We start from the raw sequence: 72,089 nt of genomic DNA, 5'->3' as shown, positions 1-72,089 counted from the left end.
ATTTATTTGACCTCATGACCTTGACATTGGAGTTTGACCTTACTTTTACAAAAAATACCACACTTTTATCTTGGTCATAGGTTTTGAACAGTAAGAACTGGGGCTTACTTTTTTCACAGGCGTATTCCTTGTAACAAGACATTCCTTTGGGTACCAACACCTTTGACATTGACCTTTGGCATTTGACATACATTTGAGCAAATTCAACCCTCACCATAAGCTTCCATATGGGGGCAACTGTGTTTCACAAACACACCTTGTTTTTTATATTTAGGGAGAAGAAAAACTTAAATCATGCTTACACATATACAATATGAGATTTGGACAAAATTTGAAGGAACTGAGACCATTGCAAGTTAAAGCTTTGGAAGCCCTTATCACCCAGGATACAATGTGCATGCTCCCCACTGGATATGGGAAAAGCCTTGTATATGAACTATTTCCTATTATTTCACAGGAAATTTTTGGACAGTCATGCTTCGTTATCATTTTCGAGCCATTAAATGTGATTATTCAGCAGCAACTTTCGAAACTTGGAGAACATGCCATAAGATTGAATGATAAGAATGATGAATCTGTTTTGCAGAAATTAAAAAGTGGTCAATACACATACATCTACACCCATCCAGAACACATTATTGGGAAGAAAAATATATATGACATTTTAGTTTCTGAGGTGTATTCATCAAAAACAAGCATCATTGTTGTTGATGAGGCACATTGTGTCCTTGACTGGGGAGAGGAATACAGGCCAACATTCCAATGTATTAAAGACATGCGACCAATCTTACCCCATGCAAAGATACTGGCACTAAGTGCTACTCTAACTGTCAATGGCCAAAAAGATGTTTCTAAACAATTACAATGAAAAGTTACAAAATCATTTCATCTTTGCCAACAAAGGAAAATATTTCCTTAGTGATTGTAAGGAGAACACCCCTCAGCAGTGTAGTTTCTTGTAAAGAAACATATAATTTTGTGCTTCAACCTATTTTACAGGATCTAAATTCCAAAGGACAAAGTTTTCCTTTAACAATTATTTACTTAGGTGGAAGTATGGATTGGGTAGGGTACGCCTACGAATGCGCAAAAAAACTACTGGGGGAAAACATGTACACAAGTCAGCCACACATACTCGGAAATTGTCGAGTGGCCATGTACCATTCCTCTGTAGGAAACGACGATGAGGTCAGTTTACATAAATAGTAAAAAGTATGTATGGCAAGAAAGTCACTCAAAAGTATCATCAAGAAAATGTGTTTTAGACTTAGATATGTGTTCTGGTAACCCCCCCCCCCCTACATTTCTTTAGTGAGAGGGATAATCAAGCAATTTCAATCGATTTCTTGCACCAATTATATTTTTCTTATGAGAAAATTGTCTTTATCAGGACCCTGATCTGTTGGCGCCTTATAGTGATCAGTCTGTCCGTCCTTCTGAGATCTCTTGTCCTGGCCTGGGGGCCATGAAAGCTAGATGAACTCACTTTTAATCTCAGTCTCACTTTTCCACTATATATTCCTTTGGTAAAGGTGAGACTGAGATCAAAAGTGAGCTCCTCTAAATTTTATGGCCCCAAGACCTGAGTATATCTTCTCTCTCCTTGTTTCAGTGTGACTTATACTTCATCCACAGATTGCCTTTGGGTAAAAGGTGTGTAGTGGCCTTGAACCATGTTTCTACAATGTAGGTCTAAGGTCAAGGTCAGAGCAGAATTATATGAAAAATCCATATCCGGAGCATATCTTCTCTCCCCTTGGTCCAATGTGACTCATACTTCACTCACACTGTCACTGGTCAATGGATGTGCAGGGACCTTGAACATAGTTTCTGGGGCAAGGGTGAAAAATAGTCTCTCTGTTTAAAATCTTTGTTTGGAACATAATCTCTTTCCCTCAAGTCCAGTCAGCCTCAATCTTCAACAACTGACTAATAATTCATTTCATCATACAAATACTTTTCAATTTTCTTTTATTTCATTATTTTTTTCAGATAGTAGATACTTTTTGTTCCCTTTAGACTCAAACAACACATCCTTTAATATTACACAAATGTTCCTCTGTAAAATAAAGCCTTCTGAGCTACCTAAAATACATTTTCATGTTCGTTGTTGAAAGCGCGGACCTTTGAGATGGCCTCCATCTCAATGATATTTAGTTATTAATAAAATCATATTTCATTTATAATCTGACAGATCAAGAACACAGTTTACAAGAACTTGGCGAAGGACCCAGATGAGAGTCCCCTCAAGATTGTTCTTGCCACCATTGCTTTAGGCATGGGTGCAGACTTGCGCCATGTATCACAAGTAATCCATATTGGTCCACCGAAAAACATAGAAGGTAAATAATATATGTGGCTATAGAGATCTTTAAAAATTGTAAACCTTTTTATCTATTGACATCTCAATTATAAATATATTTTACATGCATTAGGGTTTGCAAATTAAACATTTTAAACATATTCTAAGATTTTTTTGTAACTTATATCCAACAAGTTGGCAGAGCTGGCAGGAGTGGGGAGGAGTGTACAGCTGTACTTTACTTTAACAACTCTGATCTGGGTCACCAAGGAGTCACACAAGGTGTCAGAGACTACTGTAGGAACACTAGCAAATGTCGGAAACAATTCATTAATGCTTATTTTGGTTTTAATACAAATGACACAGATAGTGCATGCAAAAAATGTGATGTCTGCAACCCTGACCTAAAACCTAAATGGCAGTTTGTAGCACCTTTGACTCTTGATAAACGAGCTGTTGTCAGAAATGCAATTAATATGTATGTTCAAATAGTAGGACTAAGAAACATTACAGAACTGCATGTTGAAAAACTTGTGTTTAATGCAGAGTTCTATGTGCAACCCTCTTCAATTATTCAGGATTTTTCTCTTGAAGAATCAACTGCTACTGCATTATCAAGCATAATTTGCCAGTCTATTAATGAATCTCAGTCATAGACTAATTAACTAAAAGGTAGCTCACTACACTAAGGCATAAATTTTAAAACACAGACATCACAGAATAGTGATTATTTGATTGATTGTTTGTTGTTTAAAGTCCCTCTCAAGAATTTTCACTCATATGGAGACGCCACCAATTGCCGGCAGAGGGCTACAAATTCTGACCTATACTCTGAACTTATGGCCTGTTAGCAGTGAGGGATCTTTCTCGTGCCAGCACCTATTGCAACACAGGACCTTGGTTTTTACGGTCTCATCTAAAGGACCAGTTTCTACATCCTACAGTGGGATTAACTCCTTAACTCCGCAACTCTAGAGCAGATACTCTAATCATTGCACCACATGAGCAACAGAAAGTAATTGAAATGATAACCGGTATAATAGCATAATTTTTATCAAAAATTGCACATTTTAATTGTATACTTTACATGTGCCTTTACAGTTCTTATGCATCATGCTATATCTCATAATGAAGTCATTTTTTGCCAAGTTGAGGAACTGGTACAAGGTTTTAGTGAGCTACCTTAATCCCATTTGTAATGATAATTGTTTGTATCCATTTCATAAGAAACATGTTATATTAAATATGAATTCTGTGAATAAATTGTTTTACCTACCTTATTTTTCCATTACTGCCCAAGTTCATGACAAATGTTGTACTGGTGGTCTCTGATCCAGTTTTTTAGGTGCTGAAGCTCCAATCTTTTCAGTGGACTCTGAGGAGGATGAGGATATGACACCAGTGTGCGTCCTTCCTGGTCATCAAATGGCCTAACTTTTAAAAGTCCTTTAATTATTTGAGTTTCATCACTTTCTGATGATGCAGGCCGGTGTTTGTGAGCTCTAACAAGAGCATTAGTTTTTACATCAAACTGGATGGAAACATTTTCCATCCCAGCAAACGCTGCTGTACATTTGGAAAGAGCTGATTCTGTTTTGTTGGAGGCCACAGACTTCAAATGTCCTTTCACAAGTCTCACGACATGCTCCATTTGAAGATCTGCTCCTGTTGATGAATTCCATTTTCCCTTAGTGTTTACAAATAATCCATAAAAAGTTTCCTGGGCGTTCCTTTCGCTGAGTGTTGCCAATTGATGGCAAAGAAATCTAAGGATTTCCAGGGCATACTTGGATTTGTTACTATGTCCTTTTAAAACACACATCAAGTATTTCAACAAGGGTATAAATCTGTCTCTGTTAGGGATCTTCAAATTCTGTAAAACACTTTTGTACAGAAAACCAAGTTCAAGCACACTTAAACCATACATTTTCACTCCATCTACTTCGGAAGCATGTGTAGCATTGGAAGATTGTCTTTGGCTAGGGGCCACAGGTACCATAAAATTGATTCTGGATCCATCTGGAAGACAAACTGTTATTGGGATGATTGAATTTTGCTGACATGTCAGTTGATTTGAAAAAATATCCTGCACCTTATGAAGTACAAAATTGTCCACAAAGTCATTTACAGTTTTTAAAAGAATTCCTTTTTTCTCCAACTCTGTCATATTTTCCAATTCTGAGGGGAAATTTTGTGTTGGCTCAGATTCTAATGTGGCCATTCCAAAATATTTCATTGCTGCAACAATGATGTATGCATCAATAAGAGAAATGGCAAGTTCCTTACAGTGATCATAATGGTTCTTTACATCATCTCCATTTGCCTCACTTCTTGATAATTCTACTTTCTCTGCATAAAGCGTGCCTGGTTCAATACTGTCTTTCCTATACAGCAACTTATAAAAAATAGTAAGTACTGTCATTTGGAGATGAAACATTTCGAATGTAAGTGGGCTAAGATGAGCAAATTTTTCTCTCTCTGCATCTGCACATGAACGGAGTCTTTTTGCTCCAGAGAAACGCTCACGGGTCAGCTGGTCACCTCCAATGTGGACTCTAGTGCTGGATGTGATTGGTTTCCCAGCAGCATTAAAGATCTCAGCAATATGATTTTCATTCTGTTATGGGTCAGAATAACCCTAAATGCCAGCAAAGATCAATCACACAGTTTAAACTTAACAATAATCTATTTACAGTAATACACAAATCATTAAGTACAAACTTAGCAAAAATCTAAAAATACATACATCAGAGTGTCCGTTGCTGCACACAATGTCCCAGTGAAATTATATCCCAGTAATACCTCAATAGTGCTTATACGACAAAGTATCCACAATTATTATATATGCATTGAATTGACAGGGTATTTATACAGTATTATAAATCTAGAATATTCTAGAAATTGTTAAAACATGATATTACTGGAACAATCTGGACATATACAAAATTTAAGAATGTTCTAGATAAAATGACCAAACATGTTGACCACTCTGGAATGTTCAAGAAACTTAATGTTACTAATTATATACATAATGAAACAATACACATCTCACAACACCTGCCCCCTTAAAAAGTTTGAATGTCAATGAAAAACTTAAATTGTAAAACATGTACATTAACACAAAATCTAGTATGTTTACGATACTCTTGACAAGGCGTCTGCAAAAACATTGTCTTTGCCTTTGATATGCTTAATTGTTATGTTGTATTCTTGTAACAACAAACTCCATCTAGTCAGTCTTTGATTCTTGTTTGACAATTTATGCAAAAATGTCAGGGGGTTGTGATCCGTATATACAAGAATTGGATGCAAAGTAACATTCAAATAAACATCAAAATGCTGTAAAGCTAACAACAAAGCAAGGCATTCCTTTTCAATGGTGGAATACTTTTGTTGACATTTTGTAAGTTTCTTTGAAAAATAAGAAACAACTCTATCTACCTTATCACTATGTTCTTGAAACAAAGCTGCCCCGATTCCAACATCACTAGCATAAACAGTAAGCTTAAATTGCTTAGAAAAATCTGGAGTTGACAGAACTGGGTTGCTCATAAGGACAGATTTGATTTTATGAAAGGATTTTTCACAGTCCTTTGTCCATTCAAAATTAACCCTCTTTTGTAAAAGATTTGTAAGTGGACTAACAACTGAATCCATTATGTCAATTACATCGGTATACTTTTGCTCATTCTTCGCCAACACAGGCAATGGGATAATTCGATGTTTTGTGCTTATGTCATGAGATACTGGCTGCAGTTCCTCAGTCACTGTTTTTGCAAGTACTTTGTAATCCTTAAATACCTTCAAAAATTTGGTAAGCACACACAGGGTAAGCACACTGTACTCATGTCTGATCACATGCCAGTCCTGTTTCTGTGGTAAAAAAAAAATCAGCAGACAGGTGCATGAGGGGCACTTGAGGAGCAATGTTTGGCAAGGTATGGAAGTCTCCATTCTGGATGATGGCAGCAGAAGCAAACCAGTGTTCCATATGCTTGGACTGACCCTAAAGCTGATGACTTGCAGTCAGCTGGAAATTAACATTATCTCCAACCAGGCGGAACCTTTTTCCTTCCTTTACAGCATCTATAAGCTCCTCGTTGAAATGTCCCCCAATCTGCTTCTGTACCTTTAGCAGAACACTGTGTGACACTGTAACTCCCAAAGGTTGAAGTCTGTCATAAACCTGAAATTTTAATAAATTTTTATCATTATTATTTATCTTACATATTTCTTCATTTAACTTAAAAATAATCTGGTTTTACTTTGAACTTGAATACTTTAAACATAGGAATACATTTTTCACCTTTTGGTGTACCCTTTCATTTGCTAGTGACAAGGATATAAATCTCTGAATACGGGACATGTCTTTGAATCTTCTTTTCATAAGGATCCCATACACAAGGCCACACTCTGGTATTATTTCTTTATAGTGAGCCACACTTCGTTGCTTTTTTGAACTTGTTGATGCTGAGAGCAGCACATCTAAAACTAATGGATTCAGTTCCACCATTTCTCTTACAACGCATGTCCAGTCAAAAGTAACTAATGCAGAATAGCCAGTGTCATTTATGTAGCTCATTCTTCTCTGTGTGGAGTATTTTGAGTCATCCTCTATTTGGGATAGAAATATTTTCCAAATGTTTTGTCTGAGATTTTGAATATTGTATATTTTTTTGGCCAATATATTTGAGGGTTTGCCATTAAATAAAGATACTATTAGGTCTGTAGCATCACTATGATTGATGGGACTAGTGTCAAATTTATGAGCTGCAACAACCTTGTCAAGTAATATCTCATCCACCAATGTACCTGCATTTTCAGATTCAGGCATATCAGATTCTTGGGTCTCCCCTTGTTCTTGTGCAGGTAGCGGACTACAAAAAACAGAGGATACACGTATAACATGTATTTTAAAAAAAAATACAAAATTGAAAAATTTTGATGAGATACATATAACATTTGCAGAATATTTTTGAGACTTTTGGGTAAACTCTAGCTCTTTTACATTTATATAATTACAAAAGGCCCAGGGGCCACATAGCTCACCTGAGCAATTAGCTAGCAAAAAGCATATATCAGATCAGTACTGAAAGTTTACTGAGGGGGGAGGGGGGATTTAACCCCCCCCCCCCAGGGGATCATGATTTGAACAAACTAGAATCTACACTACCTGAGGATGATTCCCTATAAATATCACTAAGCATGGCTTTGAAGTACTTGAAAAGAAGATTTTAAAAGGTTTCCCTATATATTCCTATGTAAAACTTTGATCGGCCATTTTGGCCCCACCCTACCCCTGGGGGTCATGATTTGAACAAATTTGAATCTACATTACCTGAGGATGATTCCACATGAGTTTCATCTTTCCTGGCCCTGTGCTTTTTGAGAAGAAGATTTTTTAATTATGCCATTAATTTTTCTCTAATTCATAATTATCTCCCCTTGGAAAAGGGTGTGGCCCTTCATTTGAACAAACTTGATTCCCTTTCACCCAAGAATACTTTGTGCCAAGTTTGGTTGAAATTGGCCCAGTGGTTCCTGAGAAGAAGATGAAAATGTAAAAAGTTTACAATGACAACGACAACAACGACGACGACGACAACAACAACAACGACGACAGAAACGGACAAATTTTGATCAGAAAAGCTCACTTGGGCCTTTGGCTCAGGTGAGCTAATAAGTTGAACAAGCTAATTCAGAGAATATGTGCCCTCTGCATTATGAAAAAAGAAGAGCATGCATGGGAAGGGGAAGGGACAGGAATCTTTAAAAGGGGTGGCAGGGCCATAGGGAGTTCTGGTATGAAATTTCATTGCAAAAGCTCAAAATCTTCTTAATTGATACATCACTTAGAAAATTAAATTTTTACTCACAAAGAGAATGGCAAATTTATTACCTTGACTTTTGCTCTTTTGACCTCAAAATCAATAGGGATCTTACCTAGGCTGTAGGAAGTTGTGTTATATAATTTCAATGCAAAAGCTCAAGAGCTTCTCAATATATTGCATAGGAACAAAAGTGTTAAAACAGAGAGATTTTCTGAATTTTTGACCTTTGACCTCATATCAATAGGGATTTTTCTTTGGCCATACAGAGTTGATATGTAAAATTTCATTGTCAAAGATCAAAGGCTTATTAAGATATTGCATAGAAACAAAAGTGTTACAGACAGACTAGACAGACGGTAGACAGGTAGACCCAAATTAATATCCCCCACTTTCAGTGATATCTGGGGTCACAACAAAATAATATTTTTGTTATTTACCTGTTACTTACAACTGGGATGACCAGATCTGTCTGACATGCTGCATTCACCAAAACTACTCTATTTTGGGAAATTTCCTCTGGTACAAGTGAATCTTCTAAGTAGGAGATACCCGATAAATCATCATTTTTGTTGATGTCAAGACCGGACTGCTGCCTCAAGCTCAAGATAGCCATTACTGGTGCATTAAGCAGTTTCCTATTATAAAAACTTCTACAAGATGCTCCTGAAATTTCACATAAAATATATGCAATAACTTTTTTAAATATACAATTACTATGGTGAAAATGCATACAATTAGATTGATTTATACAATAATTTTATTAATGATAATGATTAATTAATATTGTTACATAGAATATATATAAAATGTAGATATACATATTTTTCAATATTTTTGCCTATTGTCAGATACAAAATTCTGAAATGTATGAATTCATTTTACACCAGAAAATAACCATCACATAAATATACTCATTAAGCCCTGATATTTCAGAGTAGCTGTCCTGGAAGAGCCTGCCTCTTGATTAACAGCTGCAGCACAGTTCCTCCAATATTCGTTTGAAACAGGCTGTGATGGGGGAAACTTTGAGATATAACTCTGCAGAGAATTTCTTTCCTTTTCTGACCACCTTGTGATACTTGTATTACTTACATTCTAAAATAAAAAGGCATAGTTGCAGAAATTTTTTATTTGATTTCTCTCTCTCTTTATAAAAAAAAATTAAAATAAATTCACATCACAAACCTGTTTCTTATCAATTAAATGAGGTGTGTCTCCAGTTGGAGTTGAAGCATCTCTATCCCTTTTTCTCTTAAAAGGAGTCCGTTTGCAATAAGTATTCTTTGAATAGGAATGTTCATTCAATTTGGTATTCGTATCCAAAAACACAAATGAGGGACCCTTTTCTGCTTTCACATATGTATGGAAATTCTAGCCAAAAAAGATGCATATTAAAATCAACATTTTTTAAATGAAAATATATTAAAGTCTCTATATACATGCATATACACACATCTACATGTATTCTTGATTTTACATGTACTGGGTACATGTAAGTTACATTTTATGTGTTTTACGTGTTTTATATTTTTAAAAAGTTCATGCTCTCAAATTCAAATATGCTTTGCAAGTGGAGCCCTCACAAAGTCACAATAACTGTTGGGACAGAGTCTTTAGAAACAAGAAAATGCCTAGTTTATAAGATTGTAAAATGCAAGAAAAAAAAAATGTTAAAATTCAATGTTGTCATGGTGTATATAGTGTCTCATTGCTTTTATTTTCTTCTCCGATATAGTTATTATCAGGTTATGTTTTATATTTAAAAACTACAAAATATACCAAAATAGGCTCACTGTATATCTAATTAATATCTCCCAATTGTACAGCCATGATAGATTTCATTATTATTATTCCATATTACAATATACTTTAATATTACGTAATTGTATTAATACTGTAACAATTGTATTTGCTCCCTGAGGGCCCTTGATTGGTGAATACTCGTAACATGCTAAGCCTAATATTCTGGCAATTCAACAACTGCAAAAAAGAATGTCCAGTTCTTTCTTCTTTTTTATTTCATATACATGTAACCATCTCTTTTTAGCATCAACTGTATTCATGTGCAGACTGCCTGTTAAATCACACGATAAATTATTTTTGGTCAGACTTGAACTGACACCTGCACACTTCAAAAGCGTGCCGCACTACATTGTGCTACAAAAATTTGTAAGGTGTGATCCACAGCAGTATACAACGATACAGTAGATTTGAGACGATTGATTACTTTCAATATTTACTCAACAACCAATTAAGACAAAATTTGGATGTAGTTTCATTCAAAAATACCAAGAAATCGAGGTAACACTGAAGTGTCAAATATTACACAATCACATGTTTTGAGCCTCGTCGCTTATATCTGTAGAGTATTCCGTAATTAAGGTATGTCATCTCAAAAATTTTATATCAGCCGTAAGACCAAATATGTCTGAGTCGTAAAACACAAAAATATCAAAACCGACACAGCAAACTTAAGAGAAATCACGATATAATCTCTGTTCTCGTGTACTTACCATGGCGGCGGCCATATTGAAATGGTTCACTGTAAGTTTCCATTAAACAGTGAGTGCCAGGCCTACTGTGCGGAGCATCATGGGTAGGCCGGAACCAGGCTAAGTTAGCGACTACGACAAGACGTGGATTTGAGGTATCTTGTGGGGATTTTATCTATCGAAATCCCAATAAAATTGAAGAATTCAATAATCCAACCAAGAATACAATAGACTACAATGACTGATCCCCGTTTTTGGTTACGTTCGTTCGTAAGATGTCGGTGTTTCTCTGATTGGACGGATTTATTCTTTAAGCTTTCCCCATATGAATAAGGCGCACACTACGAGTAGTTTGTAAACGTTTGATCACTGACGCATGACAAACGTGTTTCCTAATCTGTCTAAAGTATTATGGTGTATTTTCTTCTATTTGTTCGCTTTTTTAAAACATTGTAAGTGATTACAATAGATTTGACACAAGGTTAGCTTTTTTAAAAAAGCTGAGTGTCAGCCACTGGAATACAGAAAGTTTCTTCCTTGTTTTGTAATGGTGTATGATTTGATTTATCCATCATGTTGTGTTCCTTCAATATAATAAATGCCATTGTCAGAAAAGTTAAATTCTTGTAATCGTTTTCTTATTTGTAACATAGGCTAATGCTGTACATAATAAATAATCAAAGTACTCAGAAGTACAGAGAGCCGGGCTCATTTACAGAGTAGAATGAATTTCTTACATGAATCACGTTTATATTCTGATGAAAAAATTATTTTAAAACTATCAATATAAATGATAAGACACTGACAGTGAGTTTTTCAATCCTAATACCACGGTCCGATTTTGTCAGAATCAGAATTAATCTGGTACCGCAGCTGAATGTAAACAAACAGGCCAGTCTGGTTCCCTCTCCTGCTTTACCTCGTATGTGTATAGAGAACTACGGTAACACTGATTATCAAAAATCCTTACGCTAATGAACTATGTTATTTGACTTATGAAGTTTTCAAAGTCATTACTACTAATGTTTATTTTATATAGATAAAACTTTGTTTTATTTTTGTTGCTTTATTTAGCGTTTGTATTATCTCAAAAGCGGTTGAGAGTAAGAACTATATTTTTGCACGTAACTTTAAAATGGCGACTATGGGGTCAACATCCTGCCTTGAACAGGATCACATAAGCCGGCAATTGCTCTTTGAGCAATAAGCCCGGCTAATAAAGCATAGAATAAAATTTAGCTAGTCTGCATCGTGATCATTACAATGATTTCCAATAAATTCTCTTCGGCGCAGATATCAGAGAAAGTTCATCTCATACCGGTAAATGAACAAAAGCTTAAGCCACCATCTGGCAACTGAGATCACGTTAAGTTCTATAAAAAATGATATAGCTAGATTATGATGAATAAAAGAAGGTTGACTTTGTGTTAGATTGTTTTAAAATACATGTATTATTAAATAACAGTTTTCAGTTGTGCATTTCGAGGCAATGCATGATGTGGAGGGGGGGGGGGCATACTGCATGTATATTTAATTCAATTTCTAAGTTTGAGCATCCATTTTAGTGTTAAAAGGAAAGAAAAGGTAATGAACGCCACGGAAAACAATTAAAGATGGAAATTCAAAATATAAATACATGCAATACATAAAATGTTTTTGATGATGTTTACCATCATAGCAAAGCTATAGATTAAAATACTGGAATCCATCTCCCCCTCTCTCTCTCCTTTCATTGGAAGGGGGGATGTTGACCCTGTCTATAAATCAGCACTATCGCATATTTCCACTGTGGTCAATTTCTCACATGTGGCCGCGGTTCACGTGCTCAAGCGGCACTTACATGTCTATCATCATATAAATTTAAGAATTTACTGTCTTACAGTGGTCTTGTGATGTTTTCATAACTTCCAACATTAGAGTGAAAAGAAATTGATCGTTCTTTTTTTTCACTATTTTGGGACCTTTGTCATATTTGTGGCAAGTGGATTATTGTGTGAATTCCGACCCGTACATGTCTTATGCAAGATCGAGGGAGTCTTGCATCAGGCATCAAGAGGAATCTTCGGCTTGCAATGGCGATTGTGGGAATAAATGTACTTATTGTCTTTTAGAAGCAATGAAATATTTTCATAGTATCATTTAAAAAATGACAAATATCCCATCTAGAAGCTGAACAGTCTATGTCATTAATTTTCGTCGAGAACCACAAAGAACGATGCAGTCTATAAATAGATCGAGGTCAGTGTGCGTGAAAAGCACGCCCTCTGGTTGGAGAATTGTGCAAATCTTTTTCCCAGAATTCCGATTAACGCAAGCGCACTTGCAGTTTCATCCTAACGTAACTAGTCAGCCCGGGGGCTGACTAATGAGCGATTTTCAATTACAAAGTGGTTAAAACACTATCCGTTCTATTTTACACATATACTTATTTCTTCCGATTTTGAACTTTATATGGGTGCAATCACTGGTCCCGAGAAAACTATCGAGATACGGGAAGTTAGAGCGAGTTACGTTCGTTCGTAAGATGTCGGTGTTTCTCTACTAAGAAAATCGACGAAAATAATATGTTTCCCCTTCGGAATGGGAGAGATATTAAGCATTTTTGTCGTTTTTTGTCTATAAACATATGTCCACGACCCCGTGAAACACAAAATCCTTTGGTATGAATTTGTAAAATGACAGTCCATATTACCTCTAGCAAGAAGCCCACGGGCCTTATAGGTCACTTGAGTAACATTTAACAACTTTCCAACAATTGAATTGTGTTTTCAACCAAAGGCCATGAAATCCACAATTTTGAAAGAGGCACCATTTTTTATCACAACTATACACTTAGCATGCTTACTTTGATTACGTAATACCCAGAGATAGATCAGAGTAACAATAAAGTGCCACGCCACAGCATGATACGTCTGTCAAAAAAAAATTAGAATTATCTTAAACAGTTTAGAGTGCAAGAACCTTGATTCTATGATTTTCATGATTTTTCCATTCCTTAAAATATTTGTTTATCCATCCCCTGTGGTGTAGGCATTAATTAAAACAAATATTACATCGTTGATAGACTTTTATACTAGTTGTGTTATGTCAAGTGCCCATCATATTAAACAATATCAAATTAGTCTTAACAACTTAATTTATATCTAAATAATTTTGAAAATAAAAGACTGGCCATCAAATGACATATGCTATAAACTGACCAAAGGATACAGATAAGACTACTTGATCAGAGATGGTCCAATGAAATGACTGAGACAGTTAGCCTTCCTACATTGAACTCATTAATTAATCTTTGGCTGCATGGATGCTTGTTTACTCAATACTCGCAAGAGATAAATGGATCTGCACTATCTACCATAAAACATTTTTAAAGCATATAAAATACTAAATGATTTTTTTTTTTTGAGATTTAATATCAGACAGGTTTTAATATGCAATTCATATATTGGACAAATGGACATGCTGATTCCACCCCCATCCCCTTAAAATTAGTTTTTAAATTGATAATATTATAAAAATCAGATTAGTTTATTTCATATTAGATTATAATATCAAATTAGTTTTAATTACTTTTCATAATTTTCATTTTGAAACTTAGGCTAACCAACAAGAGCTATTTTTAATCCAAAAGGCTGACATGCATTTTTCTGTTACCAAAATTCTTCTTGACTAGTGCTTAATAATTACACTCATGGGAGATGTGGGATTTCTCTAACATACATTATATTTGTTATAGATGTCTGTCAAGTAACGCTGAAAAAAATATCATTTTCTTGATTTAACACTTTTTTAATAAGGATTGTGCAATACTCTTATATTTTTTGGGATGTATAAATGAAAAGTAAGTGTAATAGTTTTCTAGTTATGGGCCGGAAAGGATTTTTCCGTATTTGGCTATAACTTTTTAATTATAGGTCAGAGCGACCTATCTTCGGTGCGCGACACACCTTCTACATAAGATGCATCAGCTCACAAAGTTTGATAACTCCAGGCCTAATAGTATTAAAGTTATGAGCCGGTGTAAAGACGAATAATGACCCCCATCGAATAATGACCGGGGGTCATTTTTCAACGACAGAAAATAACCCCCACCCGTAGAAAAAAAATCATTTTTTTTCTAGAAAAAGAGCTCCAGGGATCATTATTTTATGTGTTAGTCCTATAAAAATTGACCCCGTTGAAATATGACCTCTTTTAGAGTGATCGAAAATTTGAGAGTTTATATTGATGCAAAGCATCAAATCGGCAAAAAAAATATTTCATTTTAGTATTTTTGAAGAATTTTCATAACGAATCCATAGAAAATTTTTATGCCCCAGTAAACGAAGTTTCGGGGGTATATAGTATTTGTCGTGTCCGTCCGTCTGTCTGTCTCTCTGTTTGTCTGTTTGTCCGCAAAAAATTTAACCTTGCCCATAACTTTTGATTTAGTGGAGCTATGACTTTCATATTTCATATGTGTATTCCTTGTGACAAGACCTGTCTTTGGGTACCACCAAATTTGACCTTTTGACCTTGGAGTTTGACCCACTTTTACATGAAAATTTTAAACGTTTACTTTGGCCATATCTTTTGAACAGTAGAAACCAGGACATTTATACTTCACATATCTTATGTTTGTTGAAAGACCTTTCATTGGATACCTACAATCTTGACCCTTTGACCTTGACCATGTAGACTTCCGTACTTGTGAAAAAACTTTAACCTTGGCCATAACTTTTGAAGGATAAGGGATAAGACTTTCACACTTCATATATGTAATTCTTGTGAGAAGTCCCTTCATTGTATACCAAGAAAGTTGACCCTTTGAACTTGACCTTTGAGATTGACCTACTTTAAAAAGCAAACCTTGACTATAATTTTTAAAGAGTTAGGGCTAGTGCTTTCATACTTTACATATTTGTTCCTTATGACAAGACCTTTCATTTGATAACAAGAACTTTGACCCTTTGACCTTGACCTTGGAGTTTGACTTACTTTTAAAAAAAATTGAACGTTGGCCATAACTTCAAAAGGGTTAGGGCTAGGGCTTTCATGCTCTACATAAGTATTTTATGTGGCAAGACCTTTCATTTGATACTAAGTACATTGACCTTTTGACCTTGACCTTGGAGATTTTTGTGCTTATTAAAAAAATTAACATTGGCTTACTTTCAAATTTCACAATTGTTTTCCAGTGAGAATACCCTACTTTTGGTACCATTTAATTAAATTTGCATATAAGAGAAGTTTTAATAATCTTTGCTATGTTGCCATACAGGGGCATCAGTGTTTCACAAACACATCTTGTTTTACTAGACATGGTACATATGGGAGGCGCAGGGGGTGGGTGGTATCATAAAGTGAGCTCATAGCTCACACTACTTCTAGTTTTGACTGTCTATGGGTTGTTCAGATACTTTACGGGTACATGTGCGAAGTATATAAATGTATAATAAAAGGAATGGTCTTCATTTAATTGTCCCCCGCTTGAAAAGTGGGGGATATTAATTTGGGTCTGTCTGTAACGCTTTCGTTTCCACACGATATCTCGAGAACCCTTTGAGCTTTCGCAATGAAATTTTCCCTATGGACAAAAAAAAGAACCCTATTGATTTTGAGGTCAAAAGGTCAAAGGTCAAGGTCATAAATTCACAAATTCTGTCTGTTATAACACTTTCGTTTCCGCGCGATATCTCGAGAACCCTTTGAGCTTTTGCAATGAAATTTTACATAACAACTCCCTGTGGCCTAAGGAAGACCCCTTTTGACTTTGAGGTCAGTAGGTCAAAGGTCAAGGTCTTTGATTTATACATTCTGTCTGTGTGTAACAATATCGTTTTCGGGCGATATTTCAAGAAGATTTTGAGGTTTGGCAATGTAATTTTATACCAAAACTCCCTAGGACCTCTCTCACCCTTCTCAAAGTGTCCCGCCCCATTTGTTTTATTAGTATTTATTGTATTACATGCCGCTATTTTTAGCACAGGGGCATGGGGAGAGTTATTACGTATAAAACAGGTTCTCGGCGGACTTTATATTCTTATTACATATATTAGAACTGTTTAATAAAGGTTAACTCCCTATGACCTCTCTCACCCCTCTCAAAGTGTCCCGCCCCGTTTGTTTTATTAGTATTTATTGTATTACATATCGCTATTTTAAGCACAGGGGATTGAGGAGAGTTATTACGTAAAAAACAGATTTTCGGCGGACTTTATATTCTTATTACATCCATTAGAACTGTTTAAGGACATACGCAAGGTACCTTAACTACTGATAATTTTTCAAGATATTCTAAATTTAAACTTATAATACCATTACATCTCATTAGACAAAAAATCAGCATGCATTCCAGGGAAGTTGAAAAGATATTAAAGTTTGAAAATTTTTGCATAATTCGAAGAAAAATGTGCAAAAATTACAAAACATAAATTCCAGGGGTTTTTTCATCAAAATTTGTTTTAAAAGAGATTTACAAATCCATATATAGACAATAAAAATATTGCACACGAGTCCTTCATATAGTGGAACTCTTCAACTCCAGGGAAGAACCCAATAAAGTTCCAACTACGTTGCGTATGACCTTAAGAAAGGTTAAATTAGACACCATGCATTGTGTAAAAATTTGACAATATGGAACGTGAATGACTTCATCCTTGCATATACTTTCCCCCAGTTTAACGCGGTTCTGTGGTGTTGTGGTATGTCCCTCGCTACACGTGTAAGAGGTCCCGAGTTCGAATCCCGGACGGTGCATTTTCTTTCTTTTTTTTTCGAAATACTTTTTTTTTTTACTAAATGATAGTATTCAGCATGTGAAATGAAAAATTTACAAGGTCTGGCTTGCACAAACTCATAAAATCATCATGATTACAGTGTGATAATTATTCCATATAAAAAGAATCTTCTATACACATACTAAAGAATAAGCAATCAAATCTTAATATCCGTATTTGCATATTTTATTTGCTTCAGGATAGATGTACATGTATACATTTGATAATTCTACAAATTCAGTCAGGGGGATCCGACCCCCCCCCCCGAACTGCGCATAGTTTACTTTTTCCCTAAGCGGGGGACACAAATTCTCTGAATTAGCTTGTTTTTTTCATAATTTTGCTTTGACACAGGATGAAGAAAACGTTATAAATATGAAATTAAATGCTTTGATTTTCATATTAAAAACGCTCTAAAGAATACAGAGAACAGAGTGAAAGGGTGGAAGAAAACAAGATTAAAACTACATGTAGAGGTACTGTGAGCACGGAGCTCAGTAAATGATCCCCCTGCCTCCCATATGATTGTATTTGCTCTAGGAAACACGAAATAAGCGACAGATCATTAAGTTAAATAGGAGGTCACAATGGCATTATTATAACTCCCCTGCTTTAAAAGCGGGAGGGTATATAATAATCGAAATGTCCGTCCTTCTGTCTGTACGTCCTTAAGCTTCCGTCTGTTACGATTTGGGGTGCTTATGTATTATTCGCGACTCCTCTTTTACCACTGAATGAAATTTAATGAGACTTTCACAGAATCTTTGTTATATTGTGCCATTATGCACCTTCTATCTACCTTTGTGATTGGATATATTTTGGGTTTTCCACAGCAAAACATTGATACTACCATTTTTCTATAGTATTGAAAGCTACCTATCCCTTTTCTGCAACTGCTCCTGTACTACTAAATAAAAAGTTATTGATACTTTCATAGATTCTTCATTACATAATGCCATTGTGTACCTCCTTTTTAAAATTTTTGATATGACACTTATTTTGGGTCTCCAAGAGCAAAACAGAGGCGGGTTATCATTTAGTGAGCTCGTTGCTCACATAACCCCTAGTTTCATAAAGGAATCTCTGAAAGTATCAGAAGGTAATTAAAAGTAGAAGATGCACAATGGCACTATGTAACAAAGATTCTGTGAAAGTCTCATTCAATTTTATTTAGCAGTAGAAGAGGAGTTGTGGAAAAGAGATGGGTAACTCTAAGCGTAACAGGCGGACGGACATCCCGATCACTTTAAATCCCCCCCCTTTTTCGAGCAGGGTGTATAATACTAGTAATATATAATATTGCTACATTTTTCTGTCAGCTCTTTGGGCTCGATAAATCTTTTACTCCTTTAGATTCTGAATCATTACATTGACTTTAAAATAGCAATAATTGTATAATTTATTGAGATCAACATATCACCACTTTATTTCAAATTAAGCTCAGGTGAGCATTCTGGCCAATAGCTCTCTCTTTTGCTCCTAACAATTTTAACTTTAATCAACAAGGGTGTCCTTTTTCTACGGGGGTAATTTTTTTTTCACCTGAGGTATGCAAATTTTTAGGGTGATAACACTTTTTCTACGGGCATAAGGGTCATTTTTCAACGTTGAATAATAACCAGGGGTCATTTTTCGCCATAGAATAATGACCGGGAATCATTTTTCGTCGTCGAAAAATGACCCCAGGTCATTATTCTATGGGGGTCATTATTCGTCTTTACACCGGAAAGGAGAAAAGCTAACAGACAGACAGACGGACAGACACGAAGCCTATATCATAATGCGTCCCGTCATAGACGGGCGTATGAAAAGAAAAAGCATTTCAACTTTATAACCAACAATTGTGCACCCTAACCCACAGGAACCACTCACCCCGGAGCCACATACTAGTATTTCAAAATTTTGGAAATTTTGTCATAAATAATTTTTTTTATTTCATCATAACGTATTGATTAATAAAAAGAGCACATTTCAAAGCATTACATAATTTTCACACTATGTACCCCCTCCCCCTTGTGGTGAATGAACCATTTTGGAGGAGGCACCTTTCTTCATCATAAATACTAGCATGTACCTAGATCATTGGCATAATACCCAGGAGAAGAGAAGATTTTCAAAGAATTCATGCATTTTCACTATATAATCATTAGAGCCCCGCCCTAACACCAGAACCCCTTACCCTGGGGTCATGAAATTCTCAAATTGGGAAGAAGCATCCTTCTCCATCATAACCATGTACACAGTTCATTCGTTTAATACCCAGGAGCAGAAGAGAGGATTTTAAAAAGAATTTATGCATTTTCACTATATAATCAATAGAGCACCACCTTAACACCAAAACTCCTGACCCTGGAACCATGAAATTCAAAATTTTGGAAGAGGCAGCCTTATTCAACATAACCATGTACTTGGTTTGTTTATTTAATACCCAGGAACAGAGAGGATTTTTAAAAGAATTAATGCATTTTCACTATATAATCAATATAGTGCCCTGTCCTAAAACCAGATCCCCTGACCCAGGGGCCATAAAATTCATAATTTTTTAAGAGGCATTCTCGCTCATTATGACTATGTACTTTGTTTCTTTGTTTAATACCCAGGTGCAGAGAAGATTTTCAAAGAATTAATGCCTTTTCACTATATAACAAATAGAGCCCTGTCCTAACACCAGAACCCCTGACCCACAATTATAACTATGTACATAGTTCATTGGTTTAATACCCACCCTAACACCAGAACCCCTGACTCAGGGGCAACGAAATTCACAATTTTGAAAGAAGCAGCCTTACTCACGAAACTATGTACTTGATTAGTTTATTCAATGCCTAGAAGCAGAGAAAATTTTGAAAGAAATAATGCATATTCACTATATAATCTATTCAGCCCCGCCCTAGCACTAGAACCCCTGACCCTGGGGACATGAATTTCACAACTTTGGTAGAGGACTCAATGCTGATTACAATCATGCAAACAGTTTGACTGCTTGATGTCCAGAAGTATAGAAGATTTTTAAAGATTGCATTATTTTAGTGGTTTTGGATTTTAGAGCTACCTCTAATTGTTTTCCCAAATGAGTAAGTTTTTGAAAAATCCATATAAGTATCTATAAAAATAAAAATAATTCGAATATATTATGTTTTGAAAATTGACTTGGAGGTAGTTCTTCGTTTCACTTCAAACCAAGTTAACGTTTAACTCACAATATTCGCCAACCAACAACTCTTCGGTTCTTCTTTTATTAAAAAAAAAGCGTTTATTTTTATTTCAAAGAATTTAATCATTATCTTATGTCTATGCTTAACACAATACACAGTTTCGTAAGTACAAAAGTGTTATCCGTTATCCTTTCTTGTACATATGCATTCAAAAGTCGTTAAATACTAGTAAAAGTAAACTTGTAATAAAGTTTGGAAGCAGACGTAACAAAACACAAATTACATTCAAATAATATGAAGTAAAGTCACACAGATTATGTTTTTTTCGTACACATTTGCACAAAGATCAATATCATAAACTGATAATAGACTTGCGTCAAAAATTATATTTTAAATATCTCGTTTTAAAATCAACATAGTTACGTGCTTAAAAGTCTTGAGTATTTTGAGTGACATCAAAATACTCTCACATGATGAAAAATTTGCTTAGTTTTTTTTCACTATGCTAATGTGAAATTTCTACTTAAATCCGTTCTCAGTTTATGGTCATGGGCTTTCAATAAAAACTATATCTACATAAGAAGGCCCTGAATAACCAATCGGAATGAACAAGGTCTTTCTGTTCTGAAGCCTATTTAAATTTTGTAAAAAAAATTCTTTAATAGAGAATATCGTGATAGAAAGCATCTTAATAAAATCAAAGATTCTTCAATTTTAAAAAAAATCATGAACATAAGCATATATCTCAGCAATTCTAAGTTATGTCTTCTTAAGATGTCAAACATAATCATTTAATAAACAAGATGTGTTTGTGAAACGCTGATGCCCCTGTATGGCAGCTTATGGCGAGGGTTGAATTCTCTCAAATGCAAGTCAAACTCCAAAGGTCAAGGTCAAAAGTGTTGGTATTCAAAGAAAGGTCTTGTTACAAGGAATACACCTGTGGAATATGAAAGCCCTAGTTCTATCTGTTCAAAAGTTATGACCAAGGTTAAACTTTTTAAAAATTGGGTTAAACTCCCAGGTCAAGGTCAAACATATTTATACCATATGACAGGTCTTGTCAATTAAATATATTTGTGACGGATGAACGCCCTAGCTTCAATTGCTCAAAAGTTATGGCCAACGTTAAAGTGTGGTGACGTATTATTTGTTGTAAAAGTAGGTTTTTAAAACCAAGCTTAATTTGTCATGAATTCTCATGATCGTTTCTCATGATCTATATAAATGAATATGCGAGAATGAAATTTTCTCTCAAAAATCATCTCTCATTTTATACATTTTCCCCGGATAAAAAGTGTTTTATAGTATATCTATTACATTGCACTGAAATAAAACCGTTTTATTACAATAGTATAGAAATGCACAAGCATACTACACATTAAGGTCCTCTTGACGACAATGCATTTACTGTAAAGCTACACACAAACGGGAAAATGACATATGCAAAATTTTTACATGATCTTTGCAAATTTTGTTGCAGTAAGTACCATGAAAAAAGAAAGCCCTCTTGGATTTTCAAGTATTTTGTCATTTTAAGAAAACTGAATGAAGAAAATTAAATACACTATCACATTTGGCCATTCACTTCAAGATCGAAATCGAGTTTTATTAAGCATTAAGATTAAAGAGTATATATTTACAACTGCCAATGTCTTTCCTTATATGACAATACTAAAAAATGAAATTCAATTTTTAATGACATGCAGTCGGTCACATGATCAGACTTTCTTGCGTATGGAAAGCAAACTGCACGAGACATTTGGAAAGTCTTGATTGTGACGTCATATGACGTCGTATTTATACGTTATGTTGCATCCAATAACAAAGTCTAATTAGAGCATTTTGTCTTTGTAATGAGAATAGAAATAAAAATATAAATGTAAGAAATAAAATATCATTTTTAGAGTGTCAATGGGATATGACATGAAGTCGGTACGTGATCAAATCTACTATAACGGCCTTCGGGCGTTATAGAATTTGATCACGTGACCGATTTCATGTCATATCCTAATGATACTCTAAAAATGATATCTTATTTCTTAATTAACATGTTTAAACATATGTCCAAATAGTATCTTAAAAACAAATAAAAAAAAAAAAAATTTAATTTTCATTTAGACAATTAATCAGACATAATTAAAATAAACCTAAATAAGATGTTAACATTCCAATGTTCATTAAATATGTTTTAGTGAACTTGTTTTCTCTCTTTCTATGTTTTTATTACCCATATTGAGTCTTCATTAACAGTTTTCATTTTTGTTTGGGATTACTTGATAAATAACGCTTGTATTTTTTAACAAAAAAATCATGTTTTTTCAGTGGGTGCTCCATATTTTCCCAGTTTGTTTTGAATGCATCAGCAAATCTTTTCACTAAGAACTTGCCGATGTTTCTGTATTTAGTGTTATCTGGCTCAGGATAAGCAAAACAACAGCTGAATTCAGTATTGCCGCTCTCAGCAGGTCTCATCAGTTGTAGTAAGATTTCTAGATCACATTTCTGGACAACTGGCAAGAAATCTGTATCAGCATATGCAGTAGCTTTGAGTAAAGCTATATTCAGAACTTCATGACGAAGTGTTACACTACCATTTTCAACTCGTACGAACCCAGGCAAGTTTGTAGCAGTTTTCTGCAGAGACTCTTTGGTTAAAAATGCATTAATTGAACCTATCCATTCGGGCAATTCATTTCCATATTCGTGTTTTCTAACACACATCAAGTAAACAAGGATGTAATAGTCCATCGCTGAATCACTTTTCATTTTCTGAAATCGTTGTGTCAATGTCTGAAGAGGGGCTTTGGTGAAAGCTACATCAGAAAATAAATCATGATGATGGCAGTATATCAAACTAAGAAAAGGGCTTCCGATATTGCCCTGGTTTTCTTTAAGTTTATCCAGAACATTGGTGGTATCAACTGTTTTAAACCAACAATTTGGATCTGTTTTACAATGACCCTCTTTTTGTTGCTCTTTCAATATAAGCAGCAATTCTGACTTTGTTAGTTTGTCTAAATCAACAGTAATGTTTTTATTTTGAAGGAGTTTTAGATTATGAATTTTTTTGATTTCATCAAATACATGTTGGTGGATTCCAACAGCAACTTTGGTATTCCTTGATTTTTCACGCATATTCTCCAGTAAATTTTCAAAACTTATTATTCTACTTGAGGAAAATATATTACAACCAAAACTTCCAAAAAGATTGTCACAAATCAGAATCGTTTTATCCTCCATATTTTCCTCTAGAGGAAGCAAGTTTTCCTCCATCCATCTTACTTTCCATTCTTTCTCTGTATATTTATTCTGGATTGCTTTTAAAGTATGAGTTTTACCACAACCTAGGGCTCCTTTACAGATTACGACATTCCCATCTTCAAGAAGCTGAAGTGCTGACTTTATCCCTTTAGTCACCACAATGCCTTTCTCGGCATAGCAGTCTGGATTCAGCTTAATACCTAGGCAAATATATACACAAACACGCTACAAAAAATCTGCACTTTTTCATCAACATTAACAATTAAAATGTCACTTCTACAAAACTGAGCAATGAAATTTTTAAAACAGTATTTTCAGCAATAAAAAAAATGGTCTCTATTTCATACTCACTCTGTATTTTTTCTTTTATCTGCGAAAAACCTTCCATCTCATCTTGTGCCTTACATTTTGATTCTGGATCATTCTGAACAGCTAAAGTTCCGTATTTATTCTTCATTCTGTTAAAGACATCATCTAAATTCTTAAAGTCAAAATTATTATCACAGTATTTATTCCACAGAGATCGGATCCTCTCAATGTCTGCACCAACTGTTTCTTCATCCTCTGGAGGTTCATAATCCCAGCCTCTCGTCGGTGGTTTGATGTTTACACAGAAGTTTCTTAGTAATGCAAATACCAGGGACATGTCCAGCTTACTGTAATCATCAGACGTCTCAACATTGTCAAGATCCTGTAGGACCGGTTCTGTGAAATGTTCCCCAAGGGATTTAGAGTGAATGATGGATTTTTCCTTTAAATCCTTGGCATCTATCTCCCTCCTTAAGATGTGAACCAGGTACTTCTGAAGAATGGTGAGCTTTCTTATTTTTATTTTCCTTTCCTCTGTAAAATATTCAATCAATAAATTTTAAACATTTCACTTTTGTTTAAAGATATTTTGCTTTTAAACACGGAAACACATTTTAGATACATTGTACTTAAGTATGCACGCACATGTAAATGTTATCAACTGTACAAGATACATGTACATGAATGGAGACAATCTTTTGAATTTTAAATTACTTGGATATAAAGCATTGACAAATTTATATCAAAGGTCTAACTTTCCAAAACACATTTTTTATGTACATATTCCACTACCTCTATTACTTATTAATGTAGCTTGATTGCTCTCGTAGTGTGACTAAAACATAAACGTTGATGCTTTATATCTAGTCTGTAAAATATTGATGGACACGATGACTTTGGAAGGGTCATTATTCCAGTGGAACTTTGAACACCAGTACTTGCCCCAGGAAATAAAATGGCTTTATAGGAATAATTTTTTAAATTCTACTCTCTTGCAAACATTGGAGGAAAAACTGATAGTTGTTTGAGACACCATTTCAATGAAATAGGTCATATAAAATATACAGTAGCGCCTAAAAAGCCCAATTTTTGGTTTGATTTCAAATTGTGGAGAATTAAAGTTCTTTACTGCGGCTTTTAAAATGTACCCTGGTAATATAAGATTATTGTGAAATGGTTTTTAAGTAAATACAATGGAAAACATGTCATCCATTATAATAGACGAAAAAGTCGGAAGTTAATAAATCTATAAATGTATTAATATATCAAACATTTAACAAGAGGCCCAGGTGCCACATCGCTCACCTGAGCAAATCGTCTAAAGCAAATCGAAAAAAACACAAATCAGATCAGAACTAAAAAGTTTACTGAATGGGGGGGGGGGGGGGCTTGAATTTAATACTACTTTAGAATGCCTTCATATTAATACAGCATATGACCTTGCTGTTCTTGATAAAAAGATTTTTTAAAAACATTTTCTTCCTATACTATCACTAATGATTTCTTTAAAGTACTTGAGAAGAAGACGATTTTTATAAAGATTTTTCCTATATATTCCTATGTAATACTTTGATCAGCCATTGTGGCCCCGCCCTACCCCGGGGGTCATGATTTACACAAATTTGAATCTACACTAGCTGTATATGCTTCCACATGAGTTTCATCCTTCCTGGCCCAGTGGTTCTTGAGAAGAAGATTCTTAAAGATTTTCCTTATATACTGCTAAACTTTGATCAGCCATTGTCTCTGGCCCCACCCTACCCCCGGGGGTCATGATTTGAACAAACTTGAATCTACACTACCTGAGGATGCTTCCACATGAGTTTCATCTTTCCTGGCCCAGTGGTTCTTGAGAAGAAGATTTTCCCTATAAACTCCCATGCAAAACTTTGATCGGCCATTGTGGCCCCATCCTACCCCTGGGGGTCATGATTTGAACAAACTTGAATCTACACTACCTGAGAATGCTTCCACATGAGTTTCATCTTTCCCGGACCAGTGGTTCTTGAGAAGAAGATTTTTAAAGATTTCCCCTATATACTCCTATGTAAAATTTTGATCAGCCATTGTGGCCCCACCCTACCCCTGGGGATCATGATTTGAACAAACTTGAATCTACACTACCTGAGGATGCTTCCACTTGAGTTTCATCTTTCCTGGACCAGTGGTTCTTGAGAAGAAGATTTTTAAAGATTTTCCCTTTATGGTCCTATGTAAAACATTGATCGGCCATTGTGGCCCCACCCTACCCCTGGGGGTCATGATTTGAACAAACTTGAATCTACATTACCTGAGGATGCTTCCACATGAGTTTCATCTTTCTTGGCCCATTGGTTCTTGAGAAGATGATTTTTTTAAATGCCATTAATTTTTCACTAATTCATAATTATCTCCCTTTGGAAGAGGGCGTGGCCCTTCATTTGAACAAACTTAAATCCCCTTCACCTAAGGATACTTTGTGAAAAGTTGGTTGAAATTGGCCCATTGGTTCTTGAGAAGAAGATGAAAATGTGAAAAGTTTACAACAACGACGACAACGACAGACGACGGACAAATTTTGATCAGAAAAGCTCACTTGAGCCTTCGGCTCAGGTGAGCTAAAAAGCAAACCCTGTTTAAGATTTTAAAAAAGGTTTTAAGGATATCCGATCCTCAGCCAGGAAGGATAACTCCAAAAATTCATATTTAATTTGAAATGCATCAAAATGAAGCTTGAAAATGAAATTTTTTCATGCAACAATTTTCATTACATTCATCTTCATAAGATTCAAGGTTATTTGAAGTCTTAAAAAAGGTCTTATAAAAGTTGACATTTGTACCCTATAAAAGGGAAAAAAAATATTATAGTTTTAGAGAAATAAGATTTTCTTGAATCCAGCCTTAGATACCAATAATTATTAGCATTACATGCAATGAAAAGTGATTTGTGGTGTTTTGCAATGATACCAAAAGCCTTTTACACTAAGTATTATAGAATACATGACGGAAATAGGAGACAAGAATTACCAAAAAAGTATAAAAATCATGACAATTTCTCTGAATGCCTGGATACCTATCGTTTTTTAACCTAAAATGTATTTGTTGATCAATTTGCAATTAGAAAATGCACAGCTGATATTCCTATTCGCTTTTTCTGCAAAAATATTGGAGATTCGACGATTTTCCCTATATAATATGATCATGATGATTAACTTTAATCTTTAACTTAAAAGAAATATTGTGAATAAATTAACATAACTCTGTGGATTCAAAGATACTTTTATGAGTATTTTTGATTATTTAACTGCTTATTTTATAAAGCTGAGGATCGGACTACCTTAAGTATCGCTGCCTTTGAACACTTCTTAAGCAAAAGTTTTCAATTGTTTGAGAACCTGTAAAGCACCACGTTTGCGGTAAAGCATGGATAAATGAGATTACTGTATATTGTGCTAAATTATGACCAATGAATTATCACGTAAAGTCGTTAACCAGAGCTAGTCTCCTTTCTTGTTTAAGGACCCTCTCTACACAAGTGCAAAATATTTTTTGGACATGGAGAAAAATATATTGTATAAAAGAGTTAATATTGAGCTTATTTATTTAATTTTCACCATATGGTGCGTGGCATTTACCCCTGGGAAAAATGTTCAAAGACAACACAGTGTAAGTGAATACAAATCACTGTTAATTACTTCAGTGGAGAAAATACATGTAAACAACACGTTCAGTTAATTTATCTTGGCCTTTTAAAATGTTTAGAATACTTTAATTCATTACAAATTGAGTAATATATTGTAAATTTTTATTTTTTAGAATTTATATCTAAGGGTAGATCACTCTAACTGCAGAAAAATACCTTTGAATCAGAACTCCTTATTGTGCAGTGTAGAGAGGGTTCTTAAGTCCCGATTAAGTAACGATTTGGTTAGAAATCAGTCAGCTGTTATATATACCCCTAGCTGTATAGCCTAACACTGTTAGATCAATGCAATTGTTCTAAATGAGATACCTTGTAAATCGAGTTTCTGTGCATTGATTTAGGAAAGGTCCAAAATTGAAAACTAACATAAAATAAATGCTCTCATCACTTCAAATAGCACTCAAGTTTTTCCAACCCTCAGAATGTAAAGGAAAACTCTTCCGTCTGAATTCTGAATCTTTTAATTAAGAAAATAGTTTCCATTCATACATTTTTTTTTTTTCAATTTGTTTATTTTGCATTGTTAACATATTCATAAATATTCAAATTGTGGATTTCCTGAAATATGACCTATGTTATGAAGAAATAAACTTTACTCAGTTATTTACGCTTACGTTTTGTTGAAAATTAAAAACAATACTAGTAAGACTTTTTTCTTTCTCATACTTATCCTTGCTAATAATATTAAATATTTTACAACCACTGAATATGTTCTCCTTAATTTCTAAAGAACCCCACTGACGTTTATCAATCTGTAAATACAGCTAAGCAAAGCACCTGTACAGATATTTTGAGTAGTTGTTCTTTTAATGACGTACATATCGATAATATCGTATGAAGTCTACATGTACCTCATCATAATTTTAATGATTACTTGTACAGATACTTGTAAAATATAAACATAAAATGTTTGTCTTTCTTTGTCTAGGACATGTATTACATGCAGATATTGCAGAAAAATAACATAACCTGCTTATGCTTGACTAACAGCTGAAGAAGTTTGTTGCTAAAATAAATAGACCCTATTTTTTTATTATTTCAATAGTGGGTGTTGTTTAATAAAGGAATGTTTTCTAAGTTTTGAATGAGTTATTGGTGTGTGAATCACAAAGACTTGTCACATAGGCATATTTTATGAAGCGACCTAGTGCTTCATGAAAAAATACGCCTACGTGCAAGTCTGTGTGATTGACACCCCATATAATTCACACTAAACTTAAAAACATTCCTTTTATTTACATTTTACATCTTTGGAAGCACCAAAAATATACTAAATATTTAAATTTCTCGCTGCCCTGTAACGTTATACTTTTACTTAAGTCACCGTAGCATTATTGTGATGTCACGTTGACGCACGTTTCTCCGTGTATATGTATTTCTATTTGGGATGTCAAATCGGGCAATATTTGATAATCGGTTACTCGAATGTTTTTCCGATCGAGTACCCGGGTACTCGGTAAATTGTAATAAAAGTGTGTTCTTGAGCTACATTAAGCTCTGTTAAACCCCAAAGCTGATTTTTCACGTTTATGATTGTAATACATACCAATAAAAATCGATTCAGAGGGATTTTGGGGTACTAAATTTATATTTATTAAAAAAACACAAATGCACGATTAATACACGAAAACTTACAAATGCTATACATTTCTTCTTTAGGATTTATTTGATCAACGCAATAAATAGGAGAACAATCTGTTGCGCAGGTTTGATGATTAAACTAACAAAAGAAAAGGAACGTCGGGACGTTGTTGGGATCGCTAGTCTTATATTATTACATATGTTGGTTGTTTCCTCTGCATACACTTAGACTAAACTTACTACCCAAACTGACTTTCAACATTTAATAATCTTTGGTTATTTCTAAACATTTTTTCACTTTAAATTAGGTAGCAGCAATTCTCTGCATGTCCCATTTTGCTACCGCGAATCAGCTAAATAATTTTAAAATGATTTTAAGATAAAATTGCAGACCATACTTAATCACTGAAAAAATAATTGAAGCCATCCATGCTATAATTAAGGACCACGATAGGTAAGAACACCTGTATGCCAGGTAATTGGTCACTAATTACTGTCTATACACGGCCAGAGGCCATAACCGGTGATTTACAGGAGTTGATGACGACCCGCAAATTACTGTATGCATATTTTAATTATTTTTTGATACGTTTTTGATAAAAATGTGAATTTTGAAATAAGAAAAAAATATACATCCGAGTAACCGAGTACCATTTTTAGTATTCGATACTCGGACGTTCGATCGAGTACCCGGTTAACCGGGTACTCGTTGACATCCCTAATTTCTATGCATGGGTATACACGAAAATGGTATTCAATTCAATTGCTCAGCTGGCTTAATAGAAAAACACAGCGAATGTAAATATTAGTACTTGATTGAAATAACGAACATAATTACCAGTATTTCATTGCTGCATGTTATTTCAACATTTTTATAATATCTGGATTTAGTTTTGAAATTCATCCTCAAACACTATTGAAATAATTAATTTTTTTAATAGTGGATGCAACAATGTTATTTGTTAATGTTGTAATAATCTAGGATATGAAGAAAAAGCATTGGCTAGGGGAAAGTAGGATAGACAGGGATGAGACAAATAAGCCAAGTATGGATTTAAAAGCTTGTTTTATAATATATATAAATATATTTTGAATCACCTAATTAGTTAATGACTTTATAAAACATATATTTTGAATTCTAAAAAAATGAAAGTCTCAAATTAACATATGGTTTACAAAATAAAAATATAAAAAATAAAAATGTTAAGATGCAGCTCTACAATATAGCATTACATAATGCATTTTAAAAGTCATTCTTGTGAAGAATCAAAATGTGCTGGAAATTGGTTCTCACACATTTTGTTGAAACTTGGTAGCATACATATGGCAAGAGGTCGCCTAATTTCGCATAAAAGTGAATAACAGGATAATACTAAGTCTTATGTTATTTTACCCCAATAAAGTACAAATAAATAATGTAGATGGTTAGCTTTATTTTTTTATTATTATTTTGTATATTTTACACAAGTAAGTCTTTTTGAAAATCTTGGGCCTATGGAAAATGCCAAACGATATCAAAAATTTCTTTAAAATAGTTGGAATCACATAACAGTGTGCACAAAAACACAAGCGCTGGTGAAATAGTTTGATGCTCTGAATAAACCCTAAATGATTATGAAGACTATATCTTAAAAACTGGAAGACATTATCTATTTTTAGAAGATAAATTGATTGTCGTTTGGAAAAAAATCTCAAAAATTACACACATTTTTGTTGAAAGTTATTTCTCCTTTTGGAAATCTTTTGCTGAAATAGCTGAATTTCAAATCAAACTGACAACAATCATTCTTGAATTACTTATCTATCTTAGACAAACCCTAAATGGGATATTTGGTTAACTACAAATAAAAGATATAGGACAAATAATTTTCCCCTAAATTGGCAATTCATAGCATACAAGCACATCCATGTGCATTACTTGAATAAAGGTCGATAATATTTGCATGGGCACTAAGAAAATAGTGAAGTAATATTTGGAAAATTTGTGCTGAATTTTTGATAACAGAATTATGCAGTTAATTAATAACAGCACACGTTTCATATTTCAGTAGCAAAGACAACTTAGTTTCTTCATAATAAAGGATTTTTTTAAGGTCTACCTCACTTGTATAAAATCAGTTAGAAATCTATATCCCCAAGTATCTTTTTATGTGCATGTTATGTATAATCCTTAATAAGCAAATGATTTCAGGGTTGATTAAGAAAAAGATTTTTTTAAAAAGCTGTAAGCAGTGAAATGACGCAGAGAAAATAAGGTAATTTAAGAAAGCATTTAACCTTTGTTTCAACAAACACATTACTTTTCAGCATTTAAAGTTAGTTAAATAAAAACTTTAAGTTACTTCTCAGTATTGTAATTAAAAGTAAGCTATTTTAATTTTTAAGCCAGAAAAAAATTTACCCTCATTCGATTCATTTGAATCATCCTCTGTTTTTCCATTTCCTATAACTAAGTTAAAATAAAATACTTTGCATACAGTCTGTTATTCAACTATTGAACTCTAATCAATTAATATTTATAAAGTGCAAATACACTCCCACTATACATGTATCTAATTTTTACCTTTCTTCTTTGGCTTGTCCTTGTTAATTGAAGCATACACCGGTTTATACCCTAATTAAAGATAGACAGTAGTTTTTACAAAGTAACTCTTAATATTTTGATAATGTCTTCTTTTTAGAAAATTTCTTTTATCTATACCATTACCTAAATCAATTGAGGGCTCATTGTTTTACCTTTGAAAATTTGTTCTTAATACAAATCTATGCGTAAAAAAGTCTAACATTTCTAATGTTTTGCTGATCGGGCAAAAAAATAATCGATGTTTGGCCACCGAGTAGGATGTCAGACCGCGTACGTTGCAGAATGGGCAGAGCTTAATTTCATTTTCTTTCCTTGTTGTACAACAGTGACGGACCGGGTGTTACATAATGGCAGACAGTACAAAATGCATGTGTGTCCAAAAAAAAAGGAAAAAAATAATGAAATAAAACTTAAGGTTTAAAAAAACATTTATTGACTGAGTAACGGCAGACAGTTTGGTTCTTGGGTCCAACAAACTGCATGTTGCCCTCAAACACAGTCAATAAATGTATAATGTTTTATTGATATTTAAAATGAGAACACCTTGAGCCTTCTTTGACAATTTTGGTAGAAGGATCATTATTCATACATGTTAACCTATTGTGATGAAAAAGAGGGAGATTCAGACCTCAAAAGGGGTAGCATTGCGCGCGTGTTGTTTAACGCTTGGATTATCGATATCTTTCATGTAATATACATGTATATTATAAGCCTTAAATGAAATCAGGTACCTACACTAATTAATCTTAAATATCAATAAGAAGACAGAAACACCTTAAGTTTGACATTAATTGTACAAATTCAATTTTTTTCATGCTCATCATTTTGCTTGGATTGGCTGCTTTACTTAGCCTTTTGAAGAGTGATCTTTGCTGAAATAGCCTAGAAGCAATAATTCTGAATGTTCATTCAGTTTTTAAACAAAACAAATGATCGCATGGTTTAATCTAGATCTAAAACAAGTTTGTATCTTTCGTTATATAAATCAGATTTCCCGCGATGACCGAAAACGAAAGTAGAGATGTGCAACATGGCGTGGTCAATCGAGTGATTTCTATTGACTTTATTGATAAAGTTGTGAGCTTCTGTGCTTTTAAAGACGATGTCAAATGTTTTCATCTAATTCTTAAAAGCTGCATCTCCTTTTTCATGGCAGGGATGTTGATTAATTTATCGTAACCAATGTAATCAGTGGTAGTCTTATGTTGTTGTCGTTGTCAAATCCGTGCTTGAAATCTATGTACAAAAAAAGCTTTTGTATGATTCCGAGTCAAATCACGCGATATCCAGCGAGATTTTATGAGAGTGGCTTCAAAAATGGATACCAAAGCGAACCAAAAATACTTTAGACGCAGCTTTTGTAGAAAAGCGGTAGATTTCTTAATTAAATCGGTAGGCGGGAGATGGAGTGAAAAAGCGGTAGACTCCCGCCTAAATCGGGAGAGTTAACATGTATGCATTATTCACTGTAATTTTCCATATGGGACTACCAAGTGTCTCATTCATTTCATCAATATGTATGTTTATACTAATTTCTTTTTTTTTTTACAATTTTACTGGGAATTTGAGTCTCTATAGGGTTCATGGTTATTATACATGTATGTTAACTTTATTCTCAAATTTATCAATCTAATAACTCAATATTGGAGGAGGGGCACTCTGACCCTCCAACATTACCCATCCAACCCCATCTACAGTGTAGGTCCAAGCATGACAATGCACAATGCTTTCAAATAATAACTTATTTGTTTTAGCACTTTCAATGTCTTATTTTTTTAGGAAATAAAAGACTAGTACACGTACCATCTAGTAGAAGCTCAGTTTTCCACAATAGTACTTTATTTATTAATCATGTTAATTTAATACTTTCGAAACTTAAAAAATATTTTTAATCTTTCTTGGTAATTTTCTTCCCTAGCTTTCAGAATATGTTCCTTTGAAAATAAAATACTAATTCATTGAAAAGAGACCAATTTTGTTTTTGTTTTAGCAGTCTTACAATTTTTTTTAATTTCAAATAATCTTTTTTTTTATTTGGCAATTGTGTCTGTCTAGGATAAAGAACAAAACAGAGAATTCAGTGAACATGCTAAACATGCACAAGAGGGCATTAACATTCCTTTATATAAAATGAATGAACAAAAACTAACTAAATAAATAAATAAAATGTCATATCTTAAAAATCTTCGGAATTCAAATTCATGCAAAACTGAAGACAAAACCAAATTACCTTGTTTCTGTTTTTCCAGTCATTCACTGGAGCCTCAATATCTGTTTAATAACAGTGAATAAAAAAGATATTTGTTAGGACTAGAATTGAAATTTCTGATTGAAAGCTAAAAACTGCTTCATAATTCTCAAACTATGTTCACAGTAAAGCCTGTCTAATCTGATATGTTATGCATTGATGAAAGATTTTACGGTGGAAATAAAGGTACAGGTTAAAATAAAATGAAATTGAATTTTGAATTCATAGTACACAGATTTGCACAGGTGTAAGGTTAAACAAACATTTTTTTTCTAAATTATGAAAATACAAGAGGCCCAAGGGCCTTGAATCGCTCTTCTGATAAATTGTACAGTCTATCACTTCTATTTGAAGCCTCTAACTCTAAGTATCCTAAGATGCAAGAACTGAAAAAGTTTGATGATTCTTAGCCAGTTAGGACTGAAGATATTTCTGAAATCAGTATACAGCTATAAAATACCATAAGTAGGTCACGATGACATCCTTTTTGATTTGAAACTTTCTGAGGACTCAAGATGCATTAGTAGACTGATGGTTCTAAGCCAATAAGTACCTCATATATTCAAAAGTAGGTCACTGTGACCTTCTTATGGTTGACATTCTCCATAAACCTAAGTTGCATCAACAGTCAGAGTTTGATGATTCTAAGCCAAAAAGTACTTAAGATACTTAAATATAGCCATAAAATGTCAAAACTAGATCACAATGACCTACTTTTTGGTCGACATTCTCCGAAAACCCAAGTTGTATCAACTGACAAATTTTGATGATTCTAAGCCAAAAAGTACCTAAGATACTGAAATATAGCCATAAAATGTCAAAAGTGGGTCACCATGACCTACTTTTTGGTTGACATTTTTCGAACACTTAAGATGCATCAACTGACAAAGTTTGATGATCATAGGTCTGAAAGTATTCAAAATATGCTTTTAAAACAATTTGAAAACAAATGCCTGCAAAATACAATAAGTAGGTCACAGTGACCTACTTTTTCATAAATATGTTTTAAGGCCCCAAGATGCATCAACTTACAAGATTTGTGATTCTAAACCTCTCAGTATCTGAAATAATGGGATTAAATGTTTTACAAAAGATGAGCTATAAAATTCAAAAAGTAGGTCATAGTGACCTACTTTTAAGTTGACCTTGTTTAAAGACCCAAGATGCATCAGCTGACAAAGTTTGATGATCATAGGCCTTAAAGTGTACAAAATATGCCTCCAAATCAATTTGAAAACAAAAGCCCGTAAAATTTAGAAAGTAGGTCATTGTGACCTACTTTTGTGTTAACATGATGCATCAACTTACAAGATTTGATGGTCCTAATCTTTATAGTAAGCAAAATATCACCGTTTTTATGAAGTGTAAATTTTGGATAACTTTAAGGTGACCTTGAGACAATGCCCTTTGCCTCAGGGTCATGCCTTGAACAATTTTTAATCTTCAACATATCCTAATCCTTGTATGTAAGTTTGGTGAAAATCTGCCCTATGGTTCTGGAGAAGAAGATTTTTTAGCAACCAGTACTTTTGGTTTTATTTTCCTGATTATCTCCCCTTGTTTTAAGGTCCCAACCCTAGTTTTAGTATAAAAGGTAGCCCTTGGGCCAAGGATACCCTGTGACAAATTTGACAATGATTGGCCAAGGGGTTCTTGAGTTATGGCCCATATTCTAAAAAGTTAACGCACACTGCACACTGCACGATGCACATCGCACAAATGGCCATAGCATTAGCTCTTTGGGCCTTTGGCTCAGAAGAGCTAAAAATATTAATAAAATCTTAATAAATGAAAAAAGAGCCAACATATTTTCACAGAGTAGGAGTTTGTACAGCTTGTGTCTTACCTTTATTTTCAGGTTCTAGTTGATCTCTTTGGGTTCTCACTGAATCATGATGACCTGCTCTTGGAAACAGAATCAACCTGACAGCATAACCCCTGTCTATAATAAACAAAAAGATACTAGAAATTCAAATAATGAGAGAATCATAATTAATCTCCTCTAACTCATTATCTCCTCTAATTCACATAATGGGAGGTATAGCTAGAGCTTGACAACTGTCTTACCATCAATTTTACAATAGACAGCAGTTAATCCTCACTCTCCACAGTCTTGTTGATAGATTGAGATCAGTCTCATCTTCTGCCTGTTAACAAAGAAAAATCCAAAGATTATTAAAAATGAACAAGAAGACCTTGTGCCAAAATGTTTACCTGGGTCACCTTGATTTTGTCATTAGAAGAAAAACCAGAAGTCTCTGTCGAGACGGTAGCTCTACTGATTTATACTTAAAACAAAGGAAGATAAAAGTAGCAGTTGGGACTTGAGACTTTAAAACAGCAATAAGTAAAACAATTATCCTTGCCACTCATCAAAATAAAAACTGATGCACAGAATTATGTATCTTAGTATAGTCTACTTGTGTGCCAAGTTATATTGAAATCAGAATAAAACTGTAGGAGGAGTAGCATTTTGAAAGAATTTCACAGAAATTTCTATTTTTAGTAACCATGGCTACACCATTCATCGAAAGCAAAAACCGATGCACAGAATTATGTATCTTAGTATAGTCTACTTGTTAGTTAAGTTAAATTGAAATCAGACCAAAACTGTAGGAGGAGTAGCATTTTGAAAGAATTTCACAGAAATTTCTACTTTTTGTTAACCACAGCAACACCGTTCATCGAAATTGAAATTAAAAACCGATGCACAGAATTATGTATCTTAGTGTAGTCTACTTGTGTGCCAAGTTATATTGAAATCGGATCAAAACTGTAGGAGGAGCAGCATTTTGAAAAATTGTTTACAGACAGACGGACAGACAGCTAGACAGACGATGGACACATTACTATCGCATAAGCTCTTCTGGTCTCTGATCAGTAGAGCTAAAAATCTTAATTCATATTTTTACTAATCCTAGTCCAAAAGGAATAATTATGTAACCTAATTTGAATCAAAACATGCTTGGGATGCTCAGTGTTATTGTAACATGGTCTTGCTGTTGTGCCACAGAAGTAATTCCTTTTGAACCTATGATATGAATACCGGTAAGTGCATAAAGAAAATTTGAAAATTGCAAAAAAAAAAGCTTTTTACCCACTCCTTAAGACTCTTCTTCTTCTCTTGGTTTGCCCTGGTCTTCCCCCTTCTTTCCTTCTCAAAGTCCTTGAAAACACATAACTGAGAGAAGATGAGCAATAATTCAATGTACACTAATAATCAAGTGCAACAGTGTACACTTTAGGTGTACACCTTCTACACCCTGTGCAGGGCATGTGTAGGTAATTACATCGAAAATTCAATATGGCTGACAAATGACGAGATGGTAAAACTGCAGAATTTCTTTTTCTGCATGTATTTGAGTTTACTATCAAGTAATTGATAGGTTAATTGTGATAAATTTGTTATTAGTAATTTAGTGGACCATGTATTGTGCATTTTATGGAAAATGAAAATCATCATAATTTGAAATATAAGAAATAAGTTTTGCAAGTTTGGGTGATAAAGTCTCTAGATGTATTTGACTATGACTAGATATTTAGTTATAAGGGTAATTATGGGTAGCTAGGTGTAAATCGTCCACATCGGGTGTAGTAAGGTGTAGAGAAATCAAGCACGCCCAATGCAATGCAATAATCACAGAAATTTAAGAACATATTAATCATAACAACATTATTAGCTGGAAAATCAATAAGCAAATAAAGACAATAAGATTATGATAGGAATAAGGTGGAATATTGGGGCAAGGAGAGGAAAGCATAGTTACTTTAGAGTAAGGAGGACAAATATACGTCGGATATAATTAAATAACAAGCTAATTCAGAGAATTCGTGTCCCCCGCTCAGGGAAAAAGTCGGCTCCCCCTGACTGAATTTGTAGAATTATTAAATGTATACATGTATACTGAGGCAAATAAAATATATGTATGTCAATATGCATATAAAGATGCTTATTCTTCATTATGTGCATAGAAAATTTTTTATATGGAATTTTTATAACACTGTAATGATGATTTTATAACCTCATAAATTTTTCATTTCACATGCTGAATACTATCATTTAGTAAAAAAAAAAAGTATTTGAAAAAAAGAAAAAAAAAGAAGGGTTCGACCGAGATTCGATCCCGGGTCCTCTCACATTTGAAGCGAGAGACATAACCACTGGACCACGGAATCGCTTTACCTGGCCTGAAGTATATGCGGAAGTGGAGTCACATACATGTATATATTCATGTTTTCATGTTTGGTATTCTCAAAATTTTAAACAATCCATGGTGTTTGATTTATTTAGCCTTTATTAAACAGTTCTAATAGATGTAATAAGAACATAAAGTCCACCGAGAACCTGTTTTATACGCAATAACTCTCCTCATGCCCCTGCGCTAAAAATAGCGACATGTAATTAATACTATAAATACTAATAAAACAAACGGGGCGGGGCACTTTGAGAGGGGCGAGAGACGTCCTAGGGAGTTTTAATATAAATTACATTGCATAAGCTCAAAATCTTCTTGAAATATCGCCCGGAAATAATAGTTTTACACACAGACAGAATGTATAAATTTACGACCTTGAACTTCGACCTTTTGACCTCAAAATCAATAGGGGTCTTTATTAGGCCACAGGGAGTTGTTATATAAAATTTCATTGCAATAGCTCAAATGGTTCTAGAGATATCGTGTGGAAACGAAAGTGTTTTAACAGACAGAATTTGCTTATTTATGACCTTGACCTTTGACCTTTTGACCTCAAAATTAATAGGGGTCTTCTTTAGTCCATAGGGAGTTGCTATGCTAAATTTCATTGCAAAAGCTCAAAGGGTTCTCGAGATATCGTGTGGAAACGAAAGCGATACAGACAGACAGAAAGACGGACGGACGGACAAACCCAAATTAATATCCCCCACTTTTCAAGCGGGGGACAAAAATACTCCATTAAATGTTCCTGTCTGTTAAAGTGGGTCCTGATAATGTTCCTTAGGTAAACCAGAAGTCTCTGTCGAGACTGAAGCTCTACTGGTTTGTACTTATAGCAAAGGAAGAAAAAAGTTCTTAAGAAGTTGGGAATTGAAACTTTACCACAGCAATAAAAAGAATAATGATCCTTGATTAAGTCTCTTTATGTTCTTAGTATAGTCTACTTGCATGCCACATTATATTATAATAAGACTTAAACTGCAGGAGAAGTAGCATTTTGAGATTTTTTAACAGAAATTTCTATTTTTAGTTACCATGGCAACACCGTTCATCGAAATCAAAAACCAATACACAGAATTAAATATCTTAGTGTAGTCTACTTGTGTGCCAAGTTATATTGAAATCAGACCAAAACTGTAGGAGGTGTAGCATTTTGAAAGAATTTCACAAAAATTTCTATTTTTAGTAACAACGGCAACACCGTTCACCGAAATCAAAAATCGATAAACAGAATTATGTATCTTAGTCTAGTCTACTTGTGTGCTAAGTTATATTGAAATCAGACCAAAAATGTAGAAGGAGTAGTATTTTGAAAGCATCGAAATCAAAAACCGATGCATAGAATTATGCATTCAGTGTAGTCTACTTGTGTGCCAAGTAATATTGAAATTGGACGAAAACTGTAGGAGGAGTAGCATTTTGAAAGAATTTCAAAGAAATTTCTATTTTTAGTAACCACGGCAACACCGTTCATTGAAATCAACCAGAAGTCTCTGTCGAGACTGAAGCTCTACTGGTTTGTCTATAGCAATGGAAGGGAAAAGTTCTTAAGCAGTTGGGAATTGAAACTTTACCACAGCAATAAAAAGAATAATGATCCTTGATTAAGTCTCTTTATGTTCTTAGTATAGTCTACTTGCATGCCACATTATATTATAATCAGACTTAAACTGCAGGAGGAGTAGCATTTTGAGAGTTTTTAAGTATAAATTTGATTTTACTTACCACTACACCGATTATCGAAATCAAAAACCGATATACAGAATTATGTATCTTAGTGTAGTCTACTTGTGTGCTAAGTTATATTGAAATCAGCAAACTGTAGGAGGAGTAGCATTTTGAAATAATTCCACAGAAATTTCTATTTTTAAGTAGAAACGGCAACACCGTTCATCGAAATCAAACTGATAAAAACAAATTATGTATCTTAGTGTAGTCTACTTGTGTGCCAAGTTATACTGAAATCAGACCAAAACTGTAGGAGGAGTAGCATTTTGAAAGAATTTCATAGAAATTTCTATTTTTAGTTACAACGGCATTACCATCCAATGAAATCAAAAACCTAAATACAGAATTAATATAATATGTATCTTAGTGCAGTCTACTTGTGTGCTAAGTTATATTGAAATCAGACCAAAAATGTAGAAGGAGTAGTATTTTGAAAGAATTTCACAGAAATTTCTATTTTTAGTAACCACGGCAACACCGTTCATCGAAATCAAAAACCGATGTACAGAATTATGTATCTTAGTGTAGTCTACTTATGTGCCAAGTTATATTAAAATCAGACCAAAACTGTGAGAGGAGTAGCATTTTGAAAGAATTTCACAGAAATTTCTATTTTTAGTAACCAAGGCAACACCGTTCCTCGAAATCAAAAACCGATACACAGAATTATGTATCTTAGTTTAGTCTACTTGTGTGCCAAGTTATACTGAAATCAGACCAAAACTGTAGGAGGAGTAGCATTTTGAAAGAATATCATAGAAATTTCTATTTTTAGTAACAACGGCAACACCGTTCATCGAATCAAAAACCGATACACAGAATTATGTATCTTAGTGTAGTCTACTTGTGTGCCAAGTTATACTGAAATCAGACCAAAACTGTAGGAGAAGTAGCATTTTGAAAGAATATCACAGAAATTCTGATTTTTAGCAGCAACGACATCGTTCATCAAAATCCAAAATTGATACACAGAATTATGTATCTTAGTGTGGTCTACTTGTGTGCTAAGTTATATTGAAATCAGACCAAAAATGTAGAAGGAGTAGTATTTTGAAAGAATTTCACAGAAATTTCTATTTTTAGTAACCACGGCCACCAAGGGTAGGACTAGTATAAAATGGCTTTTTATTGTAAACTTTAAATCCAAAAGTAGTCCCATGACCAATCATGAATTTGCTATTTTTTAGAAAATGATTGAGAAGAAGATTTTTAAAGAATTTTCCTATATATTTCTATGTAAAACATTGGTCGGCCATTTTGGCCCCGCCCTACCCCTGGGGGTCATGATTTGAACAAACTTGAATCTACACTACCTGAGCATGCTTCCATATAAATATGATGAATTATAGTTTTGTCATTCTTGAGAAGAAGATTTTTAAAGAATTTTCCTATATATTTCTATGTAAAACATTGGTCGGCCATTTTGGCCCCGCCCTACCCCCGGGGGTCATGATTTGAACAAACTTGAATCTACACTACCTGAGCATGTTTCCATATAAATATGGTGAATTATGGCTTTGTCATTCTTGAGAAGAAGATTTTTAAAGAATTTTCCTATATATCTCTATGTAAAACTTTGGTCGGCCATTTTGGCCCCGCCCTACCCCCGGGGGTCATGATTTGAACAAAATTGAATCTACACTACCTGAGCACGCTCCCATATAAATATGATGAATTATGGCTTTTTCATTCTTGAGAAGAAGATTTTTAAAGAATTTTCCTATATATTTCTTTGTAAAACTTTGGTCGGCCATTTTGGCCCCGCCCTACCCCCGGGGGTCTTGATTTGAACAAACTTGAATCTACACTACCTGAGCATGCTTCCATATAAATATGATGAATTATGGCTTTGTCATTCTTGAGAAGAAGATTTTTAAAGAATTTTCCTATATATTTCTATGTAAAACTTTGGTCGGCCAGTTTGGCCCCTCCCTACCCCCGGGGGTCATGATTTGAACAAACTTGAATCTACACTACCTGAGCATGTTTCCATATAAATATGATGAATTATGGCTTTGTCATTCTTGAGAAGAAGATTTTTAAAGAATTTTCCTATATATTTCTATGTAAAACTTTGGTCGGCCATTTTGGCCCCGCCCTACCCCCGGGGGTCATGATTTGAACAAAATTGAATCTACACTACCTGAGCACGCTCCCATATAAATATGATGAATTATGGCTTTGTCATTCTTGAGAAGAAGATTAACATTAATGAAAAATAACAATCAGTTAATAAGCAACATTTGTCTTTTATTTATTATGTTTATGTTAATTTTTACCCAAATTTCTCTGATAATTTAACACTGATTAACTACTCAAAAAACGACAGATTTTCTCAAAACCCAAACAAATCCTATTGCATAGAGAATTCAAACATACTTTACTTTTTAATTAATTTTGAATTTAAAAATAATAAGCGTCCAAACCCTGTTTAATATGAAGATTTTTATGGTACCTTTACATCCGAAACGATATTTCTCTCAAAAGAGACATTTCTGACGGGTTGCTATGGCAACATTGCATGTTTGACAAGAAATCTTTTATTATCAAACATAATTTATAATCTTGAATTTTTATATGAAATAAGTAGTTTATGTGTAAATGATTGCTTTTGGCTCTAATGCTGCATTGAAATTGAATGAAATTCCCCCTTTATTTGCCCTTTCTTGTGCTTTATTTTCCTGGTTTTAATGACGGCCCGGTTACTATAAATAGAACAAGCTATCAATTTTCTCACCTCAAGATTTTTTATCAGTGATGTGTACCTTATCAATATTTAATGGAATAATGACATTTAAAAGTACCTTAAAAATTGATATTTTTACAATTCTGCCTGGTTTTCTCGTAGAACCACAATTAAAACAATACAAAACAAGGGAAGAGCAAACACGGACCTCCAAAACATCAGAGGTGGGATCAAATGAATACAAATAATTAGTGGAAGACGACCCTCTCGATTTGTTTCATCATTTTATTTTGGTTGATCATTCGAATATGGAAGACGGTTGTAATAATTCAAAATATCGTTAAAATATTCATTAATCTAAATTCTCTTTCAATTACAAAAAAACAATACCTCAATTTTCAATGAAATTGATCTTTTTGAGTAGTTCAAATTGATCAGAAAACCATGTTTACATAAGATATGTTATAAAATGTATGTACAGGTAGGCAAAAATGATTAACTGTTAAAGAGGCTATAAGCCCGCGTAGCTCAGTCGGTAGAGCATCAGACTTTTAATCTGAGGGTCTTGGGTTCGAGTCCCAACGTGGGCGAAAATATTTTCTTTGATGAAAGTCCTTTTGTCCAAATATTAAAAAAGTGGACAAAGCATTATAAGTCCACTTTATTAGATGCAATAAAGTAGCAAATGCTGCGGGTAAGACAGACATTTTATGTACTTTTCATTCAGATTCCAAATGGATATATATACTGTACGAGTTTTTTGCGGTCATTTCAATGGATTATGACAAGAAAATTGACTGATACTTCTTTACTGGGAGAGAAAGTGGTGGGTGAATGGGATATTCGGGTCAAAAGGGGAAGGTTTTGTGGTTCAATACCCTATCCCGTCACACTAAATTGTTGTCATTTTCAATCTATCGAAGACAGGTATCCAATTTTCAGGAGAGGATGTTTTGGCAAGGCAAATAAAAGCCTGAACCCCGTCCAATATTTCAATTTCCATTATTTGCTCCTATAAGTTTTTGGTTCTTCGTGGAATCGTCCTCCCATTTGAAATTGGTGACTTTGCACTAGAAGAGATTGTTCCATAATGGTTTCAAATCGAAATTCAACCCCCGATCCTAATATTGTACATCTCTTTAGCACACATTGTGTACGTATGGGGAATTAGCTCAAGTGGTAGAGCGCTCGCTTTGCATGTGAGAGGTACCGGGATCGATACCCGGATTCTCCAATTTCTGAACACATTTGGGTATTTTTTTTTCATCATTTTAATAACAAAACCTATTAAAGAGACTCCACGTACATAAGATGGAAGTTGATATTTCAATCTATGCCTGTCTGTCTGTGTGTGCGTGTGTGTGTCTAGGGTTTCTGGGTAAAAGTTGGACCCGCTTGATTAAACACACGTAAGTTATGTCTGCAGAAAAACAAAAGCATATCTGCTTCTAGAAAGATAAGGACAATTAAATTTTCAAATATATATACATTTATATATAAAGGTCTTACGCAAGGAAATAGCCAATCAAAATGAACTTACTCAATTACAGTTTTATATAGAGAGTGACAATTTCTTTTTTTATTTTTTTTTTCATTTTTGGCATCTCTTTTTATAAACCTACAGTATAAAAGTTGGACTCATGTACTAGGAATATCACATCTTGAGCAGAAGTATCCCACTGAATTAAAGGGAACTCTTTTTTAGGTGTGTATGTCGAAACTTCCTGGGTAGTGTGTAGGCTGCTTTCCAACATGTGATACCCACGTGTATGATCGCTGATTCTGAATATTTTCCTCCTTTTTGCATCAAGATAAAATGCCAACCATGATACGCAGACCTAAAGGGGAAAAAATAAACCAGGAATAATTCCATGTGTTTCATTCAATGTTGCATAGAATTGAATTGCCCATTCATCTGAGGAAAGCATACATTAGGTGTTTGACAATAATGTACATTTCTTGACGAAATTTACACATACTAAAACGAAGATACAAAATTTCTTTGTAATATCATATGAGATTTCCAATGTTAAAAACAATATATTTCCCAATCATTAGCTAAAATAATTGCAGGTATTTACTCTTGTTCAATCACTTTGTTTTCACTGATATTACAAGGAGAGAGTTGACAGAAAACATTTGAATTGGACAACCCCTTCTCTCAAGGTGAAATCAAAGGATTTAATTTTATCTTGTTCTTTAATGAGGCAACTCATTATAAAGGTAGTGTATTTCTCTAATTTTCTTGATGTAATTAACAAAGTTTACTGAAATGGACATTTTTATATCACAGAAAATGTGCATATATTCTTAGGATTTTTGGAAAGTTTTTAATATTCAATTTAAACAGGTTCAGGTATAAGGTTGTGTTCAAAACGTGTGCTAAGAGGTGTCATGTGCCTCGGTAGCGCAGTAGGTAGCGCGTCAGTCTCATAATCACACAAGGGCCATCTGAAGGTCGTGAGTTCGATCCTCACCCGGGGCAATATTTTTTAGTTCCCTATTTATTTTGTTCTTTAGTATCCCAATTAGCAAAACTTTCATTCTTAGTAGCATGTATAGCTACAAAAAATTGTGAGGACGTTTGTTGGAGACCTCTGCGATCTCGTGAGAGGCAAAATAAATGGAAAACCTCCGGCGGGACTCGAACCCGCAATCCCCGGCTTAGGAGGCCGGTGCCTTATCCATTGGGCCACGGAGGCATTAGATGTCTTGATATAAAATGCAGAGAAATAGCTAAAAAAAAAAGAAAAAAAACTAATAATACATTTAAAAAAAAAAACAAACATAAGGAATCTTCAAAGGTCCACAGAAATTGTCCCTGATACCCAACTCTTTTTCGAAATGCACACTTTTCAACAAAAGACAAAAGGTGGTAGTTTCGTTAAAGTTTTATGCGTGCTATGCAAATGAATTAATGCATTTATAAGTGAGTATTTGAATATTAAAAATAGTAGACGAAATATTCCGGTTCAAATGTCAGATTCGAAACTAGCTGCAATCCCTAAGATGGCTGCCTTTACACTATAAAATTATAAGTTCAAGGTTTAGATAAATGAAATATACGGAGATTACGAACAGTATTCAAGATCAAAAGGCCTTAAAACAATACAAAACAGGGGAAGAGCAAACACGGACCTCCAAAACATCAGAGGTGGGATCAAATGGATACAAATAATAAGTGGAAGACGACCCTCTCGATTTGTTTCATCATTTTACTTTGGTTGATCATTCGAATATGCATATGGAAGGCGGCTGTAATAATTCAAAATATCCTTAAAATATTCACTAATCTAAATTCTCTTTCAATTACAAAAAAAACAATACCTCAAATTTCAATGAAATGGATTTTTTTGAGTGGTTCAAATCAATCAGAAAACCATGTTGACATAAGATTTGTTATAAAATGTATGTACAGGTACTAGGCAAAAATGATTAACTGTTAAAGAGGCTATAAGCCCGCGTAGCTCAGTCGGTAGAGCATCAGACTTTTAATCTGAGGGTCTTGGGTTCGAGTCCCAACGTGGGCGAAAATATTTTCTTTGATGAAAGTCCTTTTGTCCAAATATCAAGAAAGTGGACAAAGCATTATAAGCCCACTTTATTAGATGCAATAATGTAGCAAATGCTACGGCCCTGCGGGTAAGACAGACATTTTATGTACTTTTCATTCAGATTCCAAATGGATATATATACTGTACGAGTTTTTTGCGGTCATTTCAATGGATTATGACAAGAAAATTGACTGATACTTTTTTACTGGGAGAGAAAGTGGTGGGTGAATGGGATATTCGGGTCAAAAGGGGAAGGTTTTGTGGTTCAATACCCTATCCCGTCACACTGAATTGTTGTCATTTTCAATCTATCGAAGACAGGTATCCAATTTTCAGGAGAGGATGTTTCAGCAAGGCAAATAAAAGCCTGAACCCCGTCCAATATTTCAATTTCCATTATTTGCTCCTATAAGTTTTTGGTTCTTCGTGGAATCGTCCTCCCATTTGAAATTGGTGACTTTGCACTAGAAGAGATTGTTCCATAATGGTTTCAAATCGAAATTCAACCCCCGATCCTAATATTGTACATCTCTTTAGCACACATTGTGTACGTATGGGGAATTAGCTCAAGTGGTAGAGCGCTCTCTTTGCATGTTAGAGGTACCGGGATCGATACCCGGATTCTCCAATTTCTGAACACATTTGGGTATTTTTTTTTCATCATTTTAATAACAAAACCTATTAAGGAGACTCCACGTACATAAGATGGAAGTTGATATTTCAATCCATGCCTGTCTGTCTGTGTGTGCGTGTGTGTGTCTAGGGTTTCTGGGTAAAAGTTGGACCCGCTTGATTAAACACACGTAAGTTATGTCTGCAGAAAAACAAAAGCATATCTGCTTCTAGAAAGATAGGGACAATTAAATTTTCAAATATATATACATTTATATATAAAGGTCTTACGCAAGGAAATAGCCAATCAAAATGAACTTACTCAATTACAGTTCTATATAGAGAGTGACAATTTCTTTTTAATTTTTTTCATTTTCGGCATCTCTTTTTATAAATCTACAGTATAAAAGTTGGACTCATGTACTAGGTATATCACATCTTGAGCAGAAGTATCCAACTGAATTAAAGGGTACTCTTTTTAGGTGTGTATGTCGAAACTTCCTGGGTGGTGTGTAGGCTGCTTTCCAACATGTGATACCCACGTGTATGATCGTTGATTTTGCATCAAGATAAAATGCCAACCATGATACGCAGACCTAAAGGGGAAAAAATGAACCAGGAATAATTCCATGTGTTTCATTCAATGTTGCATAGAATTGAATTGCCCATTCATCTGAGGAAAGCATACATTAGGTGTTTGACAATAATGTACATTTCTTGACGAAAGTTACACATACTAAAACGAAGATACAAAATTTCTTTGTAATATCATGTGAGATTTCCAATGTTAAAAACAATATATTTCCCAATCATTAGCTAAAATAATTGCAGGTATTTACTCTTGTTCAATCACTTTGTTTTCAATGATATTACAAGGAGAGAGTTGACAGAAAACATTTGAATTGGACAACCCCTTCTCTCAAGGTGAAATCAAAGGATTTAATTTTATCTTGTTCTTTAATGAGGCAACTCATTATAAAGGTAGTGTATTTCTCTAATTTTCGTGATGTAACTAACAAAGTTTACTGAAATGAACATTTTTATATCATAGAAAATGTGCATATATTCTTAGGATTTTTGGAGAGTTTTTAATATTCAGTTTAAACAGGTTCAGGTATAAGGTTGTGTTCAAAACGTGTGCTAAGAGGTGTCATGTGCCTCGGTAGCGCAGTAGGTAGCGCGTCAGTCTCATAATCACACAAGGGCCATCTGAAGGTCGTGAGTTCGATCCTCACCCGGGGCAATATTTTAGTTCCCTATTTATTTTGTTCTTTAGTATCCCAATTAGCAAAACTTTCATTCTCATTATTTTCTCCCTCGTTTCACTTCTCCGCAAATAAATATTTTCTTGACTAATTTATTGAAAAACAAAGAAAAAGAATATACTGTAGGATTGTTGCGTTCGTTACAAATCGCATTTTTATTCAAAACATACAAATCAAACTACATGTAATAAATTTTACACGATAAACAATGCAAGGGCTGGGAGGGCAGGGAAAACCAAAGACACAAAACAACCTGCGATTCTTTGTAACGAACGTCGCATTAATCGAACATTTCCTGGTAAAAGTATTTATAGTGAGCGCTAAATCGCTCGTGCATGAAAAACCAGTTTTCTTAAGTTTCGAAGTTTCACGGAGAATACCGAAGTAAAAACGTAAAGAAATAAATTTATTTTCTCCCTCGTTTCACTCCTCCGCAAATAAATATTTTCTTGACTAATTTATTGAAAAACAAAGAAAAAGAATATACTGTAGGATTGTTGCGTTCGTTACAAATCGCATTAAACAAAGGACAGTAGGTGCAACAAATCAAAATAATTTTATAATCCAAGATTCATTGAAACCAGAATTTAATGTTCAAGATTGGCTTTTATATAACCGTCTTTGGCTTTATCCGTGACCCACCGACCATGTATTTTAAGCAATCGAACAGACACATTATCATTAGCAGCGGCTGTAACTCCGCCGCTACGTAAACTGTGTAAAGCATATTTAAAACTGTCAAGGCCAATTTCATTTAAAGAAGACAACAATATTTTCCTAGCTCTTGTATATGGCAGAGATTTGAGTTTATTTGAAACTTTGCATTTATTGAGGGATTTTACAAAATTTACATCTGTAAACATGTAATCATTGGAAGACTTATCCATCTCAGACATATCGATGTTTAACCAAAACACAGGGCACAAATCGTTTCCAGTTTTTTCGTATATCACCGAATTTCCTCTCCTGTAGATATCCGTTTTGCTTCTGGGAATATCAATTTCGATGTGAGCACTTTCCCAATTGGTATCACATAATAGAATATTTCATACCAGAAAAACACAATAAACACATCACAAAGGAACTTATCCTCGCATGGATTCAAGTTTGAAGAAAATTCATGAGTCCGACTTATACTGTAGATATACGCTTCCAGAACCGACGTTGATACCCTCTGTTGCACCAAACCTCCCACAAAAATAGCGACAGTAGACGCTGATGCAGGAAGATGCGTAAATGAATGCTTCGAACACCAGTCTCTGAATTTAGAGAAATATATTTCGTAGATCTTGTTCGTTGACTGAGATTTTGTATTTCTCACGATATGCTGCAAAGACTCCACTATGTAGCTAAAAGGAAAATCGACTTTAAACTTGTCAATATTTATCCATTGGCCTTGATAATTCTTCAATGTCTGAAATATATATTAACATGAAAGCACATTAAAATTTAAACCAAATTTGTACAGTAACCAATAATAGCCACGATATTATATCACACATATTTACAAGCAACTTTATCATCAAAATCATAAATTGGAGAGCAGTCCTCCATGATTAAAAATCAGTCATCAAAATACTAGTATATGATTTTCAGAACCAGCATGTTAGATTATAATCTTATATTAGTATTGCAATCATTCAAATCTAGGAGAACAGTCCTCCTTATTGGATAAAAGTCATCCAATCATTTCATTTCAGTATGCAAGCACATTGTACACTGGTTAACAGTCAACCTTTGTGTACTATTCTGTTCATATTTCACGATCAAAGCATGCAATTGAACATATAAATATAGTGTTCAACATTATAAATAGGAGAGCAGTCCTTCATGATTAAAAATATCAGTCATCAAAATACTAGTATATGATTTTCAGAACCAGCATGTTAGATTATAATCTCATATTAGTATTGCATTCATTCAAATCTAGGAGAGCAGTCCTCCTTATTGGATAACAGTCATCCAATCATTTCATTTCAGTATACATGCACATTGTACACTGGTTAACAGTCAATCTTTGTGTACTATTTTGTCCATATTTCACTATCAAAACATGCAAATGAACATATATAGTGTTAAAGTGACTTAATTACGAAACATCCAATCCCAGTGCTATAGCATTACTGATTAATTTGCAAATATCTTACTCCTTTTTGGATAACAGTCATCCAATTATTTCATGTAAGTATGCATGCACATTGTACACTGGTTAGCAGTCAACCTTTGTGTACTATTATGTCCATATTTCACTATCAAAACATGCAAATGAACATATAAATACATCCGTATAGTGTTAAATGACTTAATTACGAAGCATCCAATTGCGGTGCTATAAAATTACTAAATTTGTTAGCACAAATACGTTATTTTTATCAGAACATGAACTTTTTTTTTTTTAATACCCATATCTTTCACAAACCACAAGAACATTAATTGTTTTTTGTTTTTTTTCAAGGAAGACCAAAAAGCTGCTGAATTCCACTTTGGAACAATTAAGGCACCATATACACTGTAGAACCGTAATTTAATACATGTAAATGTTTTAGTGACCTCCCTATCAAATTAATAAATGGGAGGAACAATCCAAATCCTGTGACCAGTCGAAAGAAAATGCGTCGACTGCGCTTGTTCCATGGATCCTAAACAAAGAAAATTTATTTATTTATTTATTTATTTATATTTATTTAGTTATTTTTATTTTATTTTATTATTATTATTATTATTATTATTATTATTATTATTATTATTATTATTATTATTATTATTATTATTTTTAATTTGCAAAGATATCGCAAATAAAACGTCCCCAAACCTTATTGAAAAATGCAACAATATAATTGCTTATGCCCCAAACGACAAAGTTTGCTTCCACTTTTTGCTCTGGTAAAACCCAACCTACAGAAAAAGTGAATATAGTAAAAGCAAGAGATAATAAATCCGCATTCATTGTTCCGATCTGCGAAATTCTACATGTAACATCGTTTTGATTGTGTATATGTAATTTTACAAATTTTATTTTCTAAACAAAACCCCAAAATTTTCACGAACATTTCAACTGTTTTAAGTTCTCTAAAAGTTGAACTTCGAACTCTCTCTAGTTCGGCCCACATAAAATGCAAAACTTTCTTAGTCGAATCTAACATCACTCCACCCCCTTTGAAATCACGAAATCACTAGCATCAGTAAAAACAATGCGTTCCGTATGCGATACCACGGGGAAATAACCCTGGCGGGAATATATATAGGCTTTTAACAAAAGAACTCGAGTTCACACCTTAGAAGCAGTGAAATTTTTATATTTTCATCGAAACATGATGCATTAGCAATAAGCATTGGCAGTTTTTTTTTTTTGTTTTTTTTTTTTTATTATTATTATTATTATTATTATTATCTTGCTATACAAAACTCTCTTATTTATATCGCGGGATACCAATCAAAAAGACTTCTTAATTCTACTCAAAACCGAGCCATTCTAACTTTGCATAGAACTCTTACTTGTAGCATCAATAATAATAAACCGGCTTGCAACAAATGTTTTTGAATATTCTGTAAAAATAAAATACAGTTTTGTTTGATCGCAAACCCAGCTCTCGTCTAAATACATTAATAAAACTCCATATGCTTTAGCTCTCCAAAACAATACTAGTGGTCTAAATACTTTAGTAAAATATAACCAGCACTATTGAGACCGAAGGGTAGGACTGTGAATACGAAATAACGCTTTGGGCCATTGAAGTTCCAGATTAAATTTACATGATGATAAACACTTGTTAGATAGAATTTGATCATGAATAAACCTTTTGGCAAGATTGAGACCCTCTGAAGACCCCTCGAATTTGAAATTTCTCTTTAAAACGCATGCATTCAATTGTCTAAAATCAACAATCAACTTTTGATTTTTATTCAATGGAGCCGAAACGTTCAGTGGATTAACAAAATTGGCGGTTCAAATCATTCGATGGCTAACTCTTCTCATCAATTCTAAAATGTACGTTTCAATAACGGGGGAGGGGGCGCTCTGCTATATTGATTTTTTGTTAGACAAATATACAACTTTAGAATACATGTATGATATAAATTCTATACTTTAACCAAATTTGATAACATTTAAAATATTATTGTTTTGTTTTATAGCATTCTTATAATTCAAGAGATTTTTTTTTTTTTAAACAATCTTAAACTAAAACAATTGAATTTTCAGCAGACACTGTGAAAGTCAGATTTATAGTCTAACAAATGACTATTATACTCAACTTCATTCTGAACCTCGCAATCTCTCCTCGTTGAGCTGAAACTGTTGTTTAATAAACTGACAGCGTCAATGACATCAAAATCCTGTCCAGAATTGAAGCTTGTCCCTGTACGTTGTTTTTAAGGGAAATCTCTTTTAGAAGTTGAACTTGAAAATAAAACTCTGTAATCTAAACATACCAAAGACACAAAACAACCTGCGATTCTTTGTAACGAACGTCGCATTAATCGAACATTCCCTGATAAAAGTATTTATAGTGAGCGCTAAATCGCTCGTGCATGAAAAACCAGTTTCTTAAGATACGAAGTTTCACGGAGAATACCGAAGTAAAAACGTAAAGAAATAAATATAAGATGGAAGTTGATATTTCAATCCATGCCTGTCTGTCTGTGTGTGCGTGTGTGTGTCTAGGGTTTCTGGGTAAAAGTTGGACCCGCTTGATTAAACACACGTAAGTTATGTCTGCAGAAAAACAAAAGCATATCTGCTTCTAGAAAGATAAGGACAATTAAATTTTCAAATATATATACATTTATATATAAAGGTCTTACGCAAGGAAATAGCCAATCAAAATGAACTTACTCAATTACAGTTTTATATAGAGAGTGACGATTTATTTTTTTTTTTTCATTTTTGGCATCTCTTTTTATAAACCTACAGTATAGAAGTTGGACTCATGTACTAGGAATATCACATCTTGAGCAGAAGTATCCCACTGAATTAAAGGGAACTCTTTTTTAGGTGTGTATGTCGAAACTTCCTGGGTGGTGTGTAGGCTGCTTTCCAACATGTGATATCCACGTGTATGGTCGCTGATTCTGAATAGTTTCCTCCTTTTTGCATCAGGATAAAATGCCAACCATGATACGCAGACCTAAAGGGGAAAATTGAACCAAGAATAATTCCATGTGTTTCATTCAGTGTTGCATGGAATTGAATTGCCCATTCATCTGAGGAAAGCATACATTAGGTGTTTGACAATAATGTACATTTCTTGACGAAAGTTACACATACTAAAACGAAGATACAAAATTTCTTTGTAATATCATGTGAGATTTCCAATGTTAAAAACAATATATTTCCCAATCATTAGCTAAAATAATTGCAGGTATTTACTCTTGTTCAATCACTTTGTTTTCAATGATATTACAAGGAGAGAGTTGACAGAAAACATTTGAATTGGACAACCCCTTCTCTCAAGGTGAAATCAAAGGATTTAATTTTATCTTGTTCTTTAATGAGGCAACTCATTATAAAGGTAGTGTATTTCTCTAATTTTCGTGATGTAACTAACAAAGTTTACTGAAATGGACATTTTTATATCATAGAAAATGTGCATATATTCTTAGGATTTTTGGAAAGTTTTTAATATTCAATTTAAACAGGTTCAGGTATAAGGTTGTGTTCAAAACGTGGTGTGCTGAGAGGTGTCATGTGCCTCGGTAGCGCAGTAGGTAGCGCGTCAGTCTCATAATCACACAAGGGCCATCTGAAGGTCGTGAGTTCGATCCTCACCCGGGGCAATATTTTTAGTTCCCTATTTATTTTGTTCTTTAGTATCCCAATTAGCAAAACTTTCATTCTCAGTAGCATGTATAACTACAAGAAACTGAGGATGTTTGTTGGAGACCTCTGCTATCTCGTGAGAGGCAAAAAAAATGGAAAACCTCCGGCGGGACTCGAAACCGCAATCCCCGGCTTAGGAGGCCGGTGCCTTATCCATTGGGCCGCGGAGGCATTAGATGTCTTGATATAAAATGCATAGAAATAGCTAAAAAAAAACAACTAATAATACGTTTAACAAAAACCCAAACATAAGGAATCTTCAAAGGTCCACAGAAACTGTCCCTGATACCCAACTCTTTTCCAAAATGCACACTTTTCAACAAAAGACAAAAGGTGGTAGTTTCATATATGTAACTCTCTGCATTTTGACTTCTTGAAGGTGTTGTATAGCCAGTTTTGTGGGTGCTATGCAAATGAATAAAAGCATTTATAAGTGAGTATTTGAATATTGAAATAAGTAGACGGAGTATTCGCGTTCAAATGTCAGATTCGAAACTAACTGCAATCCCTTAGAGGATTGGCTTTACACTATAAAATTATAAGTTCAAGGTTTAGATAAATACAAATAATCAATGGAAGGTATTTTCTCGATTTTGTTCATTGTGTTATTTTTGTTGATCATTCGATTAAGGAAGAAGATTGTAATAATTCAAAATATCGTTAAAGACATATGTTAACAGAATATTTGTTTCAATTGACTTTTTTGAGTGGTTCAAATCGATCAGATTTCCATGTTGGCATACAGTCAAAAGAGATTTGTTTTTAATATATATTTACAGGTACTAGGCAAAAAAGATTTATTGTATTGGAGGATACAAAATGCAAGTCCGCGTAGCGCTTAGCTTCAACCATGAATTGAGGTTCGGCCATCCAATGAGATGAAGGCAAACCATGATACTAAACCACAATTTGACAAATCAGATAAAGGCAAACCAGAATTGCAAACCACAAATTATCGAATCAGAAGTTCGTTTTTTATTGGACTCCATTTGGTAAACAAAGATGCTCTTACAACGCACTTTGAAAAATTACAGACTTTGAAAAAAAATTTCAAAGTGCGTTAAATTTGGGACCAAATCAACGCACTTTGCAAAAATAAATTTTCTTTTCAAAGTGTGTTAATATAGACTATATTAACGCCCTTTGAAAAACTGTGTATGGCTTGGTCAATGCTCTTGCAAATCTTAGGTATGATGAATAGTTGAATCCTTTAATAACTTTTCGGTGATGCGGTCACTTAATTCAGGATGTGAAAGTGGGCGATTTTGATTTTCCATACTTTGAAAATTCTCTCTCTCTTAAATGTTTTACTGTACTTAATTAATCTTTTCCAATTTGCATGCATTTTGCGTAAACTAATTTATTCAAAGTTTTCAACGTCATACCGGTTATGTAAATACATATATTTGGGTGTAGCATAAGCATCGGTACCAGGAGGGGGGGGGTATATGTACACAATTCTTTTGCAAAGATATACATAATATAGGCATTGAAAATTGGGGCTTATCTTGGGGGTCCACTTTCAATTTGCTACCAACGGCTATGTACGATATCTGAGAAAAGAGACATTTGCAGAGAGACTATCAACTCGTCTTCTCCTTGTTCTTAATAAGGTTAAATGAGTACATTTAACCAAAAAGTTTTTCGATAGATGTAATTATTGCAATTTTATTCTCTCTATTACTAAAATCTAAGTTTAATTTTTTTGTTTGATACATATTTTTTCAAAGTGCGTTAAATGTCCCCTTGGTAAAAAATGTTTATGTACACTCTTAACGCACTTTTTTAACGAAAAAAATTTCAAAGGGCACTTTGAAAAAAAAAATTTCAAAGTGCATTGATTCTGTCCAAATTTTAACGCACTTTGAAAAAAAATTTCAAAGTGTGTTATATTTTCAAAGTGCGTTGCCACAATGCTGTCTTTTGCTGGGACTAATAGAATCAATATAATATAGCTCCATGATGGTTTCAAATTAGAAATCAAAAATCATGAACCTTATATTGTACATCTATCACACCTTCGCGTTAGATGCGTGTGCTTGCTGCTAGGGTGGACTATTGGTTAATGAAGATAAAGCCGCTTTACGATTTGCAGACCTTTATTACTCTATTTCATTTTCCAGTTCTTTTGAGAAAAAATTCTAAGAGTTATTCACTTTTCTGAACTTGTGACATGATATTAAGTATCTTCCAAAGAAAAATTTGTTTGTATCATCTGTCCTTAAATAAACATCATGGGAAAGTCAAGTATTTAAAGTTAAAAATACTTGAAGGACCGGGGGAATATAATAGAAGTCCTCGATTTGATTTTCATTATGATAAAAGAAAATCATTTATATACCTGCAGTGAAAATTTACAATTTATTCTTAAACTTTTTTTGAATAAGACTGTTCAAAAAAACATAATTACATGTCATGTGTATATATATTACTTGAGGCAGTCTGTTGATCAATATTAAATGGATAAAGTAAATAATCAAATAACAAAAATATTAATAGAAAAATTGGATTCAAATAATTATTTAATTACATGTTCTTCATTTGTTAGAAATCATGTTCAATTTATCTTACCGTAACATTACTGTAACAAACATTTTGACAGATCTAGATACGTGTATATTATTGTCACCATTCAACGTCAAGGTTTACTAATTCAGAACTGCGGTTAAAAAAACCTTGACATTGTGAGTATGTTGTTCTTTTTTCTCTTATAACACTGAAGTCAATACAACTGACCGTGTAATAGGGGAATGCCCATCAAAATATCTGGTCATTCCTATATATAGATACCATACCTACTAATGCCTTTACTACAAAAAGGCGGATCCATATTTACAAAATACTAATATATTTTCATATTTACATGTACACCAGTTCGATCTGATTCAACACTTTAAGACTAAACTTTTAAATATGGACAAATAGATGTAAATAGCGTATATCAACTTGTTGATCAAAACATATGGAACGATTTATAAAAATTAAAACTACCTGCTCAGAATATGATGAACGTTAATCATCTAATTATGTATCCCGTGATAGCTCAGTTGGTAGAGCGGAGGACTGTAGTGGCTATGTAAAACTGAAATCCTTAGGTCGGTGGTTCAAATCCGCCTCGCGGGATTACATTTTTTTTCTCGGATTTTAAGACTTTCCACCAATCATAAAAATATACGTGTCCATTCACTAATTTTTCATTTATTTACGTCTTATATGTATAAAAGGTGATATGGCAAGAAAGAGGATCAGTTTTGCTTGAATTTATTTTGTTCTTTCTTTTTAACGCTACCTTCCGTTAAAAATTAAGTGTCTTTCAGAAAATTTCCATATTTTTTAGCCAGTTGAATTGATTCTTCAAATATACACACCCAAAGAGAAAACACTTTTAAAGAAATCATCAAGAACCTCAGCATGCAGGAAAATATCTCTGAAAGTTCACGCAAGTTATTTTCCTCTTCCCTTCTTTTTTCCTTCTTTCGTCTCACCAACCGGCTCTTCTTCCCTGCATTAGTTAAAAGAAAAAGAATGATAATTTTTTAATTTATCCATCTTTCTGTCAATCTGTTCACTATACTATCTCGTAACTAAAATATTTTTAATTTACGAGTGCATTTCTATATCTTAAGCTTTATAAATTAAAAAAAAATCAAACAGAAACAAATCTGTTAATTTGTGTACATCTACTGCGTTTCTGATCCATGAAAGAAAATGAATAAATTGCAAATATGGATTCAAATGGATAAGCATGACATTGTGCAATTTACAGAATAAAAACTAGTATTTAATCCTTGCTGTACAGACTGTACTGACATGTACATCGTTCTTATTACCCCCTCCCCTTTCCTAATTACCTTTCCCACTGCGTCCATTTCACACAAACTCTTCAAAGTCGCCGGAGATACTTGATTACGTCACCGATGCACCTGGGCCGAGAGGTGTCGGCTGCTGCCTACAGAGAGGCGCTGACTGCAAGCGTGAGAAAAACAATGATTTTGGTCAACACTCGGTCACTCTGCAGCGACATCCGAGCGAAACAGGTCACAAGTTCTGTAGAAAATAGGAAAATTTTACACACAGAGAGAGGGGTAAGTTTTAAAAGATTAGCGTTAATTTCATGTATATATAATTTATTCAGATTTCGGATATGTAGTGCTCATAGCCATGTGAAATTTGCTTTGGTGTTGTTGGGGTTTTTTTTATCCGTGGATCGAAAACGTTCCTAAGTTTCAATACAACTGTACATGTCTAAGGTGTTATTAATTTTTTTGAAGGGAAATCTTCGTTGCATTTCATGTACATGCACTACTAAGTCAGAAACGTACTGACATTCCCATTTTTTACTGACAAACTTAGAAAATTACTGACAATGTGCTGTCTTTACTGAAAAACTTAGACAATTACTGACCTTTTTACTGCCGGTACTGATAAACTTAGAAAAGTGCTGACAATCTTAGTCGGTGCTGAAAAACTTAGACAATTACTGACCCGTTTACTGTCCTTGCTGAAAAACTTAGACAAGTGCTGACATTTACTGATAATTACTGTCCCTATTGTTCTCGCTCTCGGGGAGACTGCAGTGGTGTGAAATGGATTTTTTTTTATTTTAACATAGATTATCATTTCATTTATTTATTTTTTCATATATTTTTTAACTATGTCCAGATGATATCTTTGGAAAAAAAATGCTTCTTTGGTCTATTTATAGAAAATTGATTTGTAAAAAAAGAGAAGGGATAAAAAAAATTTCAAAACCTTCAAAAAGATAAGCAATTAAAAAAAGATAAAAATCTTCCTTTAGTAGTTAGATACCAGGTATGAAATTTTACAGAGGTCTTTTCCTTTTCATAATTAAACAATGTTATTGCATGACATGCATTTTATAAATATTTTCTTAATTAACGTTGACTCCCTGACTTTCTTTAATATTAAATTAAAGAAATAAACTGTAAGGTTAGATGTGTTTTATTCAATTTTGATTTAATTTATTCAAATTAGTTTGAATAATTTCAATAAACTCATAGCGCGCGGTGAGGCCGTGGGTGCCCCCTTTTGAGGAAAGGCGTTTTTTTTTTATAGTTTTCATATTATGTAAAATTTTAAATTATGTGGAGGCCGCCCATATTTGTTTTTGTGCAGTCAAACATACCCTAACATATTCTATCAATGGAAAGATCGCTGCATATCATTTCTTCCCCTGCACCCGGTTGCATCTTCATGGCATCGTAGAATTCATTGATTCAAGTTTATTTATACATTTAATTCATATTTTAATTTCAAATTAAAACTTACAGCAAAACCGGCCGTTAAATGTGATATTTTGAAGCCCTTTTTCAGCCCAGTTTTGGAAATGTATGTATACTTTTTAAAAGCAAGTTTTACTCTGAGCCATAAATAGTTTTAGGCCTGCTATCATCGAAGAGATCATAGAGTATTGATGGCTAAGATAACGAGGCACTGACTGTCCTTACGATTTTGATGTCAATTACCATCATTAACACCGGTGTGAAACGCACGAACCACAGATTGTTTACGGTACAAGATATGTAGGCGGGCTGTTACGTATAAGTGTTTGGAAGCAATTCGAAAAAGATGGACGTGAGGGGGCTGCAAAGTTAACACGTTGTCTAAAATTTTGTAATTCTTAAGTTTGACAAACTTATTCCTTGGACGTGCAATGTGATCCTAAATCAGACAAATACAGCGTCTGCATTTCGTTTAGGTCATACACATTGTCATACACGTACATGTACATACATGTCATGACTCTCCCGCCCTTAAAATTAATATCACCCCCGCCCAACCCCATCATATTTGCAATTTTTTTTCTGTATCTGAGATATTTCCGTACTTTCTTTGCGTCTTTTGTGGAACTTGTTTACTTAAATAAATAAAGAAATAAACGTAAATAAGATTTTATATTGGATCAAATTATTGACAATGACAAAAATCATATATTTTAGATTTCTCAAAAGTTGATATGTGCTTGTTTTAGAATTCGCTATCTGTGCTAAGATCGATAACTCTTGGATTTACTTGAATATTCCGACTTAATAACTTTCAATAGTATTGAAAATTTTAAAATACCCCCTAAAACTATGATATAAAGGATTATATTATGCGTAGTTATATCAAGTTTTACAGCGTCCTGTTTATGAAGCTTCCTTTAAAAAAATATCCTGATTTGGGGCTAAGATTAAATTTTTAACCTGTAGCCTAGAACTTGAGTAGAATGCTATGCCCATGGTTCATAACCATGATAACATCGACCAGCTTGAAACGTAACACGTACACGTTTGATAGGGCTTATATTCAGGTGATTTAAGGGCTTCCTAAATTATTATTACTTTCATAATATTGGCATATAATAAAATTTAACATTACGATACTAACTAAGAATCCTTGAAGTCTGTGGTAAAGACATTATTAGTTATCCAGGTTCAATCATGGGTTTTTTAAAAATCCTTTTACAGTGATCTAAGTCAATTTACTTTCCTTTATGAAATATGTTTTTCATACACCCTGAGGCCGAAGGCCGAAGGGTGTATTTTCTACTATTGCGGCAGATACACCCCGCGATTGTGCATTGCACAAGGGGGCGCAACCCCGAGTGTGATGTGAACCTGGATAACGAATTTATTTCCTTTGTACCCATAACAATGCTTTAGAGTGTGTCTCAACATATCGATTTGCTTCGTATTATAGAAAAACTATGCATTGTGACGTCACGTTTTATTTACACCCGGCTCAAGTCGGGTGCACGGATATTTACACCCGACTTTGTAACCAATCAAAGCTCGTGTTACAAGCTAGATAGGAAATAATTAAATTTATCACGTGGTTTCTCGCATATACAACTCTGTATTATCTAAATTCTACACCTTATGCATCATGTATAAAGAATTAGCTTGTTCAAGTTTTAAAGGTAGAGCGCTTTTGCATTTTAGTTTTCATGTGAGAGGTACCGGGGGTTTCTAGTAATATTTGGATTTTTAACCTGGATTCTCCAAATTTTTTTTTTCTATTTGGATTGAGCTTGTTTGATATATCAAAGGGTTCTACATTGTTACCTTTATAATTTTGCCATATAATTTTCGGTAAATAACTAAGAATCCTTGAAATCGTAACACCTATAATAATTTTTAAAAGTTAAACGTATTACGTATTTTTTATTTAATGAAAATTTCGGTGTAATTGATAGGTACGCGAACTCCTGTGGAATTATTTACCAATTTCCATTATTATTATTTTGTAATTACATACATTATATTTGTGGATGAATAGCTTTCCATTATTAAATGAATAATGAAAATTCCGTAAATCGATGAATATTCAGATATTCCTTGTTCGGAAGTTACATTATTATAATAAGCAAAATTATTTATAGGTTTTAAAAGTATGTTTATTTCATTAGCAAACTTATACTTAGTATGTAGATCTAACTAGAATCATATGTTATTTAATTATAAAATTATTTCAAAACACAAATGACCGTTAGTCTACAAGAGTAATCTGTCTTTGTATGTTCACATGTATAATTTGCGATGAAATCTTTTTTTTAGGTTAGATTTTAATGTAAAGACTATTTATTGTTAATTTTAGGGACGACACAAAAAGATTACATGAATCAACAATGTTTTTTTTTATTTCGATCCATGCTGACAATGTTGATATTTGCGACCATGCAGCATGTATCCACTGATTCGATATACTGTATGATAAATTCGAGTTGTGTTTCTAACATAGCTCTCAATAAAAAAATTACCAAATAAAATAGATATATGCATTTAGTGATTCATTGAAAAAAGTACATATAAAAATAGAGAGGGGACACGTACATGCCATGAACACTTTAGGTGTGTGGTATTTCAAAGTGCATGGTACTGATATATGATATAACCTGTTAACATTTACAGAAAGGCATATGCATGCGAATATCAATTCATGAAATCCTTGGACTTAAAACTAAATCGAAACCGAATGATTTTCTACAATTCCGAAATTGCATTGAAAATAAGACCACATGCGAAAATCATTAAAATAAAATAGAAAAACTTGTTGTCATATTTTTAAAAAATGTAACAGCCAAAATAAAATTGTTACGATTCCGGAGAAATATCGTTTTGTTAATTCATACTTTACCAAGTCGATATTGAATAGAACAAAGGGTTGAAAGATCATTGCAAAATCTATTTTTAAATACCACGTGCTCTCTTACAATATTATCTGATTTAAAATACCAATCATTCGATCTCCTTAAAATTAAAGTTATAATGTGTATAAGCCCGTGTAGCTCAGTCGGTAGAGCATCAGACTTTTAATCTGAGGGTCTAGGGTTCGAGTCCCTACATGGGCGAATGTTTTTTCACCTTTTTAAGAGGAAAATGTTTTTTTTTTTCTGTCAAATATGTAACAACTGATTTTTTTTTCTCTAAATGTTCCTACTCCCTGAAATCATTCTTTTCTATTCGATCAAGCGGCTGATTAAAAAGACAACACTATTGTTTGATTGGCTAGGCCGTTACTATTTATCACAAGGATGTGTCTTTCTGAAGATATGTAAATTGCCTCCTTATTTGTATTCATGTACTATTGTTCGTTTTCAAAATAATGTGATGCTTAATTTTCATTTGATATATACTTGTAGAGTTTATCTTGTTGATTAAATGTTACATGTATCATGTAATAGCAAATAAAAGTTATTAATGTATGGTCAATGCTTAAACATTGTGCATTAATTAAATGCATGTTACTTGTATCCACAAACCTTGTGATGTGCTACATTTTTATTTGCCATCAATCTACATGTAGTGTGCAATTTACGCCCGGGGAAAAATTACTATTCATATTTTAAAATTTTTTATTATTTGACCCCTCCTTTCAGCGATTTATCTTGTATTTCTTTGCTGATTGAATGTTTTGTACGCCTATATTTATTTTAAAAAACTTAAAAAAAAAATTTTTGAAAATAGGGTATGATTTTTAAATATTATGTAGATGTATGTTCGTCATGTGACCAAATTCCATAAAGGCTTCAATTTCTGATTTTTATGATAGACTTTTTTTTCATTCACCAAACTATATTTCCATGTCGGCAAATGTTAAAAAATAATGACTTTTTACATATATTTATAGACATTTTTCCCCCAAAAATTCCAACAATATATTTCAACACATTTGAAAATGTCGATCTTTTTATGATGTCACTGTGAAATTACATTGATTAACTAATTTCAAAACAAATTTTAAGTTAATGATCATGAATCGAACCTTTTTATACTCTAGCTTAAAATGCATTGGTTATAAAGCTGTAAAATTAGTCAAAACATTGCCAAATGTAAATATTACAATATAGAATTGAATTACAGCCTGGTAAATGTGCTACATTAAAAGTTTAAATCTATAAACTTATCTATAACTAATAGAAAAAAATGAAACTTTAGATTTTAACTTTTAATGTATCAATTACTTTTGAAGTCGATAATTATTAAAAGAAATTAGTTTGAAGTTAAGAATATAAAAGTAAAGCAAGTTTAGTCTTATATTTACCATCTGGATGTATATACAATGAATTAATAAAGAAACATTGATTAAAAATAAAAGAAGAAAAAATACAGTACCTGTGTTTGCTTTGTTTCTGTAAAAATATATTATTAATGTGAAGTTATCATCAAAAAGGTCTGCAGCAGGACTATTTCATCTTCATGGATCAGAGGTTTTCAAGATTTACCTTTATTATAATTTCATGTTACTTTAAAATATTGTATATGTTATTTTATAAAAAGTTTCATTTTCTCCTCCATTGAAACATACCCTAAAAGGGCGCTAAGTTTTGAATACTGGCAGTACTTTATGATGTCTAATCAATTAACAAAAATTATTTTCTTGGAAATGAGCCATAGGTCTTTCGGGGAACTTAAAATTAATTTTCTTAATATGGAAATGCTGAAAATGACCGGCAGAAATTGAAAAGGTCAGTACTTCTTTATCCTCGTTCCTCTGTTTTGACCCAAAGACAAGTTAAAAGGAGGTTTTGAAACAAAGGAATTCGGAGAATATTTGATTAAGGAAACGTTTTGACAAGACAAAAGAGTGACTCAGCCATTTCTAGATTTAAGGTCAGTTTTTGACCAGTTCATAGCAACTGTCTTCTAACGATCTTCTCCTTGTTTTATGTTTTGCATACAAATAAGATTTTAAATTTGTCGATTTCATTTTATGATTAAAAAAATAAAGATTTTTGTTTATTAATTTCCCTTTAAATGTACTTAAAAATGTGTATCAAATACAAATTGTATCTTTTTTATTTATAAAAAGATGTCCAATTTGATTCTACAAGTAAATGTTTATTTACTATTTTAAAAATTCTTGTTTTTATCTATTTAAAGGGAATTTGGAAATCTTACAAACATTTTCCATTAGAGGAATCGCTAGTGTTTTCAGAGAAGGTACCTTTATGTTTCAATTTCATGTTTTCTTTGATGGAATTAATATTTTATTGATGGAATTATTTTATAAAAAGTTTCATTTTCTCCTGCATGAATAAACGGAACTGACACCTAAAATAGGTAACTAAAAGAATTTTATACCAAACCTTTTTGTACTCTTTCCGAGATTTTCCAACATTAATTTGTAAATGTTTTTATGTGTAAATTCTTATAATTTTTTGTCCTAAATCATGAATTCCTTAATAATTACTGAATCAATTAGGATGAATCTTTTATATCATGGTATTTTATGCTTTGTTAAAAATTTAAAATATTGTGTACTAATTCTTTATATGTTAAAACTGAGTTTCACATTATTAGATTCAAACAACCAATCGCAAAGATGCAAGCATTGCACCATTTGAATGCATTAATATTAATCTCTCTCTGTCTCTCTCTCTCTCTCTCTCTCAGCTTGCTTAAAATTAACGTTTTGAATTTTGAATATCAGTAAAGATACTGATATTTTTTCTGAATCTTTTAATTGCAAAAAGTAACATTTCTAAACTTCTAAACTATACAGACCTGTGGCGGATCCTCGAATCTTCAAAAGGAGGGAATAGTTTGCGATCAGGATAAGGGCCGACAGTCACACCATAAAATAAATTTAGTAAATCTTAGATATGTATTTTGGACACGAAAGAGGGCCCTGGCCCCCTTTAAACCCGCCAGTGCGGACAAAATTGCATCGGGGTTATCTGAGGTCGGGGACTGCAGGGAAACTCAGATGGGAGGAAAATAACTCAGGCGATCCTGTGGAGAGATTAATTTTATACAATTTCTGTCATTATGAATCATAACCTTATTGATCTTGATCAAGGGAAACGCCATCAATTAGTTCACTTTTCCTCACTTAATTGGTTTTTGTATTTTATTTGGTACAAACATTTTCCCACTGAAAACACAGTGGTTATTTGGTTGTAGCCAGCTCTCTTGAAATGCTTTGCAATTGAGTAAATCGATCATTTTATTAACGATGAATTGTGCTTTAATGATAGGGTGTGATTTCTATCAAGAGGAATGCTCTTAAAAATGCAATAGTCCTTCAAATAAAACAACACGTAAAAAGGCTTCAGAAATGGATGTTTTCCGGTAAACTATTGCGTTTTAAGGATGTCCATTTAACGGCATTTCTTTCACTTCGATATTAATTTTTTTGTAGAAAGAATTCATATTCTTTTATTAAAATGATAGTAGATTGATTTTAAATTACTTGATATTAAATGTGTTTTTGAATTGATCTATTTCAGATTACTTTTGGTTATGGTATAAAGCAGAAAGTACATGTATATCGTGGGCATTTGACTGGCAAAATTAAGCAAAATTTTGACATTCATAAATAAGAAATGTTGGTGTCCATAAATATTGCTTTTTATAAGTATACAAAGTCAGGGAAATCAGGTTCGGTGTAACAAATCAGGTTCGGTGTAACATATGTTTAGTTCATACTAACTTGCAATTATATTTGAACACATACATGTAATAAGTACAGCCAAGGAAAATTTGAAATAATGAATAGGGGTCTAATATTGGATGAACTTAAATATGTTCAAAACAATTATTTAAATATAGGGAGAAGTTGCTCAAAAGATATTGAAATTAAAGTAGAAACATGATTTTTTTTTATTGGGTGGGGATGAAGATGAGAAAAAATAAATGTTAGAAAGTGGATTTTGTTAGCACTTATTGAATAAGTGTACGGCTATATTGATATGCACGGAAGTAAAATCAAGAATTTGGAAAAAAAAAATGGGGGGGGGGGTGTATCTATACCCGGTTTATATATATTTCTGTAAGTAGTTTCGATATGTCTGTTTGTTTGTTTTTTTTTTTGTTTCTTTTTGTTTTTGTTTTTTTTTTTTTTTTTTTTTTTTTTTTTGTCTTCTTTTCCTTGTAAAAGTGGCAAAATGATTGTAAACACAATTCTTAGGTATATTATAAGAAACAAAGAAGTTCAAACCGAATTGTAATTTTATATGCAATCTCAATTAGTACTATTACTGCTTTTTTCATCCCGTAAGATTTTGTTGGGATACTAGTATTAAATGAGATAAAAAATCTGCCATAACATCTTTAGATATTAGTATGGGAGAATTTTGTAAGGGTCTACATCGTATGGAAGTTCAGATTGACATATGGCCACATATAAAATCCCATCAAAGCTGCAGGAAAACTTGGATTGATGTCTATTGTCTAACAAAAAGGGTTGTTGAAAGTTTGAACTGGAATTTCTAAGCGACCAATTTTTTTCAAAATTGTAATACAATCTCAGGCACTGGTTCAATTCGTGTGAAAGACGAATTTGACGAAATTTTCTTCTTTGTTCATTTACTAGTATTTTTTTTTTATTGAGAAACCCCATTCTAGAAGCTGGTATTTACAAATGTACATTAAAACCTGTACAATGTTGAAATACAAATATCCAATTTTAAAAGGAAAATAGTTACTTGAAGATCTTTTAAAAACTTTCATGAATTTGATTTTAAAAAATTATTGTGTTTTTTTAACTGTATGGAATTTCTAGTATTTTTATTTTCATCTCTCAACTGAGCAATAACAAGCTAATTCAGAGAATTTGTGTCCCCCGCTTAGGGAAAAAGTAAACCATGCGCAGTTCGTGGAGGGGGGGGGGTGTCAGATCCCCCTGACTTAAGTTGTAAATAATTAAATTTGTAGAATTATTATATGTATACAAATAAAATACATGTATGTCAATATGCATATAAAGATTTGATTGCTTATTCTTTATTACGTGTATAGAAGATTCTTTTTATACGGAATATTTATCACACTGTAATAATGATTTTATAACCTCATAAATTTTTCATTTCACATGCTGAATACTATCATTTAGTTTAAAAAAAAGTATTTAAAAAAAAAAAAAAAAGCAGAAACCGAGATTCGATCCCGGAACGTCTCACACTCGAAGCGAGTGACATGACCACTGGACCACGGAATCGCTTAACACGATGAGAAGTATATGCAGAACTGAAGTCACATATATGTATATATTCATGTTTTCATGTTCGGTATTCTCAAAATTTTACACAATCCATGGTGTTTGATTTATTTAGCCTACATTAAACAGTTCTAATAGATGTAATAAGAACATAAAGTCCGCCGAGAACCTGTTTTATACGCAATAACTCTCCTCATGCCCCTGCGCTAAAAATAGCGACATGTAATACTATAAATACTAATAAAACAACGGGGCGGGGCACTTTGAGAGGGGCGAGAGACGTCCTAGGGAGTTTTGGTATAAAATTACATTGCATAAGCTCAAAATCTTCTTGAAATATCGCCCGGAAATGATAGTATTACACACAGACAGAATGTATAAATTTACGACCTTGAACTTTAACCTTTTGACCTTAAAATCAATAGGGGTCTTCCTTAGGCCACAGGGAGTTGTTATATAAAATTTCATTGCAATAGCTCAAATGGTTCTAGAGATATCGTGTGGAAACGAAAGTGTTTTAACAAACAGAATTTGCTTATTTATGACCTTGAACTTTGACCTTTTGACCTCAAAATCAATAGGGGTCTTCTTTAGTCCATAGGGAGTTGCTATGCTAAATTTCATTACAAAAGCTCAAAGGGTTCTCGAGATATCGTGTGGAAACGAAAGCGTTACAGACAGACAGAAAGACGGACGGACGGACGGACGGACAGACGGACGGACGGACAAACCCAAATTAATATCCCCCACTTTTCAAGCGGGGGACAAAAATAAAGGATATTCATTGATAAACTTTGTTTTGTTTAATGGGGTATATTGGTAACCCTTTGTTATCATGTTATTAGGTGCAGTACTAAGCAAAAAGGTTAAAACTCGCTCAGTCCTTATGAATAGATGAAAAACGGAAGCTGTTACGGCAAAACAGCACTATAGGTGTATACGTACGTACGAACAAAGCCATCCTCTGAATAGTTGATAAATGATGTACAAATTTTCATCTGCCCACAACATTGAACTAGTTAACGCTATTCAATCTTTTCTATATCTACAGCAGCCTGTGTACCGAAAAAATTAATTATGTATAAGAGAAACAGTGATGAGAAAAGATGCACAAAAAACACCTTGCAGGAGCAATTTGCAACCTGCATACAGCATAAACTAGAAAGTAGGTGTAAGAGAAGAGCACGAAAACTGGATGAAAATAGAACAGCCGTTTTTATTCTGCATTATTGTGTATGCAGTGACGTCTATCCTCCCCCTACCACTGTTTGTCGGGGATAATTAAGATGGAGACCCCAAAACACTGCTTGTGCATGAAATTACGTCACAGAAAGAGGTGAACAAAATGCTCCTATCCTTGACGTGAGGCGAAGGGTTTTTTACATGTATCACAATTTCCCTATATGGGAATAAGCTCTATGTATCGTTTCAAACTTTAAAATTTTGTGTTGTTGCTCATGTTTTGACTAATTTTTAACTCTTCAAATTAATTACTTATATACATGTACATGTATGACGGCAAAATTGGTAATTTTTGATAAGTAGTCAAAATCTTGCCCCGGTATTATTATAGAACTATTATATCAATCCCAAAGGAAAATGTACTATATCTAGTCGTAAATTTGATGGTACTGGTTACCCCATTTTTTATGTATCCTTGTTTCTATTCACTCTCTGTCATTTTTAGGTCACCTGAGTAAACTCAGGTGACCTATTGCTATCTGTTTTCGTCCGTCGTCGTGCGTCGTTTGTCGTGCGTTAACATTTGAACATTTTCAGCTTCTTCTCTGCAACCACTGAACCAATTTCAACCAAATTTGGCACAAAGCATCTATGGGTCCCAACAAAAATTGTGAATTTCATGATCCCTGCCCCCCTGGGGCCTGAGGGGTGGGGCCAAAACCACTAAAATTAATGCAATCTTAAAAATCTTCTTCTTTACTCCTGGACATCAAGCAGTCAAACTGTTTGCATGATTGTAATTCAGCAATGAGTCCTCTACCAAAATTGTATATATTCATGGCCCTGGGGTCAGGGGTTCTAGTGCTAGGGTGGGGCTAAATAAGAAGTTAGTGAAAATACATGAATTCTTTGAAAATCTTCTTCTCTGCTCCTGGGTATTAAATAAACTAATTAAGTACATAGTGATGATAAGCAAGAGTGCCTCTACCAAAATTGTGAATTTTATGGCCCCAGGGTCAGGGGTTCTTGTTTTAGGGTGGGGCTCTAATGATTATATAGTGAAATGCATGAATTCTTTGAACATCTTATCCTTTGCTTCTGGTTAATATACTAAAATATAAATGATCTAATTACATATTTAAGGCCAGGATTTATTTTATTTTCTGTTTTACAAACCCTCCGCTCAAGGTTTTTAATTTTCAGAAAAAAATAAAACAATTTTTTTCTTTGATGTCAAATTTGAGAGGTCATGGGCTGTGAGATTTCAAATTTACGAAATCGCACTTCCGGTTTTACGATGAAACGGTGGGTAAATATAGCTAGATCTGAGAAGATATCTTGGTTTAGTGTAAAATTCATCGATAAGAGTGCCATTCAAAACGTTTCACCCGTTCAAAGGACAAATAAAATGCTGACGACTTTGTTGCACAATGACATGCTGGTGAGATAATTATGTATTCGTTTCAAAAGTAACTGTAAATTATTTTCCTCCCCCAGGTTGTAAACTGCCTGTGGTAGCTATTGCATATTGCCAGGGACATTGTTTAGGTCTCTGTTATAGCTTACAGTCTAAGCACCATTCTTCAGAAAAGGGTTGCTTATGCATCAGATGTAATGAATAAAACTATGGGAGAAGTGAAGTCCATTTGAGGAAGAAATAAACAATAACCTGAAGAAATAAAAAAAAAAATTCAACTATTAAAAGGCAAGAATATACAAATATATACAGGCATGTAGTATCATTTGTATCAGCCAGAAAAATTATTTTACACTTAATTGAAAAAATGTTGACCCTACTTTTTTACACCCTGTCTGTTTTATGATAGGAATTATAATTTTAGGCATCAAGTAAATTTTAGAACAATGTCTACACATTCACCTAACACATATTAAAAAAAATGAAGATATATTGAAAGACTTTTAAAGCAACATCACAAAATTTATATAACTGGCCCAAACTGACAGATGATGAAATAAGCAATTAAATGTTCTACTTTCCTATTTGTAAGCATTATGTGTCCAGTGGTAAGGAGCCTATTAGGATAGCATAAAAAAAGAATGTACAAATGTTAATAATTGATTTATCAAAAAAAAAAATTTTATTTCCTTCTCCTTCGGGACTTTTTTATTCTCATGTTCATAACTATACCTAAACATAAAAAAAAAATGCTGGCCTTATAATGAAGAAAGGGGCCTCTTTCAAAATAGATAATTTCAGGGCCGCTGGGTCAGGGGTACCAGGGGGGTACTTTGACTAATAAAATAAATTAATGCTTTGAAATCTGCCCTTTGATAAGTGTGTGTGTGTTTCAAAATTTGTGAATTTCATGGCTTTTGGCTTAAAATACATGGAAAGTTGTTACATGATACTCAGGTGACCTATAAGGCCCGTGGGCCTCTTGTTCTATTTGACATTGTACAGTCATGTCATGCAACTCGAAGACTTGTACTAATATTTCGACTTGATGATTGATTGATTGATTATTGTATATTGTTTAACGTCCCTCTCGAGAATTTTTCACTCATATGGAGACGCCACCACTTTCCGGTGGAGAGCTGCAGATTTTGTCCTATACTTGGCACTTAGGGCCATTGAGCAGGATGGGATCTTTTTCGTGCCAGCACCTACTGCGACACGGGACCTCGGTTTATACGGTCTCATCCGAAATAAGTCTCCACGTCCCACAGTGGGATTCGAACCCGCGACGTAAGGATTGACTCCTTAATTCGCGACTCTAGAGCAGACGCTCTAACCACTGCGCCACGCGGGCGACTTGGACTTGATGACATTGTACATGTATATATGCGACCCTTTCACAAATATTTGGACTTTAATTAATAATTAAATTTTAGTGAACAAAGACAAAGTGAAGTAACTAATGTAGTGTGCCCCAATAATAATACGCGTACGTCCAAATTAATTTCTTTCTTTGATATTGTTTTGGTCATGTTTGACAATTTTTTTCATTAATGAAATTTTGTGATTAAAATTTTTTTTATTAACATATATATTAATGAAGCAGATAATGACAGGAAGTTTTGAAGACGTGCAGAGTTAAAACTCCTTCAGCTTCAAAGAAATTTTATTTTGCAATAAAGAGTTCATTTTCCCACTCAAAATTAATAGAAGACGACCAAGGGTATATTTGTAGTTAAAAAATTGAAAAAGTAGATCATATATTATGCTGAATCGTAAGAATATGTTCTCATATTTTGACTATTTATTTCAAAGCAAATTACCAATGAATATTATATATTCAGTGAAAAAGATTGTATAGAGAATAAATGTTTTGTTGTTGGATGTAGAATTTCTTCCAGTCTAGTATTCTTTAAAAATTACTTTTATCTCCAGATGATTTGCGAATGCATGGCACAATAGAGAATGTCAAAATATGTTTC

The 72,089-nt window shown here is 33.5% G+C and overlaps 1 protein-coding gene and 9 non-coding genes across 10 annotated transcripts; 8 read left to right on the top strand and 2 right to left on the bottom strand.

Moving 5' to 3' along the window:
* Positions 1-21,818: 21,818 nt before the first annotated feature.
* LOC134231871 (uncharacterized) lies at positions 21,819-46,767 on the bottom strand. Its single transcript, XM_062713838.1, has 8 exons — positions 46,643-46,767; positions 45,449-45,552; positions 37,304-37,419; positions 36,293-36,353; positions 36,053-36,148; positions 31,938-31,988; positions 24,154-24,645; positions 21,819-24,002 (listed from the first exon to the last, which is right to left on the bottom strand). Exons 1-8 carry the CDS (start codon positions 46,765-46,767, stop codon positions 22,795-22,797), a joined length of 2,253 nt encoding a protein of 750 aa, XP_062569822.1. The 3' UTR covers positions 21,819-22,794.
* On the top strand, positions 43,334-43,406 carry Trnak-uuu (transfer RNA lysine (anticodon UUU)). Its single transcript has one exon. It is a non-coding gene; the product is annotated as a tRNA-Lys (tRNA).
* On the top strand, positions 43,978-44,050 carry Trnaa-ugc (transfer RNA alanine (anticodon UGC)). The gene has a single exon. It is a non-coding gene; the product is annotated as a tRNA-Ala (tRNA).
* Positions 45,215-45,301, top strand: Trnam-cau (transfer RNA methionine (anticodon CAU)). The gene is given in 2 exon segments: positions 45,215-45,251; positions 45,266-45,301. It is a non-coding gene; the product is annotated as a tRNA-Met (tRNA).
* Trnar-ccu (transfer RNA arginine (anticodon CCU)) lies at positions 45,446-45,518 on the bottom strand. Its single transcript has one exon. It is a non-coding gene; the product is annotated as a tRNA-Arg (tRNA).
* Trnak-uuu (transfer RNA lysine (anticodon UUU)) lies at positions 46,274-46,346 on the top strand. The gene has a single exon. It is a non-coding gene; the product is annotated as a tRNA-Lys (tRNA).
* Positions 46,768-48,138: 1,371 nt separating the features above from the next.
* Positions 48,139-48,225, top strand: Trnam-cau (transfer RNA methionine (anticodon CAU)). Its single transcript is given in 2 exon segments — positions 48,139-48,175; positions 48,190-48,225. It is a non-coding gene; the product is annotated as a tRNA-Met (tRNA).
* A 5,710-nt stretch (positions 48,226-53,935) lies between these two features.
* Trnam-cau (transfer RNA methionine (anticodon CAU)) lies at positions 53,936-54,022 on the top strand. The gene is given in 2 exon segments: positions 53,936-53,972; positions 53,987-54,022. It is a non-coding gene; the product is annotated as a tRNA-Met (tRNA).
* Positions 54,023-57,097: 3,075 nt separating this feature from the next.
* Trnay-gua (transfer RNA tyrosine (anticodon GUA)) lies at positions 57,098-57,188 on the top strand. The gene is given in 2 exon segments: positions 57,098-57,134; positions 57,153-57,188. It is a non-coding gene; the product is annotated as a tRNA-Tyr (tRNA).
* A 5,157-nt stretch (positions 57,189-62,345) lies between these two features.
* Trnak-uuu (transfer RNA lysine (anticodon UUU)) lies at positions 62,346-62,418 on the top strand. Its single transcript has one exon. It is a non-coding gene; the product is annotated as a tRNA-Lys (tRNA).
* Positions 62,419-72,089: the final 9,671 nt, after the last annotated feature.

Source organism: Saccostrea cucullata, unplaced genomic scaffold, assembly GCF_032062105.1.
Source record: "Saccostrea cucullata isolate Sc308-1 unplaced genomic scaffold, CSIRO_AGI_Scuc_v1 ctg1342, whole genome shotgun sequence".
Lineage (NCBI taxonomy): Eukaryota > Metazoa > Mollusca > Bivalvia > Ostreida > Ostreidae > Saccostrea > Saccostrea cuccullata.
The sequence above is the reverse complement of the archived record's forward strand: the minus strand, read 5'-3'. Positions and strand labels throughout refer to the sequence as shown.

Excerpts from the sequence above, each read along its gene's own strand:
- LOC134231871 (XM_062713838.1), bottom strand. The coding sequence starts at position 46,767 with ATGGAAATTGAAATATTGGACGGGGTTCAGGCTTTTATTTGCCTTGCT. Across the intron at positions 45,553-46,642 it reads ATTCAGTGTGACGGGATAGG|CTATTTCTCTGCATTTTATA; the intron begins GTATTGAACCAC and ends TTTTTTTTTTAG. Across the intron at positions 24,003-24,153 it reads GATAAAAGAAAAAATACAGA|GTATTAAGCTGAATCCAGAC; the intron begins GTGAGTATGAAA and ends ATATTTGCCTAG.